General features: G+C 48.9%; 3 protein-coding genes and 1 pseudogene across 3 annotated transcripts; 2 read left to right on the top strand and 2 right to left on the bottom strand.

The window, feature by feature from the left end:
• Nucleotides 1-21,884: 21,884 nt before the first annotated feature.
• On the top strand, nt 21,885-28,562 carry Resp18 (regulated endocrine specific protein 18). The gene is made up of 6 exons (XM_032901400.1): nt 21,885-22,376; nt 24,555-24,659; nt 26,189-26,321; nt 26,508-26,550; nt 26,672-26,761; nt 28,403-28,562. The coding sequence occupies exons 1-6, from the start codon at nt 22,271-22,273 to the stop codon at nt 28,451-28,453; spliced, it is 528 nt and encodes a 175-aa protein (XP_032757291.1). The 5' UTR covers nt 21,885-22,270; the 3' UTR covers nt 28,454-28,562.
• A 2,997-nt stretch (nt 28,563-31,559) lies between these two features.
• On the bottom strand, nt 31,560-32,639 carry LOC116898234 (annotated as a pseudogene).
• Nucleotides 32,640-37,248: 4,609 nt separating this feature from the next.
• Ptprn (protein tyrosine phosphatase receptor type N) lies at nt 37,249-52,790 on the top strand. The gene is made up of 23 exons (XM_032901399.1): nt 37,249-37,428; nt 38,935-38,985; nt 39,168-39,281; nt 40,655-40,751; nt 42,134-42,392; nt 42,475-42,808; nt 43,668-43,799; nt 44,182-44,216; nt 44,841-45,118; nt 45,315-45,401; nt 45,674-45,753; nt 45,889-45,953; nt 46,360-46,578; nt 47,035-47,235; nt 47,336-47,483; nt 47,625-47,698; nt 47,916-47,993; nt 48,095-48,214; nt 48,509-48,675; nt 51,127-51,180; nt 51,668-51,732; nt 51,920-51,993; nt 52,213-52,790. Exons 1-23 carry the CDS (start codon nt 37,296-37,298, stop codon nt 52,282-52,284), a joined length of 2,937 nt encoding a protein of 978 aa, XP_032757290.1. The 5' UTR covers nt 37,249-37,295; the 3' UTR covers nt 52,285-52,790.
• Nucleotides 52,791-54,252: 1,462 nt separating this feature from the next.
• On the bottom strand, nt 54,253-62,659 carry Dnajb2 (DnaJ heat shock protein family (Hsp40) member B2). The gene is made up of 8 exons (XM_032901398.1): nt 62,151-62,659; nt 61,546-61,655; nt 59,874-59,927; nt 59,584-59,706; nt 58,088-58,153; nt 57,801-57,903; nt 57,575-57,645; nt 54,253-56,422 (listed from the first exon to the last, which is right to left on the bottom strand). The coding sequence occupies exons 1-8, from the start codon at nt 62,213-62,215 to the stop codon at nt 56,067-56,069; spliced, it is 948 nt and encodes a 315-aa protein (XP_032757289.1). The 5' UTR covers nt 62,216-62,659; the 3' UTR covers nt 54,253-56,066.
• Between the last annotated feature and the right edge of the window lie 7,077 nt (nt 62,660-69,736).

Here is a 69,736-nt window from a genome sequence, read left to right as displayed (position 1 = left end):
GGTCCAGGAATAGCTGATACTTGACTTATACCGTAAGTGGTAATTCAGCTGGTCTTCTCAGTAAATGAGATGTGAAAATTAGGTATTTATGTAGAAAAATGAAATGGGAAAATAATGGACAAAACTAATTACAAGTGTATATTTAACTTAAATGTAAATCAGAGAACAATCAAGTGCCTAGAAAATACTAGAGGAAATGCCTTTCTGACTTTGGTTAAACAAGATACAGTAAACACCAAGCATAGAAGACAACAGGGCCAACTTGATCCTGTTAAAATTCAGGCACAGGGTCTGGGAATGTAGCTGGGTGGTGCCATCATATGTCAGCCCCTGGGTCCAACCCCCAGCACGGGGAACAAAAAGATGTAACTAAGATTTCAGGATGGGCATGTGGCATACACCTGTAAATCTCAGCACTCAGGAGGCAGAGTCAGGAGTTTGAGGCCAGCCTGGCCCATATGAAACCTTGTTTCAAAAGCTGGGAAGAGGAGAGGTGGGGGAAAGAGACTGGGGGGAGCAGAGGGAGGGGAAACTGTGGTTGGAATGTAATATATGAGAGAATAAAAAATATACACATAAATGAAATGCTTGTTAGTCATCAAATACTAGTTCAACTGTCTGACTGGCTGTGTTTGACCCATAAAATGTCAAGTTCATGTAATTCCATGTAAAATGTAGATACATATGTGGGTATACATTTTCTTGCAACCTACTTTTTTTTTTTTTCGGAGCTGGGGATCAAACCCAGGGCCTTGCGCTTGCTAGGCAAATGCTCTACCACTGAGCTAAATCCCCAACCCTTTTAATAAAGGTTCAACCCCTCCTCTAGCCCACCACCCAGCAGAGGTAGTGGAAAGTTATTAGAAGATGGGGGAAGTGGACCTGTTCAGCAATAGTTCTCTGGGGGCAAGCTTGATCTTCCTTCTCAGCAGTGCAGTCCTGTAGCAAACACCAAATACATCTCAGCAGCTGCAGACCAGTTCTCTAGACAGGCAGACACCACACATGAACTGGCAGCTACGGTCCAGTCTTCTCGGCAGGCAGACACCACCAGACATAAGCCAGCGGCTGTTGTTCAATCCGGAAGAAACTGCAGGGTTTGCCAACCAGCCTACAGCGAGGCTGTGGAAGCAGCAAACCCCTGCAGGAACCTCACAAGCCGTTCTTGGGTGAGTTTCTCTCAATGGTGGCCTTACTACAACGTGAGCTCAACAGTGCTATGTAAGGTGAACTAATACAACAGGCACATCATTAGGAAGAAGAGTGAGGTGGAGCAAACCAAAACAATCTTCATTGCTTGTCTCCCACTGTCTGTGGGGGCATATTCATACTCCTTCCTCATGGTTCCTTTCACGTGTCTGCTCCAGCAAAATATCCTTCCACCTGTGTCTGCTTCAGGAAAACGTTCCTTCACCTGTGCGCCTCAGCAAACCATCACTTGGCATAACTAGCTTTCCAAAGAAACTCGAGTGCCCACTTCATACGCTAATACAAACAAAATTACAAATTAAAACCACAAAAAGAAGCCTGTACACACCTGCCACGGTAACTCTGGTGGTTTGTCTTGACCAACAACTTGATTGGATTCTGAATCACTCTGCAAACCTCTGAGGGTCCGTGAGGCACGATCTAGCCTGATCCAGCCTAAGTTAAAAAGCCTGGCTTGTACTGCCCCATGAACAGGGGGGCCTGGAGTGCGTAAGAAACACAAGCTGAACACAGGCTTCTACCCCTTCCTAACCGTGGATCCAGCGTCACCAGCTAGCCCTGTTCCTGTCACCGAGCCTTCCCTATCATGATGGACTCTGGAGGCCAAACAAACCCTTTGGTAGATACTTTCACACACCAAATGAAACAAGTAACTAATATAACACATATTAAAAAATTAATTCTGCCTATACCGAATGTTGGTGAAGCGCGACGGTCTTAGTGGGAATGCAGTCTGGCGTTGGCTTAGGGCGTCACTCTGGCATTACAACCCTGTAACCTAGGCATACACCCTCAACAAGCGTGTGTGTGTGTCTGTGTGTGTGTATATTGAGAGAGATGTACGATATTTATGAGCACCACTCGTGAGCTCCAAACTGAAAACAACCCAGGAGCCTCTAACAGGGCAGCAGACATTGCTAGAGACAGTGGCTTTGGGGTATCTGAAAAATACAATTTTAGATATTTCTTTATGTGGAAGAATGCAAAATTACAAATACAACACTTAGTGCCACAGCAAAAGCATGAAGATTGTGTTTAAAGGAGACAAGGTATGGTGGTTTGAATGCTAAATGTCCCCCAAGGTCTCTAACATTCGATCGCTTGGTCCTCAGTTGGTGACCCATTTGGAGAGACTTACTAGAGGAAATGTATCCCTGCAGGCGGGTTTGGGAGCCTAAAGACTTAAGCTGTCTCTGTTCCTATTTGTGGTTCAACCTGTGAACTCTCAGCTTGTTGTTCTGGGCGCCATGCCTGCTCGCTGCCTCTCTTCCTACCCTGATGGTGATGGACTCTTACTCCTCTGGCTTTGTTAGCCCCAAATAAGCTTTTCCTTTGGTAAGTAGCTTGGTCATGCTGTTTTATCCCAGAAATAGAAAAATAACGAATACACCAGGCCTCTGCCCTCCTGGGTTTCAAGGACAGAATTTGAGTCATTCATGGGGTATGGACTGGGACTCCCAAGGGAGGCTGCAAACAAAATGAAGCAGGATTTGATTCATGATTCACCTGGATGGCACCTGCTTTCCTGGCAGTCGTATCTCTCCGTCTGTATAGTCATCCTCATTTAAGAGAGCAGGAGGCAGAGGTATTTCATTTACTAAAGTCCATTTCATTATGTGACACACTTGTTTTTTTGACTTTCCACTCTGAGATGAGCTCAGTGTCTCAAGCTAGAAACTGAGGACAGGACAGTGAAGGAAACATCCGTGTCCTCTGCTCCCTTGGAATTTAGACTCCAGCCAGGTGACACGAATGCATCAACAAGGGCATAAGTGATAAGTCAGCACATAGTGATAGCACGAAGGTTATGGTGTGATAATGATAGTGAGATAGTACTGGAATGCGAAGAGAGAGAAAGTAAGGTTGGGCCTTGCAGGCCAAGGTCACTCGGTGTCTTAGTTACTAGTCTATTGCTGTGAAGGGGACAAGGCACCTTATAGAAGAAAGCATTCAGTTGTGGGCTTGCTTACAGTTTCCGAGGTTAGTCCATTATCATCATGGTGAGCAGTGTGGTGGCAGGCAAGCAGGCATGGAGCTGGAGAAGTAACTGGGAGCTTTACATCCTGATCCATAGGCAGGGAGCCTAGAGAGAAACGCTGGGCTTTGCATCACTTTTGAATCCTCAAAGCCTGCACCTTCTCCAACAAGGCTACACCTCCTAATCCTTTCCAAACAGTTCCACTAACTGGGGGCCAAGCAGTCAAGCATATGGGCCTATGGGGTCCGTTCTCAATCAAACTACCACAGGGGCTTAGCAGTTATTGGAGTGTCAAAGAAATTCTTGAACCGTGTTAACCAAGGAAGTAACGCACTTGGATTGATAGTTTAAAAAGCTTCCCCTCTGTTGCTTATGAAATTATGAGGAAGCAAGAGTTGAACAACAAATAGTCAGCAAATATTTTGAGCACCAATGGTGAGCCAAACACTGTTCTAGGCTCCTGGAACATACATACCCTGTTACCAGCCATTTCAAGTGCCTCAGTAACAGGTAGAAGATGGTGAGTCAAATAAGGGTGGTAGATTGGGTCTGGAAAAATGTTGGTAGACAAGAGAAAATGTTTCCCAGAAGAAATAACAATCTGCAGGAAATGCTAATGGCCAAAAAGGAGAATTGGAGAGAGTAGAAGTACCTAGTCGATGATGTTGAGTGTTTACCATGTGTTGGTGTGATCCTACAGATGTGGAACCTAGGACACAGAGATGTTACAAAGCTGCTGACAAGTATGTGAGCTTGATCACAAGCAGTCTCATGCCAGGACATCCAAGTATTGTATAGCAATTTCCTCTTAATTGAAGCATTTCATCCTGGAGGGAAGTTCCTTAAGACTCAGGAAGTTCTAAGGGAGGCTTCCTAAAACTCAAGATCTAAAGGGAGCAAACAACTCAGAAGCCTCAGGAAGTCCCTGAAACTTACCAGATCACAAGGCCCCTCCTTCTTCATGGTTATTTAAGCTATAAGGACTGTTTAGGAAAAGAATCTCTGAGCTGTGGAGTTGCTTGCAAGTTATGCACAGTGCTCCAGAGTTGTAGCTCTCATGAGTCACTGAGAGGCCTTTTAGTGATGCTACTATCTTTGAATTCATCCCTGCTCCTAATCTGTAATCCTTCACTCAGTCCTCTAACAAACCTCAATAAGCTCATCAATTCATCAAGTTGGACTTCTGTTGTATGATTACTTTGGTCTGTTGTTAGTTTCTTACCTGGGATGAGTAGTTTTTTGTCCATGTCTCCCTAGGAATAGTGTCACACAACATCACCTTAACAAGTGACTGACTCTTCCTGAAGAATGACACCAGGTGCCCTTACTATATGGAGCTATGGATTTTATCAAAGCCTTTTCTCACCTTTTATGCTTGGTGATTGAGGTAGTTGTGGTAGAGAGCATTCTCTTAAGCAGCCTAAAGAGTCCCCCTCTTCTCTCTCATCCAGGCGCAGCCAGATCCTTGACTTCATTACAGAAAAGATTTTCAGAACAAATCAGAATGAAGGAAAGTTAGCAAGTTTACTGAGAAAAAGAATGCCCACTTTCAGACTGAAGTAAGAGGGAGGGCTGTGTAGGAAAAGGAGAACACACAATCCCAAGGCATGGGTGGGCTTCTCAAGGGAGAGAGGTGCAGTTAGGCGTCTTTACAGTGGGCATTTACGTGCTCCATGGCTTTCTTTTTACATTTTCATTAGTGCGTGTGTGTGTGTGTGTGTGTGTGTGTGTGTGTGTGTGTGTGTGTACATGTGCATGTGCATGACACTTGGAGGTCTGAGGACAACTTATGGGAATTGGCTCTCTCCTTCTACCAAGGAACTCAAAGATACAAGCATCTTGGTCCTAGGCAAGTATGAGGCATTTGCTGCTTTTCGCATCCTTGTTTGAGATGTCTATAGCAAGTCATTTTCTCTGCAGGAAATTTCGGACGTTGTCAGCTGCATTGAAGTTGCATCACTTTCAGCCCGGAGGAAAGGCAAACTAGGGGCCCCTTCCCTTCTCATGCCCCCTTAAGTTTTCTTTTCCAGTCTGCCTCAGCAGGAAGGGGGTTGGCGGAAGTGGTAGTCTGGACATGTGTGAGGGTTTCTGGGCTGGCAGTCTAGAAGAGAACCCACTGCTTTTAGGAGGTGGCCTACACTTAAAGGCTGAGCTTTAAACAACAACAGCAAAAAGCTGCGCTCATGCCCGGAGAGCTTAATGCCGTGGCTCAGTGCTTAAAAGCACTGACTGTTCTTCCAGAAGACTGATGTTCAATCCCGGCACCCACAGCACCAGATGACTACTGACAACTACTGACAACTGTAACAACTACTGACATCTGTAACTCCAGTTCCACAGTATCTGACGCCCTCTCTGGACTCTGCGAGGCACCAAGCATGCACACGATTCACAGACATCTGTTGAGGGATAGGCTGATCCAAGGCTTGCCCGGAGCCTCTGATGTATGGAGAAGGAATACAAGTCTCTCTTGGAAGAGTCAAACCTGTAATAGCCTGTGGCTGGAGCCTTGGGAGCTTCCCGGGACTCTGGTATGTGGAGAAGGAATGTAACTGCATCTTTAAAGTCAGGAATAAATCGAGAGGGCTTCAGATCCTGAGACCCCAGCTCTTCCCACCATATAGGGCTGTGGGTATGAGTCCCAAGCCTGTTGTGACACTGTGTTCCCTTTGTGCCCATTGTCTAGTTTCCTACTGACTTTGTCCCATTGTATAGCTTTCTGTTAACTCTGTCCTGTCTTCCCCCACAGAACATATGCAAGATGCTGCCTCTCTTGCTCATTATTGTTGTGGTTGTTAGTTTTTCTTCCAGTACATGGTTTCACTGTGTAGTTCAGGCTGTCCTAGACCTCTCTCTGTAGGCCAGGTTGGCCTTGAACTCAGAGATCCACCTGCTCTGTCCCTTAGGTTCTGGCACTAAAGGCATGGTCCACCACACCCATGAATACTGTGTTTCTTAATAAACTTGCTTGCATAGGTCATCAGCTTGTGCAAGACTTCCTGATCCCAAACCTCCCTATCCTTTTGACTTCTCATCCCTTGGGCTATTATCTCCCTTAGGATGCTATCAGTGAAGAATGACCTGCTGGTCCAGATCAGGTATAGATACAGGCAAAACACCCATAGGCGTAAAATAAAATAAATCTTAAAAATAAAAGCTGAGTTCAGGCTGGATCACATGCCTGTAATCCCAGCACTTGGGAGGCAGAGACAGGCAGATCTCTGTGAGTTCAAGGCCAGCCTGGTCTACAGAGAGAATTCCAGGACACTTGGGAGGGGAGGGTGGTGCTGAGCTCCCATGGGAACTTCCTTGAGAGGTTCAGGCCCTAGAACTAGTGCACTCAGGAGTACTGGAGCAATGCTTCTGATTCTATCCCCTGCTGCCAAGCCCTGGAGATGTGAAGAGTGGCTGGGATTTTATCAGCTCTCACCATGACAAGGAAACCCGAGTGAAGGGCACAGAGCCATCTCCAGGGCTGGTTTGCGGGATGGTGGGCGTCCCTAACTCTGAAGCTCTGGAAAAGGAAAGGTAGTGGGTGTTGTGTAGGCCAAGGTTTAAAATAGGAAGGTGAGTGTGGGAACTAGGAGACATGAGTTCAGGGAATGATGAGGGGTTCAGCAGGAAGAATAAAAGGGGACGCTGTGTGAATCAAGGGACTTGGAACCAGACCCCAGGCCTTGGGAGAAGAATCACTGAGGCCCAGGCAGATAGAGCAGGGAGCCCTCATCCAGTGTCTGCTTCAAGAAAGACCCAGGCTGTGAACTCCTTGAAGGGATGGGTTGTCAGCAGTGAGCACAGCATGGGAGGAGACAGGAGTTCTAACCACTGTCACACCCTACCCCATCCATCCTGGTACTAAAATTGGTCATCAACACATGACTTCCTAGGGCAGGGTAGATTAGCAGGATGAAAATGGGTTTATGGAGGGCAGATATAGAAGAGAGTCCTTTCGCCTTCTACCAGAGCCACTTTCAGACTAATACCCGTCCTTCTAGAGTTTGTCCACTGGTGAGGAAGGGGTGGTGCCCAGGGTCATCAGGTTCATTTTTCCTGGGACCATTGTCTTATGGACTCAGCTTCCTCCCAAAGCCCCGTCCCCTACTGTAGAATGCTGAGGCTACAAGGCCTCTTACATTGTTCATTTTAAGCTTCCATTCACCTTAAGAGATGTCCGGTTTTTGTTTGTTTTGTTTTTTTTTTTACACTGGCAAAATTCCCTTTAAAATAATTTCACTGGGCGGAGCTGTCTGAGGCTCTGGGCTCCTGTCTCTCCACAGGATGCCTCTGCCCAATGGCTGGTCTTACCTACAAGTCTATGCCCAAGCAGTGTGAGGGTCAGGGAATGAAGACACAAAGGGTGGGCAGGAAGGAAGGTGGGACAGCTCCTGGATGAGAAGAGAGGGTGGCCGGGGATGGGGCTGGGGTGGGAGGAAGGATTGGGATCAGGAGGCGGCAGAGGCTTTGCTGACCCAGGAACAGTAAGAGACAATGCTGCTTCTCCTCAGCAGCCAAGACTTCTCGAGACTTTGGCCCAAGTCCCTGCTAGGACAATTGCTGTGCTCTTAGAGAACAGGCCCAGTCCTGGAACTTGAGCCCAGCAGGTCCCTCCAGGAGGTCGTGGACTCCATCTTTCTTTCATTCACCCAGGGAGGTATGCATGTATGTGCCTGCACTTGTGCCTCAGGCTGAATGATGCCTGGGAGAGCTGGAGAAGAGAGGATATAGGGGGATATCTATAGGATATAGATATAGGAGGCTGCCGACCTGACCTTGAAAGTTCCTTCCTAAAACCTCGCTGTCTGTAACTGCTTGATCTTACCCAATTCTGGAGTCTCACCTGCCAGCTCCCAGCCGGAGCAGGGGCAAGACAGGAGCCTCTCTGCTACCACAGGTGACATCTATTCACCGGAGTGGACAGAGGCTTGGAGAACTGAGACCCCACGTGCAAAAACAGAATTCCTGTGAGATTACAGCTGACCTTGCTTAACCTAATATTAGTCAGCCTCAAAGAATGTTTGCAGAGACAGCCTGACTGCCAAGATAGTCTGTCTCAACCAAGCAAACAATCTCAGGAAGCGGAAACCACAGCCCCCACAAAGTCAACCTGAAGCTGCATCGACTTCCTTGGTCCCAAGCCACCTGACTCACCCCTCTCAAAGGTCCCAGCTAGATTTCCCTTTGCAGGACCTCCACTCTGTGGGAGAGAGCCTGCCTGTCATTCACTGTCTGAAATGAGCATTCTCTTCTCGAGGCCAGATGCTGGTCTCTTTCTGCCTTCTTGCTCTTTACTCTGCACTCAGAATCTAAGAAAATGTCCCTGGAGGAACCAACATCCATCTACTTGGGAAAAGCCCATCCATGGTGTTGTCTGGCTGGCCAAGAGCCAGGAGTATGGAGTCTTCTGTTAGATCCTACTCCTCCCCCTTACACACACCCTGCTCTGAATTGAAGAAGCTGGGCTATTCAGAATGTGGCAGTTTGTATATCTGCACGACAAGGTGGGAGAGCAAGAGGTGACATCATGGGGGAAGGGCCTTTTGGACTGTTAAAAGACAGATCTGCAGCCAAACACGATGCCTGTAATCCCAGCACTTGGGAGGCTGAGGCAGGGGGATCAAGATGAGTCTGAGGCCAGCCTCATTACATAGTGAAACCCTGTCTCCTATTTCACAAACCAAATAAGACCAAGCCCAGAGACGTGTCTTTCTTGAGTTCAATTGCTGTGAATAAGCTGGCAGTGCGGTACGTAAGAAGCAAGCGACACTGTGGAGTTCTAAAAGCAGTTTATAACCCCAGCGTATGCTAGTCTCAGTGTACTCAGCGGCAGCATTCAAAAACTGCACTCAATTGCTTAAAGCTAAAAATGAAGCTAATGAACACAGACACATTACTTTCTAGTCTCTCAGCAAGGCTGTGAGACTTAGTTATCATTTCATGGGTGAGAAAACTGAAACCCAGCAAATCTGAGTTTCCCAGGACCACAGAGTTTGTAAGAGCAGAGAATGGAATCCTGAGCAGAAGCGGGGCTCTGGACCCCAACTCCTCTGATGTTCCCCATGCAGTTTGGGGAAGCGAAGACAACCCCTACACACACACACACACACACACACACACACACACACACACACACACACACGGAGTCTCTGTTATTGTTGTTGTTGTTGTTGCTGTAACAAGGTCTCCATTTGTATATAGCTTTGACTGTCTAGGAACTCCCTATGTAGACCAGGCTGGCCTCGAACTCACAGACATCTGCCTTGCTTTTTGCCTATCAAGTGCTGGGATTAAAAGCGTGTGCCATCATGCCTGGGGAAGGAGGAACTGTAATCACACCCTAGTTTTCTGGGCTGAGCCGGGTAGACTTCCCCAAGTATCAGTTCTTCCCACCCTTTGACCCTGCAGGACTATTCTGAAAAGACATCACTTAAGCCGGAAGATAAGCACATGCCCTGGCCCCAGTCCCAGAGAGATGGAGCCAGTGATCTGGAAGGCCAGTTTTCCTGCCAGCATCGCAAGGATGAGTTCTCAGGCCCATGGGCGGTCCATGCTGCACATGCGCAATAGACAGGGCACCTGGAAAGGAAATGAGTAACAGGATTGCAGAGCGGCACTGCCAGGAGGTCCGTGAGCAGGTCAATGGTCATGTCTCACTTCAGCCAAGAGCCTTTGGTCCATTACTGATATGCACTGAGGGACTGGGTTGAAAGCATATCTTCCGTTGACTACATTTGCCTTTTAGGGACAGTCACAAAAAGAAAGGAGTTCTGGTGTCTTACGGTACGATTACTTATCAGGTGTGAGAGCCTTCATTTGGGCCCCGCACTTTCTTTTTGGACCTGCTCACTAGTCTCTTCTCTTTGAATTTGGGAATCCCTCCTCCATGGAAGGGAACAATGTTTGACTCAGAGAGGCTTCAGGAATCCTGAACCTCGAAAGTTACACCACGACAAAGCCCTCTCAAAGCCCCACAGTAGGCGATGGACTGGCCCTTCTGTTTAAAGATGGAAACAGGGAGAGAAGAGTTTGATATTGGCTAAGGGAGCAACAGGGCTTCAGTGGGGGCACGACATAGTGGAGCACCTTCTGGAAAGGGGGGGTGCCTGGTGGGTAGGCTCTGGATTTCCACCCAGAGCCAGGGCATTTCTGGCTCTGCTGAGACCGTGAACATAGGACTTCATCTGTTCACACCTTCCCAACACAGTAAAGAAGATATGCTTAAGATTAAAGACAATATATGAAAAATCCCTGAAGGAACATTTCCTCATTTCCCCACTAGAGGGCTCCCCACTTCCTGTCTCTCTTAGTCACTTGCAAAGGTCTCCTCTGCGGAAAATAAATACAGGCACTGGCTTTGGAGAGACTCGGGGAATCTGGAAATGGGCCTCGGGTGCAGGTTGAAAGTGTAGGTAGGCCTACTGTGGTTGTGTCTATGAGGAACACACAGGCTTTTGCTTGCCCTGATTCCCCAACAGAGTGTAACAACTATTCCCATTGTATCATCCGTTATAAGCACCTAGAGACAGTTTGCATGCAAAGAGAATGCGTAGAAGTTATCTATAAATGCTAAGTCATTCCACACAAAGCTTTGCACATGCTGGGACTTTGACAGTTTTATGGGGAGTCCTGGTGTGTGTGTGTGTGTGTGTGTGTGTGTGTGTGTGTGTGTGTGTGTGTGTTGCTCCCCGTACCCAGTCTTTCCTTTGCTTATTTCTGAAGAATCTGAGCATTTTGGGGGCCCTGATAAAATGCTATCAATTTGGTACCTTCAGCCATCTTTATAGAAGGAAAACTGATTAAAGCTGGACGAGGGTGGAGCAGGGGTCGTCCCTGCACAGACACGCCGCCCTCTTCTCATGGGACCCCAGCTGGTTTACACAGCAGGCTCCCTCACAGTTATAGGCGAGAGGCAGCCAGGAAGAGTAAAAGCAGGAAGCCCCCACAGCGACAGGTTTGCAATACAGCTGAATACTAGGTGAAATTCTGGGCCATGTTCCGAGAACTGAAAGAGCATCTGTGTGGGAAACGGCCTTCCAGACCCATGCAGATCTGTTTAGACCTAGTCTCTGGGGGATCTTGCTCTGTATGTGACTTCTATTTATTTGTTTTTAATTTTATTTTTGTTATTGATGCTGTTTTTAGGGAACTGATCCTTTTTTCCTTATTCAAAGAACACTGGGCAATCGTTGGTGGGTTTAAAGGGCTGATATGATGGTGTTATATGAAGAGACAGCCGCTAATGGATGCTGAAGCAGAAACCTATGGCACAAACAGGTAGACAGAGAAGAGGCTCTGGAGTTAGCCCAGGAGGGACCTGCTGGATCCTGGTCAGAGTGGGAACAACGCAGCTGGGGAACCAGCTGGAGTCCGCCCCAGTCAGGCTGCTCCCCCCACCCTCACTCCCCTTTCGGAGAAATGGTCCCCAGCCTTGTCGCCATGGCAGCCGGTCTCCTCAGCTTGGATTGGTTGCTGGGTCACATCATTAGTCCTGTGACTGACCCTGTGATGGGAAGTGGTTGCCATGGTTCCGTCAAGAATGCAAACAAGCAGCTGCAGTGCTCCAGGCTCCAGGGACAAGCCCAGAGTCCAGTGTACCCGATGGAAAATCCTGGCAAGAGTCGGAGGAGTCTGAGTTGTTTTTCTCTGGGCTCGTTCGACTGCTACTGATAAATGTTCTACATCTGGTGGAAGAGGAGAGGAGAGAGGGAGAATCCTGCCTCTCCGTGCATCAAGTGAGAACACCTGTTTCCTCAGTGGCTTAAAAGCACTTTCAGCTTTTCCAAGGACTCAAGGTCTAGTCTCAGCTACAAGAGCTACCAACCATCTATAACTCCAGTTCCAGAAGATCTAACGCCCTCCTCTGGCCTCTGAGAGCAACAGACTTACACATAGTGCATAGGCTTACGTGTGCAGACAAAACACCAATACACATACAATAAAAATACATCTTAAAAGAAGAAATGTCCTTGTTTGTTTTTAAGACAGACACTCATGTAGCCCAGACTGGCCCTGAACTCTATTCCTCCTGTGTCGGCCTCCCAAATGCCAGGCTTCCAGGCATGAGCCGTCACAGCCAGCCTTCAAGGTAGCTCTTTCACAGATGTCTTTGGAGGCCATGTGGATGAGCTCTCGGGCCTGGTGAGAGGCAGGAACAAAACACGAGACAGGGCAGGGGCTCTGAGAGCAAGTCGTGGCATTGTTTCCTCTCAGACCCAAGGTCGCGTTTGTTCTGTCTTCTGAGATCCACAGTCCCCTCTTGTCATTACTGGTCTCTGTAGGACCATCATACTGGCCCCACCCCTAACCATCCACCAAGATAAATCTTCACCAAGGACTATGGAAACGTTATGCTTGGTAAATACAGTTTCCCCTAGGAAAGGAGTCCTAAACGCAACACAATTCCAGAAAGTTCCAGGCTTCCAGTTCTGTTGCTCAAAGCACATTTACACTCAGCCCATCTTGTCCTCAGAAACTGGAGAGTACAGGCATGTACGTGTCCAGCCCACTCACTCAGGAAATACAACAAAGCAAAGGATCCTCATCTATGCAGACAAAATTAATACACATCCTCAACCCCGATTCTCGCTCGTAAGGGTACAGCTAAAGGTAGCACGCAGCAAGTCGCATTTGTTTACGCCTGGTTCCCACCAGCTACATTGACTGCTAACACCCACCTTCTTCCTCTTCACCCATCCTCCTCTTTCTTATTCAGCATGCTTTAAAGAGACTCGTTCTTCACTCTGTCTGGCTACTATGATAGAGTTGCCTTGGTTCCTGCTCCCAAGGCAACTGAAATCTCATCAAGGAAGTGCAAAACACACATGGCGTAAACACAATACATTAGTTCAACAGACACGAAGAACCTCTGCATAGACCCATGGGCGCCTGCTGCATACGCCCTCGCCTGACTCTCAAGTCACCTGCAGTAACAAGTGGACTCTCAGTACAGGGCATGAGTGTCCCATTTAAACCTTGGGAACACCCCACTGTCATTGTGAAGATTTTCTGGAATGCCAGACTCGCACACCGATGTGTGGACAGCCCCGAGGTGTCTAGGATTTAGCATCCTGTGGAGGGCAGGCGATCCTTAAGTGATTAAGAGGCTGAGTGAGTGACAAATATCCCATATATTCCACCCTTGATGGGCAGGGTTTGGTTTGGTTTTGAGACAGGGTCTCCCTGTGTAGCCTTGGTTGTCCTGGAACTTGTTACGTAAAGTCACAGAAAATCCACTTTAGTCTGAATGCTGAGTGCTGGGATTAAAGTTGTGAATCACCACACCCAGCAGGATTGAATCCTACATTCGCACAGCAGGGACACTCACCAATGTGCCCCGACTGCCGACTGCCGTCTGAGGCCCCCAGTCGCCACAGCGTTATTATTCCTTTCCCTCACTTGTCTTGCCTCACCCGTAACCAATGTTTACTTCAGGATTCCTTTTGGAAGCGCAGGGAGATCTTGGATAAAGCTCTTGCCAGTGGAGTTCAGGTCCCCAGTACCTACATAAAGACTGGGGATGGTTGTCTCTCTGTAATCCTAGTTCTCAGAGGCAGAGAGTGGATTCCTGGGGAAAGCTAACCTAACCAAGATCACAGAACTCCAGTTTTAAGAAGAAATCCTACCTCAGTAAGTGGAAGGTGACTAAGACACTCTGCCATCTCTCTCCCTCTGTCTCTCTCTCCCTCTGTCTCTCTCTCCCTCTGTCTCTCTCTCCCTCTGTCTCTCTCTCCCTCTGTCTCTCTCTCCCTCTGTCTCTCTCTCCCTCTGTCTCTCTCTCTCTCTCTCTCTCTCTCTCTCTCACACACACACACACACACACACACACACACACACACACACACTTAAATGTAGCCATGGACTACAGGAGCCGCCTCTCTGAGAGTGGGGAAGTATGAGCTGATAGGTTTTGTGACTGCCTGGTTTCCGTGGAGAGAGAAGACCTCACCTTAGAGAGCTGTGGGCGTCACTGCAGCACCGGCAGAAGCAGGGAAGACTGGAGAGGGAGCGATTTGGCAAAGGTTGTGCCCTGCTAAGAACTGAGGCCAGAAGTAAACTCAGGAACACAGCTCCAGCCTGTCTTTCCTCTCCGCTGCTGCTTTACTGACTTGGCAACTTCCTGTCATCCCTAGAGGCCCCTGTAACTGTGCAAAGGGATCGGAACGTTTCCATATGAAAAAATTTAAAACAACCAAAACCGTCAAAACACAGAAGCACTGGCTTTTGTTCCTAGAAGGGGTAAACTTGATCGTTTATACCAACCCTCTTGCAAAAGACTCGCCTCCACTTGTGCGGAATCTCACCGCCTGCCCCAGAGTTAGGTTAGCATGCAGGCAGGGTATTCGGAGCCATTATCCTAAAGCACAGAATAGAGACTGGGATGCAGCTTTCAGAGGCCCCAGTGAGCCGGATCCATAGCTGCCCACAGTGGTAAACATGCCCTTGGGTTGCCTTTCTGTAGTTTCTCAGGTTTTGATTTTTCCAGCTCTGTTGTTTCTTCTGCTCCTCACCAACAAGGTCTTTCGCACTCTCATGACCAAGTTTAAAGACTACAAACTACAAAATCTCATCCAAGATAAGAAGAAACAAGCTATTAAAGAAATGGAATCCATCTTAAGCTAGTCTCCCGGCCAGGATAGTTTCACTGGCAATGTCTACCAACTATTTCAAGAAGAAATAAGATGGGGGGGACGGGGAGGGGGCGCTGAAAGACGGCTCAGTGGTTGCAAGCATAAAGACCTGAGTTCGAGTCCCAGCACCCACATAAACTCCTGACGTGACTCCACGTGCCTGAAATGCCAGCATTGGAGACACAGACAGGAAGACCTCGAGCTCACTGGCCAGCCGTAACAGCTGGAATGGCAAGTTTCCTGCTCAATGAGATAAAATCTGAAAGCAACAGAGCAAAGTAGAACAGGAAGACACCAATGCCTTCCTCCGGCCTCCGCATGTAGGCATGGGTGTGTGCACCTTCACACTCACGTGCCTGTATATCACACACACACACACACACACACACACACACACACACACTAATAAAAAACATTTTAAAAGAAGGAGTGAAGCATCTTTACATCAGAAGAGGGGAGAATATTTCCCATATCATTAGACGAAGTCGCAGTGCCTTGGTACCAAACCAGGAATCAGAGATCTGAACCACAGAGGGGGCGTCGTCCGTGAACACGGATATACACAAAGAGCATCTCAGATAAGTGACTTTCTAGTTCATCAATTCGTCTCCATATTTCCCTCCTTGGTTTAATTGATTCATGCTTTTATCTTTTAAAATAGAGAATCTGTTATTTACTCTTTGACAATTTCTTTTTTTTTCTTTTTCGGAGCTGGGGACCAAACCCAGGGCCTTGTGCTTTCTAGGCAAGTGCTCTACCACTGAGCTAAATCCCCAACCCCTCTTTGACCATTTCTACTCATAAACAATGCACTTTGATCTCACACACCCCAGCTCCCCCATCCCCGGGAGCTCCCAGCTCCCCCCCCTCCATGCTTCTCTCTAGTTTCTTCTTCTGATGACTTTTCTGACACAATTACTTGATGCCACCAGCTTCACCCGAGGCCACTCCTTTACCTTGTCCCTTGGCTTTTGTTCTGTTTAAAACTCTTTTATCGCCTTTAAGACTCGCTCTCTGACCCATGGATTATTAGAAGTGTTTTTGTTGTCATTTCTGGTTTTTTTATTAGCTAAGTGTTTGTAGACTTCTCTGCTGTTGATTTTTTTTCACTGTTATGGCCATAGAACATTTTGTACAGTTTGTTTTATAATAGGGGATAAGGATAGAATTTCATTATGCACTTGAAAGGAATATGCACTCACTGCTGTTGGGTGGGGTGCTCTACAAATGCCGATTAGAAACAGTTCGTCGATGGCGTGACTCAGTTCCTCTGTACCTGCTGCCTTTGTGCCTCGTGCTTTCTCTTGGTTTCCGAGAGATGAGTGTTACATTTGCAGATACAATGGTGATTTGTCTGCCTTTCAGTACTGTTTGTTCTGGGTCGAATGTTTTGAGGCCCTGGCAGGAACATGCACATTAAGAGAGGATGTCTTCCTGACGAGTTGATTCTTTTATTAATAAGCAATGTTCTCCTGAACCCTGATTTTCTCTATGCTTAAAGTTAATTCATCTAAAATTAATGTGAATGCCTCAGTTTGGTTCCGGTTTGTGTTAGCACGATCTTAGCTTTGTTGATCGTTTCCTACCCACGTATGAATTTTTGCTTTGCTTTTCTTTGAGACAGGATTTCAAATGCTGGGATTACAGGCCTACACCATCCCCCAGTTCTGAGGTCCTGGAGATCAGATGCAGGGTTTTGCGCAGGCTGGGTGAGCACTCCACCAATTGAGCCATGCCAGCAGCTCCTCATTTGCACATCAGGTGCTTCTCTCCCTGTAAGGACCAAGAGGCAGCTGAAGGCAAGCAAGGGTTTATCTGGCTTACAGTTTGAGGGCACACTTCACCACGGCAGAGTTGGCATGGCAGCAGCGACCTGCGGCTGCCTTCTCACATCTGGTGAGATCAGGAATCAGTGTGAAGACAGGAAGTGAGCCCAGGCTATAAAACCTCACTGTCTACAGTGAGTCTCCATTTTCTAATCCTCCAGTAACCTAAGCCACAGCACCTAACCAGGTGTGGCGATGCAAGCCTTTAATACCAGAGCTTAGGAGGCAGAGGCTGGCAAGTAGCTGTGAATTTGGAGCCAGCCTGGTCTACATTGTGAGTTCTGGACCAGCAGGAAAGATATAGTGAGACCCTATCTATAAAAAAAAAAAAGTGGCCGGGTGGTGGCGGCGCATGCCTTTAATCCCAGCACTCCGGAGGCAGAGGCAGATGGATCTCTGAGTTTGAGGCTAGCCTGGTCTACAGAGAGAGTTCCATTCCAGGACAGCCTGGGCTACACAGAGAAACCCTGTCTTGAAAAACAGAACAAAACAAGAAAACATCAGAAGAGTACCATTAGCTAGTATTCAAAAACTTGACTTAGCACTGTATTTCATATTGAAGCCATTCAAGCCAAAGTATTTTACTTTTTAAGGATTTTTTTCTTTTAAATGTGTGAGTATGAACACACTGCTCACATGTCTGTATGTACACCGTGTGTATGAAATGCCTGCAGAGACTAAAAAAGGGCAATGGGTGCCCTGGAAATGGAGGTACAGGTGTTTGTGAGCCACCATGTTGGAGCTGGGAACATGGTGGTCCATCTTCTGCAAGGTAGCACGTGCTCTTAATCACAGAGCCATCTCTCTTTGCTTCTAAATGGAACTCGAGAAGAACAAACAGAATGGTAGTGAGGAGACAGAGCTCAGGAAATAAACCCAAAGTGACCAGAGAGGTCCTTGTAGGGAATAGTAAAGGGTACAATAAAGCCACTGGGGACCTCGGGGGAAAGGACGGTATGATGGCACAAACAATTTCACGACCATCCCCGTGTCGTTGGAGAATGCACCAGCCAAGGCAAGCGTGGACTGGATAGGTCTGTTAGAAGGCATTGTCATGGCCTGAAGACTGCGGTGGCTTGGAGGTCTGTGTGCTGCAGCCGAGCGCCACACACTTTACTCAAAGCATTCTCAACTCAGAGGGGGACCCAGATCCTCCTGTGTCCAAGGAAATTGCTGCTGACTTCTGTCACCATAGTGCACACGCCGCTTCTGCCTCGATGGGTTGCCAGGGAGACATTAACTGCGCTGAATGACTGATTCCCACAATGATAACCGGTTGTCATGGTGCTATGACGTACGCTAACAAGAGCCTGCTAGGTTCCAGTTTCTCATCTCATTCTGCACAGGAAACCAGAGAGGGGGAGAGGACCCGAGTGTGAGAGTCAAGGGGAGGCAAGCTGTCGGGCTGTGCTGAGTCACTGTGCCTCAGCTGGCCTAAATCAATAGTTTGTACAACCCGCTTTGAAGGGGGAGAAGGGAGGCCCAGCACCATCACACACAAATCCAACCCCAGCTTCCTCCCATTTGAAAGCATCTCTAAAATTTTTTCTTCCATAATAAGATCAGTGCCCGGATGGGGAGGGGTGGGGGCTGGTGCATGGGGGCATCAGAGGGAGGACAACGGAGCCCCTTGGTAATGATGGAGACCAGGATTCTGAGTACTTCCTTCTTCCAGATATTATTCCTAACAAGAATGCAGGACGAGGAAGGACCGACAGACTGTAGCCTTCTCTTACCTGCTGCCCACAGTCATGTGATAAATACTTTTCCTTCTCCCGGTGGATTAGAAGGTTCACTCCCGTGAGTTCCAGATTCAGTAAGCTTGAGATCCCCCGGTCTTCTAGGAACATCACTTGTCACCAGAATCCCTATCTAACAAACAGCCAAAAGGAAGAGTATCCATGCTTGCACACGTCTCTCCATTTAGTTTGATATAGAATTTCACTGTGTTGACCAAGGCAACTCTTATAAAGGACAACATTTAATTGAGGCTGGCTTACAGGTTCAGAGGTTCAGTCCATTATCATCAAGGTGGGAACATGGTAGCATCCAGGCAGGCATGGTGCAGGAGGAGCTGAGAGTTCTACATTTTCATCTGAAGGCTGCTAGCAAAATATTCACTTCCTGGCAGCTAGGATGAGGGTCTTACAGCCCACACCCACAGTGACACACCTGCTCCAACAAGGCCACACCTTCTAATCAAGCCACTCCCTGGGCCGAGCATATACAAATCATCACACCAACAAAACCAGGAATCCCCGTTTCATCTACCTTTGCTTCTCAATTCCTGTGATTAAAGGGATGTGCCACCACATAGCTAGTTCCAGAAATACTAGAACCTTTTTTTAAAATGATTTTATTTACTTAATGAATATGAGTACACTCTAGCTGTCTTCAGTCACACCAGAAGAGGGCATTGGATCCTGTTATAAATGGCTGTGAGCCACCATGTGGTTGCTGGGAATTGAACTCAGGACCTCTGGAAGAGCAGACAGTGCTCTTAACCACTGAGCCATCTCTCCAGCCCAAGATACTAGAATCTTAAAAGGGAGAATATCCAGGTACCCTTTTTCCTATGTAAAAGCAGGCTCACATTCAAGTGATCCTTACCTCAAGTTGTTCTATTTAATTATTTACTTATTTACTTACTTGTTGGCTTTTCTTTTTTATTATTTCACTATTTATCATCATCATCATCATTTAATCTTTTTTTTTTTTTTTTTTTTTTTTTTTTTTTTTTTTTACAGTCCAGTCATTATCCCCTCCTGGTCTGTCCTCTGACTATTCCTCATCCCATCTCCAAGAGGATGTCCCACCCCCATCCCCACCCCACCAGATCTCCCCACTCCCTAGGGCCTCAAGTCTCTCAAGGGTTAGGTGCATCTTCTCTCACTGAGACCAGACCAGGCAGTCCTCTGCTGTGTATGTGCTGGGGGCCTCCCGTCATGCTTCCCGGTTGGTGGCTCAGTGTCTGAAAGACCTCAGGGGTCCAGTTTAGTTGAGACTGCTGGTCTTCCTATGGGGTTGTCCTCCTCCTCAGCTTCTTCCAGATTTTCCCTAATTCAACCGTAGGGGTCCCCGGCTTCTGTCCACTGGTTGGGTGTAAGTATCCTGCATCTGACTCTTTCAGTGGCTTGTTGGGCCTCTTGGAGGCCGCCATGCCAAGCTCCGTTTGTAAGCACACCATAGCATCAGTAATAGTGTCAGGCCTTGGAGCCTTCCCTTGAGCTAGATCCTAATTTAGGCCTGTCACTGGACTTCCTTTCCCTCAGTCTTTTCTCCATTTTTGTCCCTGCAGTTCTTTTAGACAGGAACAATTCTGAGTCAGAGTTTTTGACTGTGAGATGGCAACACCATCTCTACTTGATGCCCTGTCTTTCTACTGGAGGTGGACTCTACAAGTTCTCTCTCCCCACTGTTAGGCATTTCATCTAAGGTCCCTTCCTTTGAGTCCTGAGAGTCTCTTAGTGGGTTTTTAAGACAGGATTTCTCTGTAGCTTTGGCTGTCCCAGAACTCACTCTGTAGACCAGGCTGACTTCAAACTCAGAGATCTGCCTGCCTCTGCCTCCTGAGTACTGGGATTAAAGGTTTGTGCTACTGGTTAAGATGGCTCAGTGGTTAAGAGCACTGACTGCTCTTCCAGAGGTCCTGAGTTCAATTCCCAGCAACCACATGGTGGCTTGCAACCACCTGTAATGGGATCCATTGCCCTCCTTTGGTGTGTCCGAAGACAGCGACAGTGTACTTACACACATAAAAATAAATCTATATTTTTAAAAAAGGTGTGTGCTACCACTGCCTGGCAGGTTGTTTCGTTTTTAGTTACATTTATTTCCTATGTGTGGACACATATGTGTGTGTGTCAGAGGAAAATTTTCCCCTTGTGCCATGTAGGTATGAATCTCTCAGTTGTCCCTGTTGCTTATTTAACCTTATACATTTGATCATTTTCATCAACTTCCTCGAGTTCCTAATTTGTCTATTCACTCAGTCTTGAGAAGTTTGCCTTCAGAATTCTCTGAGTCTTGTGTCACATTGTGTTGCACACCCTTAATCCAGCCCTCAACAGGCAGAGGCAGACAGATCTCTGCGTTCAAAGCCAGCATGATCTACAGAGTGAGTTCCAGATAGCACTTAGCTGAAAGACCTTTTATTGAAAGAAAGAAAGAAAGAAAGAAAGAAAGAAAGAAGAAAGAAACCTGAGTCTTAAGTTTCTCTTTATGGTTTCTTGAGTCTTAAAAGGTAGGATATACAAATTCATTGTTTTATAACACCACTCAAATTGCCTCTATAAATCATTTAAAAATAAAATGTCCAGCCAGTAATCGGTGATAACAAGAAACTTTCAGATCCTGGCACAGGAAAACAGCTTGTGCCAGACAGTCCTGTTAATATGTACTGACTGTATTCCAGAGAAAAGACAAATGAAACTGTGTGAAGACACAGAGTCCAAACAAAAGGAAGGAAAGTGACTGGGATCATAGCCCTTGGTGAGTAAACTCTCCACCAGGTGAGTTCCACATTCAGTGGGCATTTCCCCCAAGACACTCCACCGTTCCCTGAAGCACAGAGGGAAGCAGAAAGTGATGCTGTAACTGGCTGGGGCGCAGAGTTGCAGGTACTTAAATGCCAAGGTAGCCAGAAATTGAAGAGGAATTCTGGGTAATGTGTGGTCTACAGAGAGGGAAGCCTAAAAACTGAATGCAAATCTCCCACCAAATTCTCGGCTATTTTCTAAATAGCACATGCACAGGATAAGATGTCCAAGAGCCAAAAAAAAAAAAAAAAAAAAAAAAAAAAAAGCCACTTATCTGAGAAAGATTTTGGCAGCTGCCACAGTTCTCGGGAGGCAAAGCCTTGAGTCCAGAACCCACAACATTAGAGGGCCTTCCTAAACACCTCTCACTGAGTCTCAAAAGAGCCTGAGCAGTAAAGACTAAGGAAAGATAATGCAATCTAGAGAATCCACAAAGCAGCCACCCCAAAACATCCCGTTTACGACAAAACTTACACTGTAGCTTAGAAACGTGGCACGGGACAGGCGGTAGTGGGCCGGGTACTTAGTTATTGAAATCGATCTATTTTAAAGTGTACGGCGGTTAGGATTAGGGCAACCGCAATGGCTGTGGGAAAATAAGAATGGACATTCAATGTTTTGTGGGTTGAACCCATATGGTTGCAAAAAGGTTTTAAATGGATGAAGATAAAACGAGGGTCAAAAGCAATAACCAGTCATCACGCTGAGTGCTCACTCTTCCCTCGCAGTTCATATTTAAATATCACAACCAATACCCATTTAGTTGGTTCCATTTCCACCCCTATCTCCTATGCAACCAATTCCTCCATCCTCGGCGACAGAGAGTGGAGGCTTAACTGTAAAAGTGTGTAGAAGGTGGGGGCAGAACTTCCAAAAGGTCGAATGGAGAGAGGCCAAAGGGGACGGCCAACTTGGGTAGGCGGCTGCTGGGGCAGAGCCTGCTTGCGATTGGCCGAGTTGCAGAGGAGGGCTCTGCAGATCTCTCGTCGCGTCGCTAGCGGGTGAAAAGTGACATCCTGGCACAGCCCCCCTGGCTGTTGTCGCTACTTCCACTACGATCTAGCTCGAGGAACCGTGCGCTCGGATCCAGCGAAGATGCAGAGTTCGTTGAAGCCCGCGGGCTCCGGGGGTCTTCAGCTACTGGTCTGCTTCCTTCTGCTATACAGTCGCCCAAGCAGCTGCAGCGACATAAATGCCCACGGTCAGGAGGAAAATCGGGGTGGGGGCGGGGAGTGCGGACAGGACCAGAGAGCAATTCTGAGAGCAGAGGATCTGGCCTTCAAGGCTAAAAGACTCAGCAGGAAAGCCGTTTAGGATGACAAGAGAGAAACGCTAAGGGTTTCAGAGGGACAGTTGCAGTCGTGGGACTTGGTGTACAGGGTCTAGACATAGAAGGAGCGGACCCAGGCAAAGGTTGGGGAAGACAGATGAGCCAAGGGTGGCTGCGGTACACGCCAGACGTTTCTGAGGGGTCAGGAAAGAGATAAACAGGGCTTACTGGAGAACCAGGGGTGTTTGTGTTTGGTTATCTGATCAAGGGAATAGGTGGGTGGGGCTGAGAGACGAAATCAAGGCTCAGTTGTAAACCCACAGAGTGTAGGAGTCGGAATATGGTTTCATGAAGTGGGGAAAGCTGGGCTGGAGTGAAACAGGTTGGAGGGAGACCATTCTACTTTCTCCTGCTCTGATCTGCGCCATCCTGGATGGACCTGGCTCGCACTCCGTAACAGTCGGGGACAGACTGCGCAGCCTCAGAATACCTGCGTAGACCATAGCACAAAGTCTGACGCCCAGACTCCCTGAGGGGAGTCTTGGGTTTGGAAGCCAATGCAGGGGATTCGCAAAGCACTGTGGGTGGAGGTCTGGCGTCAAATGAGGGGGGAACTGAGGCGGGGTGGGGACAGAGTAGAATGGGGGTGGACTGTGAAGTACAGATAACGAGGTGCTAGTCATTACCGCCCACGGTGACTACTCCAGACCCTCAGCACCACGGACAGTTCCAGTCAGTCTGTGGATCCGGTGTAACTTGACTCCCTACACCTACTTTAAGGCTCAGTCTGAACACCGCCTCGTCTCTGGGAGTTCTCTTTTTCACCAGGACGCTAGACCCTCTACTTCTTTCTAGGGCCAGGAAACTGTATTGGGCATCTCTCTGAATGGAGTGAGGGGGAGAATTGCCCATTCTTGGAAGACCTATGATTTGGGGCCAGCCTGAGATACATAGCAGGACTCAGGTTTTGTTTGTTTGTTTTTTAATTACCTGAAATGGAGCAGGGAGATTTTTCTTTATCCCTACTCATCCCTCCTTCCTGCCCTTCTCTTACACAGAGTTGAGCAATCTGTGTTTTAAGAAAAAGACATCCCAACCTTCAGACCTTACACATAGGAATATAGTCATTCCTCCCTGCCCCACTATTCTTCATCACGGGACTCTGGGTCCTCAATTTACCAACTGTAGAGTGAATGCAGAACACACCCCCTGTCGTTATTCTCTAAGCGATGCATAAAACACCTATTTAACATTACATATTAGCTATTGGGGGGTTATTTAAAATACACTGGAAGAGACTGGCAGGAGGACTCAGATAAATATACTTGCCACCGAATCTGACAACCTGAGTTGAATCCTTAGGGTCCATATAGTAGAAGGAGAGAATTGACTATGGATGTTGTCCTCAGATCTTTAGACTCGTGCTAGGGCACATATTTTTATGTGCATGTGTACATGTGTGATTGAAAATAAAGTGTGCAGGAGGATATTTATATGTAACATACAAATAATATGTTGTATTGAAAATCTTCAGGTTTGGTGTGGAGCCTGAGACCCAACCTGTTGAAAATACCTGGGGAGATGGCGCTTTCTCTTTCTAAGGATTCCAGTTCTTTTCCCTAATCCCTCCTGCCTTCCAAGTTTTCCTTAAGGAGCAGCTCATCCACTTCTTCAGCGTCTACCTGTCCATCACATGTGGGCAACCCCCCCAGGATTCTCTCCACCTGCACCTTCACATGATACTTTTGCCTGTGTGCTTGGTTCTTGCCTAGATATTAATACCAAGAGGGAATGGAAACCAAGCGTGCTGGTGCAGAGGCAGGCAGATCTCTGTGAATTAGAGGCTAGCCTGGTCTACATAGTGAGTTCTAAGACATCTAGAACTATTTTTAAAAGGTTCTGTCTCAAACGATAATAAGAAGAGTGAATGGAATTCAGGGGCTGGTGGTGATGAAGGGGGAAATGAGAAAGGGGAACTTGAAGAGGAAGAAAGAACCTGGTTCCGTGTTAATAGGAGAAAGATGTTGGCTTCTTCTACCAAACTTCCAAAACTGAGATTTGGAGTGATTCTGACCAAGTTGTTTGCTGACAGCACTATTTTACCCTTAGATGGTCAGGGCCAAGTGGGATCAGAGCAGCTCTGGACGTTCCAAGGACTCATTGCTTCAGTCTTCCAGTACTTACAGCTTCTATTCCACCACATTGTACCCCAAGGTAAGCAAACGTTGTAGAGCAGAGATGGTGTCCTGGTCGGATATTGGGGAGAGTAGTGAAAGACCCTTGGCTAGGGGATAGGATTTCTGTTGCTGGATGCCTCTAGTTTCTTATCACCCTAGTGGGGAAGGGGACAAGGGGCTGTTGAACACCTGGAAAGAGAACAAGCAGCATACAAGTCCTTGGGACTGGTCCCACCCTCTACCACAGTCTGAGGTTTGCTTGTTCCCCCAGAGCTTGGATTCCTTAAGTGTTCAGCTAAGAGACCAGATGCAAACCTCAGCCTTCATATGAGAAGCAGGAGAACTATGTAGTAGAGGAGAGAGATGGGAGTAAGGAGTCTACTATTGATAGAAGGCTGACCCTTCCATAGAGCTTCACATGCATGTTGGTAGGAGAGGAAATCTACCGTGAGTCCACATTACCATACCCGATACTTTAAGAAGTTTGTGATTCCTTAGATCAGTAAGTCTCAAGATGTGTCCTAGACCAGCAACATGGGTGTCATTAGCAGGAATCTTAGGTCTAGGGAGGTGGCTCAATTGGAAAGTGTCTGCCATCCAATTATGAGGTCCTGAGTTTTGATCCCCATCACACACAGAATAGGAGCAGTGGTGTGTGTGGGTGAAACCAGTGCAGTGGGGGTGTGGGTGGCAGGGAAGGTAGAGATGGAGATCCCTGGAGATCACTGGACAGTTGTCAGTCCAGTCTAATCAATTCAATGAGAAACCGAGGTTCAAAAGGCAAGGTGAAGAACCAACAGGATAGCTCGGTGGGTAAAGGCACTTGCCACCAAGCTGGATGAACTGGTTTCAATTCTCAAACCCCTTCTACAGGCATCAATCTTACTCTGACCTCCAACAACCGTGTGCGCATGTACACACACACACACACACACACACACACACACACACACACACACAATGATATTGATAATTATATATAGAATGAAATGAAAAGTCAAGGGAAAAACTCAACGCCCCTCCCAAAAAATAAGGTGGGAAATAATCGATTGAGGAAGACACTCTGGTCTACACATGCCTGTGTTGGCAAGCATGCACGTGTGTGTGCGCACGCACAGACACACACACACAGCACACGCATGCACACACATGCACATGCATGTATGCACGCAGAGTAAAATACTAAATGTAATTCTTGAATTTCATCCTAACCTACTGGATGTGAAAAACAGCCACCTTACTAATAAGCCTTGTACTAATAAAACACCAAAGTTTGTGTCACCGCATTGGAGGGGTTTGGGGGGCTTTTTGTTTTGTTTTGTGTTTCGTTTTTTTGTTTGTTTTGTTTTGGTTTTAATACATTTCTCCATCCTTGGTTTCACTTAATCCTACCACCAACAACAAGGGAATCACTAGATTCATTAGAAACGATGTGTAGGACTGTGCCCAGCAACCTTTCCACACCACATCACTTAACTTTCTCCATTAAATGAGGTCTTACATATCCTTGAGGGAGAGGTCGCTCCGGCTCCTGGTGTCAATTCACGCTATGCTTTCATCTTATAGGCATGTTCTGGACCGATGACATAGCCTATGAGTTAATGACCAAAAAGGTGGAGCACCTCAGCAGACTCCACCCCCAGTATCCATGCCGGAAGGAGGGGAAGGTGGTTTCTCCCATTGCAACCACTGGGGTGAGGTATGAAAACCCATGGGAGGCCTCTGCTATTTAGGGTATTAGAACTGTACGTAGAAGCTACCAGAAGTACTGTGCTCCAGCAGTCATCTCTAGAGGAACAGTTCCATGGGGCATAATAACTGTACTTGCAAAGGGGGAGGGGCGTTGGCAAGCCTAGGTTCCACCTGTCGTCCCTGACTCTTCTAGGGGCAAGCAAGAGGAGAAACTTCGACTCTTATCTCCCCAAAAGGTGAGACTATTTATCTTCCCCCAAATCACAAAGCCTTGACTTTGGTTCCTTTGGATTTCCTGCTAAGACCATCTCGTCCTTCCTGCCTCCTTCCTTACTCCTGATTCCTCTCCCCCACTAGAGTCCAGCAGTCAAGGTGAACAGGGACCGATGCTTTTCCACCAAAGTAATCCCAAAGGCCACCAAACAAGAGGTCACCCATCCCTCCAAGGTGAGTGGCTTAGTTTGCCCAAAGATACTAAAACCAAAAGGGCTTGTTTGAATGGGGAGCAGAGGACAGGTACAAAAGAGGGAGTGGGCATTGGGATGAAACAAATAAACTCTTGTACCCAAAGGGTAGTCCTGCTTGTTTATAAACTACTATCTAGACATCCAGACGAGAGAGGAGGGGTGGGTCAGACATCCCTGGAAGCTCCTAAGGAGGACAAAGGCTGCAAGATCATGCATCAGGCTTGAGTTTAAAACAAAATTAAAACCGGAAACACCGTCAGTTTAGATGTGAGGAGCCCCTGTATAGTGAAGGCAGGGTGCAGAAGCTTCAACCCCATCTCCCTTGCTTTGCTGTATGGTCTGGGCAAGGCTCGTCTCCTTGGATTTCACACTAGAGATCACCCCATCTAATAGCTTTACAGATGAAAATTTGGGGCACAGGCTGGTTACCTGACTTCCTCAACCTGCCATGCATGCTGTGTCTGTGCTACTAGACCCAGGCCTCCCAGTTTCCAGTCCCCCTGTGTGGATTCTTGCCCTTTCTCAAGGCCTGTTCCAAACATCAGACTTATCAATAATGAAAAGTCTTGTTTAGGGCTGAGACACGAATGACAAGAGAGTGACAGCCAGAAGAAATCACAAAGGAGGGGCACTGTAACCACAAATGTCCGGAGGCAAGAATGCCATGGCCCTCCAGAGGAGCAGAGGATCCAGTGACAGAGATGAGTAGGGAGAGGAAGGAGGCCCATGTAGAGGCTCACAGAGCACATTTACGTTTTATTCCAAGGATGGAGCTACTGGAATATTCTGAGGAAGGGAATGTCCTGATGGGACATTTGGTTTTTAAAAGGTCACCCTAATTGTGAAGCATTGTGGGACATATCTGTAGTCATAGAACTCAGGAGATTGAGGGAGCAAAATTGTAAGTTCAAGGCTACAGAGCAAAACCATGACACTCTTTTTTTATTTTATCCCCACCCCCCCAGAGCTGAGGACCGAACCCAGGGCCTTGCGCTTGCTAGGCAAGCGCTCTACCACTGAGCTAAATCCCCAGCCCCCCTGACACTCTTTAAAAAAAAAAACACACTACAATGATGTTAGGTAAATAAGAAGACCAAGAATGAAAATGAAGGAGATGTGAGAGAAGGGCCATTCTGGTCCAGGGAGGTGGGAAAGGTTTGGATTTGGGCAAAGGAGCTGATAATTGTCCCTTCCTGCTTTCCAAACACACACCTTCCATCTAGAGACAGCCTGTGAGAAGTGGGTCCCAGCCCTTGATACTTCCAGGAGAACAGGTTCCCATTTCTGTAGCATGGCCGCTAGAGTTTCTAAACCTGGATTAGTTGCTGGGGTAACATGTGAACTAAACGACAGAGACCCACCTGTGTGGAACTGGTTGTTGTAGAACCCAAGTGAATTTCTGCCGTTCTTCTCCAGCCCCCAGTATAATGGAAAATCACAGACGGAGGAGGAACTGTACGTGGGAGCCAGGGGCTTAGGCTAGCAACCCTTGGGCTGAGTCACCATGGGGAAGGCTTACTCAGATCAAGCAATTATTACATATCTGAGGAAGGGAAGCAGGTAAAAGGAGGCACAATGTCTCTCCAGTCCGACTTCAATTGCTTTGTTTCTTCTCTTTTAGGGTTTCTTTGGGCCATTCCCCACTGTGGGTCTCAACCTTGTTGCTGACTGAGATCTCACTGTATAAGATCCTTTTCCCCGGGAACCTCCTCACTGCCCTCCAAGGGGCAATTCTTGGATGACTCAAATATAAATAATTAAAGTTGACTTTCATGCAAACACTTTCTGTGAGCTTGTCTTGAGGCCGGGCACGTGGTACATGAATTGAGGGAGAGGAGAAGGGACAGAGAAAACACAGCTCTGAATGCTTGGTCAAAGGCTGCTGTTGCCTCCCCACCCCCCTCTGAAATGGAGTGTGAGGGGTGACCATGGCGGCCGTCTCCAACGGCACCTTCTCCACGTTGCATGATTTGGTTGCCCAGCCTTTCATGTATCGGAGAAGGAAAATCCATATTTGCCTCTAGTCAACTCTTTCCATTCATTTGTTCCTTGCACCCATCAAATCAATTAACCACTGCTACTCTTCCAAACCCCCTTCTATACCTTTCTTCTTCATTTGTTCAACCCTGAGAACCACTGAGCCAAGCTCCTGTGACTGTATTTGGTTCCTCTATGAATGTATTTAATAATCCCAAAACCCATGAAGTCTGGGAGAGTATAGATTCGTTCAGGTGTCTGAAGAGAGCAAACACAGTGGGCATCCCATCCGTCCCTTAGCTCCTGGACCATATCTTTTTCACCAACCACTGCAAGTGGATAGTTCCTGTCTGCACTAACATCTCCCCACCCCAAGCCATGAACTCCTCTGCTTCTCATCTGGAAATGCAGAGCGTGTGCCTTCCTGTGATCTAGACTGTCCGGAAGGACCTGGGATTGTATAATCTTCCTATTGTTCCTGGGGAAGTTCTCAAGTAGAGAAGGACTTAGTTTAGTGTTAAAATATCTGATCCCTCCGTCCTGTGGACAGGTCTGAAGCCTATTCAGCATTCTTTTTTTTTTTTTTTTTTTCGAGCTGGGGACCAACCCAGGGGCCTTGCGCTTGCTAGGCAAGCGCTCTACCACTGAGCCAAATCCCCAACTCCTTCCTATTCAGCATTCTTGAGGATGCCAGTGACTTTCCACCTAGTGGGCACCAGCCCACAGTGGTGGTAACTTGTGCAATAGCTGCCTCAAGCTTCATACCATGGGCCTCTCTTTTTCTCTTCCTTCCTTCCTTCCTTTCTTTCTTTCTTTCTTTCTTTCTTCCTTCCTTCCTTCCTCCCTCCCTCCCTCCCTCTCTTTCTTTCTTTCTTCCTTCCTTCCTTTCTTCCTCTCTTCCTTGCTTTTTCTTTTCTTCCTTCCTTTCTTTTTTTATTTTATTTTTTTTGAGACAGTATTTCTCCATGTGGCCTAGGTTGACCTGAAACTTGCTCTGTAGACCAAGCTGGCCTTGAACCCAGATCTGCTTGTCTCTGCCTCCCAAGTGCTGGGATTAAAGGCACGCCCCGCCATCGCTCATCTTTAATATGGCCTAAATTGTGATTTCCAGGATTATCTCACACAGAAATGACCACACCTAACTTCTTCTCTTTTGACTCAGCTCCTAGTGAGACTTTTGTGAGCTCCGCACTCCTCTAGGCCTTGATGAGCCCGCTGGGAATAATACTGCATTTATAATACTGTTGTGGGGGAGGGTTTTCATTTATAATACTGTTGTGGGGGAGGGTTGGTTGTAAATAATTTTCTTGGGAAAAGACCAAGCAATACAAATGTCTGGCCAACAGAGCAGTCAGATTCTTACTGATTCCTTCAGTCCATTCTGCGTTCCCTCGCTGTACTCGCTCTAGCAACTCAGCTCCAACTGTGTTGCCTATGACCTGTGCATCCAGATCCTTGCACGAGTCATTATTTTTACATAGGCACCTCACACCACCTCACTCACATCCTAAAAATCAAAGTTGACCTAGGTGGCCCAACCCTGGTTTTCTAATCATTCCATCTCCTGGGGAGAGGGTGGCAGTGGTTAGAAAGAAAACTTGGTAGTGGAAGCCTGGAAGTCTGGAAGTCTGGAATTTTGAGGTTTGAAACTGTGAGACAGATTGAATAGGTGAAAAAGATGGGAACTTTTTAAAGATTTATGTGTTTTTCTCTTATGTGTGTGAGCGTCTGCCTGCATGTACACATGTTCACCACATGCATGCGACATGGTGCCTTCTGAGACCAGAGAAAGATGTTGGGTCTCCTAGAACTAAGGTTACAGAGAGTCACAAGCCACTGCAGGAGCTGGGAACCAAGCTCCCATCTTCTGCCAACTGTTCAGCTCCAGGTAGAAACTTTTAAAAGGAAGGTAGATATGTTTGTAGAGGACCATATGAATGACACTACTTGAATCACACCTGAGAGACAGGAATCGCTAAAGGCATCTGAAAGAGAAGGGCAGTGGAAGTCATAGCAAGGTGAGGTCTCATAAGGGTGGGGTTAGGAGCAGGAAGATCAGGGATTGATCCTGATTGAAACACAGCCCAAGAGAGAGAGAAACGATATCAATGAGAGAGGTCTTAGAGGTGGGCTCGCAGACCCAGCAACTGTTAGGATGGTTAGAAGTGTCTCCGCCAGACTTGCGTTCAAATCCTAATTTCCAGGGCCTCCAAACATGGCCTTATTTGTAAATAAGGATGTCGCAGCTGAGTTGGCAAAAATGTAGCCATCAAAATGAACTTTGGTCTGAAGTGGCTGCTGTTCTTACAAGAAGGGGGAAACTGAAGACAGAGACACAGAGAAAAGGTTTGAACAGTTACTAACTTTAGAAAAGTAAGACACCATCACCATCACCATCATCATCATCGGAAGAAGAAGATAAGCAACTTATACTGACCAATGGTTTCCACAAAAAACAAGGGGTAGGAAACAAACCAAATAATATTACCTGATGTAATAGAAAGAAAAGGACAAAGCTACAACAGGTAAAAGACCTCAGGAATGTGCATCTAATCGACACTACATTGCATTAATCGATAGCTGCACTTTTGCAAACTGTGGCTGTGAGCGTCCTGAACAAGAGGGGCTTCCTGTTTAAGCTGCAGTGACTTCTCTGACCATGGTTCATCGTTCCTTCTGTGGCAGATTTTACAGTTCCTCTAATGCACTTAGGACGGCTGTCTCAAAGTGACCTGCAGCTTTCCCAACAACTCCTCGCTCTCTCTCCTGCTAGGAACTGTAGCATTTGTTTCTGTTTTATTTTAAAACCTGCTACCGTATCCACCACTTCCATCTCAGATCCATAGCCCCCACCACAGAGACTGCCTGAGTTTCTGCCACCAAAACTTCCCCCTTCATGGGTCCATAATTTGGTTGTTGTTGTCCACTAACAATTTCCAGAGTCATTATAGCTCCCACCACCACCATAGTTGCCTTCACCAAAATTTCCTCCTTCACTGTAACCATCATATCCTCCTCCTCCACCACCATATCCACCACCTTGGTTTCCATATCCTGGTCCACCACCTCCATAACCTCCTCTACTACTGTAACCAGGACCACTACCATAGCTGCCAGCATCACCTCCAAATCCATTATCTCCACCATCACCACCTCCATAGCTGCCTCTGCTGCCTCCACCTCCACCACCATAGCCTCCTCTTCCACCAAAGTTTCCTCCATGACCAAAGTTTCCTCTGTCACTTCCAAAGTTTCCTCCACGTCCCCTAAAGTTGCCAGATGCGCCTCCATGACCTCTCTGTGATCCAGTAGACTGCAGCTCTTTAGAAAAGACCTTTTCCACTTCACAATTATTCCCATTAATAGCGTGGTGTTTCTGAAGGATTTTATCAACTCTGTCCTGATCATCAAAAGTCACAAAAGCAAATCCTCTCTTTTCCCACTCTGCCTGCCTTCCATAACTTCCGTGGTTTCGATCTTGCCATACTTTTTAAAGTAGTCTCTCAGATTATATTCTTCTGTATCCTCTTTAATATCACCAACATAAAGTTTCTTCACCATTAAATGGGCCCAGGCTTTACAGAATCCTCTCTAGAAACAGCCCTCTTTCCACCACACCACAGGCACAGCAGCCTTGTGTGGCCGAGCACACACTGCAGCATCCATCTCTTTGACACAAGAGTAGGTCACAAAACCAAAGCCTCTGGAACGTTTTTGTTTGAGGATCTCTCATTACCACAGCCTGTAAGTGTGCCCCAGTCCTCAAAATGTTCTCTTAAGCTATCATCTGTGGTTTCAAAGCTCAGACCACCAATAAACAGCTTCCTCAGCTGCTCTGGTTCCTTTGGATCCTGGCCCTCCATTTTGAGACCGGACTCGCCTCTTCCAACTCAAGTTCAATATGGGACCGAGAGCTGTAATTTTCCTTTCATTAATCTTCACCTCCTTTTCTGTTCCAGGGTAATGCCTGGAATGAATATCACTTCCTCTGGGTTCCCATTAAGTTAGCAGGATGGGAACACCTGAAAAGAGGTGTAAGGGGGTTGATAGGAGAGGATAGTGTACTCACTTCCCTGTTCCCCACCTCTCTAGGAGACTGGATTGGACCACCTGCCTCCTCGGACATGCGGGTGCAATAGTGAATATCTTCAGGGCAAACACGGTCATTCCATTCAGATAGTCCAAAAAAGACTGGGATGACCCCCAATGTACAGGCGGTGGTGGCATTTTTAGCTTTAAGCCATACATGGGCAAAGCACATGGACAGTGAGAGTGACAGTAGTTAGCTCTGGGGAAAGGTAGTGTCTGGTGCTCAGTGAGCCTTCCACTGTGCTAGATTTACTTTTGGGACTGGGTGTCTGATTGTTCATGAAAACTTAAGAGATTTCCTTGTGTTTTGCATGCTTATTCTTGATATTTAACAATGTATTGCTTTAAAGGGGGAAACGAATGGAACATAGTGAACGGTGGGCGGTGCTATTGTAGACCTCCTGCAAAAAACTTCTCAAGAATATCTCATTACATCACATCGTTTTGCAAATGGTTCAAAATAAAATTATATAAAAAATATAAGGCACTGCTCCGAAACTAAAGATAAACTGAAGCAACAGCCCTAATTATATATCAAATTGCCAGTCATAACTCCACGAACACAAACAAAAGAGATGTTTGAAATAATCCCAAAACACAGTATTTCAATGATAAATCCTTAGAAGTTATATTTAAAGGCAAAATTGAGGCCAACTGTGTATGGTGGGACACATTTTTACTCCAGCACATGGGAGGCAGAGGCAGGAAGATCTCTATGAGTTCCAGGCCAATCTGCATAGGGAGTTTCTATGCCAGCCAAGGCTACATAGTAAGATTCTATCTCAAAACATGTATTCATTGCCTTATTATTTTATAAATACCCCATGCATGTCTGGTACCTGCAGAGGTGGGAAGAGGGCAGTACAGATGGTTGTGAATCTCATCATGGGTGCTGGAAATTGAACCCATGTTCTCCAAAAGTGCAGCAGATGATCCATCTCTCCAGGCCTTCACTGTTTTATCAGCAGAGTAGCATTTGTGCTGTTCTGCGTACATTGTTAGGTGTGCATCAAACATACAAGTGGTCTCATTAATGTCATTAGGAACCCGAGTTTCCAGCAGAACAGTAAAGAGCTGCAAGGGTAGAGAACTCAGTAAAGAGCATGATTAAATATTAGTTGGAGTGTGCACATATGTGTGTGCACATGTGTATGTGTATGTTCGTGTATGTGTTCATGTGTCCATGTGTTCATGTGTGTGTTCACGTGTTTGTTCATGTGTGTGTATGCACATGTGTGTGTACATGTGTATGGCATGTGTATGTTCGTGTGTGTTTGTATGTTCATGTGTGTATATGTTTGTGTGTATATGTTTGTGTGTGTGTGTGTGTGCATGTGTGTTATCTAATATCCTGGTTCTGTTCATAGAAAAGGTTAGAGTCAGAGCCCTGTTGGTAGCCATTATCCACCTAATATCCAGATCCTGTCCTCTAAAGTCAGCCCTACTGAAAGTTACCCAGCCCTGTAGATCAGTGGCCACTTCCACATTGCAGAGAGAATGAAGACAAAAAAACCTGGTGACAAAAACAAAGGCGGGTTTAGTGCTTGACAGGGTGTTTCAAAGGACACTGGAATCTGATTCAAGGTCCTGTCACTGGCTTGTTTGGGGATAATTTGAATATCAAGAAGAGTAATTGTGACTGAACAATGCACATTGAATTTATAAATAGTAATGTTCAAAAATAGAAAAAAATCACAAAAATACTCCAGTTAAACCCGTTACCCTCTATTGAGGCAACCATTTCAACGACTCCTTAGTGTGCAACTGGGTGAAGAGCAAAAAGGTTAAGAAGACACATTCTACTCCCAGTTGGCAATGCATTCAGGGCAATGACAAACAGCTGCTAAACATCCAAAAAGATGAAAAAAGAAAAGAAAGAGAAAGCACATTTGTGAACTGGAATGAAATATTTTAACAATCACCTCTGGGGACTAGAGCTGTAGCTCAGTGGTGTGGGACTTGTCCAGCACATCGGAGCTGCTGAGTTCACCCTAAGCATACACAACGCAGAGGACGGGAGCTATGAAACTAGTTGGAAAGTGGATGGTTGATGGGGGACTGGATGTTCCCGCGGTGCCGACATATCCCACGGATTTCATGTTTGTGCTCATCAGATAAAAAAAGGTGGGGCTGGGTCTACTTTAGACTAGTTATCCATTTTAGCATCTCTATGTAGTAGCATAACCAGGTGTTAGGCATCTCCTGGAATAAAGCAATATTCTGTTTACATTTTAAAAGATACAACCCAATTGGCCCTTCAGGAATACTGTCTACTTTACACAGGGGAATACAGGGGACATGTGTGCTGCAGAAAGGGGCAATGCAGGGACATCAACCATGGGGCGAATTGAGAAGATGAGGAGTGCACAGAAAATAATGACCTGCTTTCTATTCTATGCGACAATGGGAAAGGTGAAAGAGGGCAACTTTGGATATATATGCTAAGTTACAAAGAATTAAGAACATAATTATATTCAGCCAGGCAGTGGTGGTGCAGGCTTTTAATCCCAGCACTCAGGAAGCAGAGGCAGGCAGATTTCTGAGTTTGAGGTCAGCTTGGTCTACAGAGTGAATTCCAGGACAGCCAGTGCTACACAGAGAAACACTGTCTCAAAAGCAAGAAACAAAACAAAACAACAAAAAAGGAGAAGGAGGAAAGGAAAAGGAGGAGGAGGAGGAGGAGGAGGAGGAGGAGGAGGAGGAGGATAATTAAATGTAACAGTGATCTTTGGTTGGCTCCTATTTGAACAAACAGCCAAAAAGACATTTTGGAAACAATTCGAGATAGTTGAATATGAATTGAGTTCTAAATGACATTATTGTAGGAAAATGTCCCTATTTCCTAGAGATGTATATTGAAATATTTATAAGAAATTTCATAATGTCTATCATAAATATTAAAAAAGAACAAACACACCCCAAATGCCAATAACTGTGAAGTATAGATGAGTGTTGTTTCCCACCAAACCATTTTGCCCTAATTTAATTTATTATCCTCCCCCCCCGTGTGTGTGTGTGTGTGTGTGTGTGTGTGTGTGTGTGTGTGTGTGTGTGTAGGAGAGCATGCCACTGCACTCATGCAGAGGTCAGAAGGCAACATCATAGAGTTGATTTTCTCCTATCTTTATATAGATTCAAACAATCAAACTCAGGTCATTGGGTTCGGATAGTGAATGTCTTTACCTGCTGAGCAGGCCATCTTACAAGGCCCATATTGTCTTAAAAACAAAACAAAAAGAACAACTAGACAGCAAAAAGGCAATGTAATTAATCCGAACCTTAGAAAGCTCACTTTGTAGCTCACCGGATAAATAAGAGTATTAAAAAGCCACCGAGGAAATCACTGTGATAAGGCTTGAGGAAATGGTCTAACCAGAGCAGTTGGTGGGGGGGGAGGGGTGGTCTGATGTGATGTGTACCTTATGTAGAAATCATAAGACCGTTGACAAGCTTGAGACAGGAAACTAAGGGACACTCAGAGCTAACAACAAATGGTAATACTCACAGCGGTGCCGCTGGAGAAGCAGTGCATCGGATGTTCTGTAGCAAGCAAGATACTACAGGAGGTGACAATGGACTATTTCAAATTAGCTGACAGAGAAGATTGAGTGTTCCCAACACAAAGAAATTATACGTATCTGAAGTGATAGATATGCCAAGTATGTGGATCTGATCATTACACATTGGGTGCATCCGTGTACATTGGTGTACAATTGCTATGTACCAACTGAAAGAAAAGCAAACACTGGAGAAGAAAACAGTCTCGAGAGGCAGCTAAGTAGACTGCAAGAGGAAAAGAAGTTAACGCTTAGGAGTGTTTGCGATGTGCAGGTCCAGGTCTTGCTGCAGTGTCTAGTTACATAAATTCTCACCGTCACCTTGTAGGGCAGATGCTTTCTTGCCCCTTCAGACAAGAGTACGCAACTAACTCAAGGCTATCCACGCGCGAGTGCCTAGCCATCTCTGATTTTCGGGATGACGCCAGTAGCGGTAATGGAGTTCCTATTCTGGTCTCTTAAGCTTCTTGTACCACGGTTCATACTCCCTGGCTCACGTATCTTTCCTGTTCCCCATAGAACTTGAGTCCTTCTTACCAAACCTGAGCCAGGGTGGCAGAGGCAGTGGACCTGAAGAATACAGGTCAGGAGTGGGTGGACCCAGTGGGAATTCTAGGGAGGAACCTACTATATGGTGGAGGAGGCTTAGGTTGAGTAGCTCCCCGGCTGAGAGGGGGCTCTTACGCCAGTATGACGCAAATAGGCCTAAGAGCCGGGGGTGGAGATGTCGTCATTGCACGCCTGCAGTTGGCCGGGTCGCCTCAAGAGGGGCAAGTAGACCCCGCCTTGGAGGTGGGTGGGGAGCGGCAGACTCCGCCTAGGCTCCTGGGTTGACTCCCACCGACGTCGCTGAGACTCTGGCCGGAGAGCGAGAGCTCAGAGCCGGGAAGGATGAGGCGCCCGCGGCGGCCCGGAGGTCCCGCGGGCTGCGGGGGCTCCGGGGGTTCCGGGGGCCTTCGGCTGCTGGTCTGCCTGCTGTTGTTGAGCGGCCGCCCCGGGGGCTGCAGCGCCATCAGTGCCCACGGTCAGGAGGAAACTTGATTGGGGGGGGGCGTCGCGAAAGCAAGAAGCTTGGGTAGGATAAATGTTGGGGGGGGAGTTACGGGGTGAGGAAGATGAGAGGAGATGAAGTGAGACGTTGGGAGACGGAGGTGAGGAAAGGGGCGTAGGCCGGGAGGTGGAGCCGAGATTCGCAGGCGGGACCTGGAAAAGTGGGCTCCAGGGAAGACTAGGTTCAGGAGGAGGGGTGGGGGTGCGCGCGAGTCGAGGGATTTATGGGGACTACAGGACTGTAGGAGAAGCCAGAGGCATCGAGGTAGAGACCCGAGATGAAGAATCGGAAGCCGAGAAGGAGGAATTGGCGACCACCAGCGGCAGGAGCCTCTCCCCAGTCACCCGGCTCCAGCTTCCCTGGAGGACTGGTTAGAGACAGAGAGCGGGGTTATCTTCTAAGTCTAGAGAGGCCTTTTGCTGAGAGTTGGTCGCCTATAAGAAGGGGGATACGCGGGGGAGGGAGCGGAAGAGGAGTAAAAGGGGAGGGTCCTCTCCTTGTCCCCCTCCCCACAGCTGGGCCTGGTGCTGACTCACATCTAAGCGGACATAGTCAGCGCTGACTCATGGGCCCGGGATGAGGGTGGGAAGGTGGCGCGTGGGGGAAGGGGCGCAGCCTCTCCATCTGGCTCCCTCTTTCCCTACCCTGGCTTGGAGGCCAGTGCACGGTACTTCCTGTGAGGCTGAGAGTTAACAAGACAGAGCGAAAGAAAGAGCTCCTGTAGCCACTCCTTGTCCTGCCACCCTTCCCTTGGTAAACCTCTTCTTTCCCGACGTGGCCTTAGCTCCTAGATTCAGCACCACGGACAGCATCGCCAACTCGGGGTGCCTGGGACAGGCTGCCTCAGAATCAAGCACCTACACCCCTTCCCTACTACGCGGGGGAGGTGTGCTGGAGTTTCCGCCTCTAGTTCCAAGCCACTGCGATTAGGATGTTTTGAAAGATTTGGGGAGCTACTGTTTCCTCCCATGTTCCAAGTCCCACCTTGGCAATTTGAGACTTTTAAAGACTGAAACTCCAAAGCTAGACCCCATACTTCCTCAAGAATTCTAGGCCTTGGGTTGGAGAGATGGCTCAGTTAGTGGGGTGCTTGTCATTCAAGCATGAGACCTGAATTTGGATCTTCAGCACCCCTATAAATCCATGCATAGTGACGATGACTAACCCCCGTGCTGGGACATTGAGACAGTCAAATCCCTTGGGTGTGCTGAGTGAACAATAGGTTCAGTGAGATACCCAGTCTTGAGAATATAAAGTAGGCAACAAGTGTGGAAGATGCCCAACATTGACCTCTGGCCCCATACACATGCACATACATAAATTTGTATAGGGGGGTAGACTGTGTGTTCCGGGTCTCTTCCCTACTGTCCTCCCAACTTAAAGCCTTCCTTAGAAAGAAATAACGGGCTAAATCTGCATCCCCTATTTCTAAGCCATCTGACCGTTCTCTGTGTTTTCTGAGCATCTTCTCCTCTACAGGCTGTCTCTTTGACCGCAGACTTTGTTCGCATCTGGAAGTCTGTATTCAGGGTGAGTAGGGCCCTGGCATAGGATTCAAAAGACAAAGATAGGGAGGGAGAGGCCAGCTGTGAGGAGGGCAGAGGAACAGAACTCTGAAGCCAGAGAAGGTGGAGCGAGCGCTGTCCATCTGCAGCTTGGACTTTGAGAGGCTTCCTGCAAAAGCCCTGACAACAAGACCTTTGTGCTTTTAGATGGCTTGTTTGGACAGTGCCAGGCAGGAGTGGGGCAGGCACGGCCCCTCTTACAAGTCACTTCCCCAGTTCTCCAGCGCTTACAAGGTGTGCTCCGGCAACTCATGTCCCAAGGTGAGGTCTGGATCCCTTGGAACTTGGAGATTGGAACTTGGTAGGGGCGGGGAGTAAAGGGCCACCTTGCCCAAAACTTTGTCTTCATGCAACTTAGTCATTATATTCATTCATGAAGCCCCACCTTCTTACATTTTGCTGGATACGGGGGGACCAATAAACAAGATAGCATCCTAGAGATGGGAAGTTCATGTAGGAATTCTCTGGAGTTGTACACAGAAGGTCTACAGCTGAGGCTGTTGGAAATTATTTTTTAGGTTTGTTGGAATTTTATTTGTTTGTTTTGAAACAAGCTCTCACTGTGTAGCCCAGGCTAGCTCCAAACTTATCATATCTCCCAGGCTTGCCTGGAAGTCATGGTGATCCTCCTGCTTTAGCCTTCTATGTACAGGAACCACAGGCATGTACTTCTGTATCCAGCTTCTATGTGTGTCTTAAGTTTGCTGCAACAAAATGGCCACTTGTTGGAGCTAACTGTAACAGGAACACAGACAGTTCTAATGCATGGAGTAGACGTTCGCAGGTCCCAGGAGATGAGTCATGAGTAACCCAGATTATGAATCCAGAGCAGGATCTGGGCATGGTAGCACGCAACTGTGATCTTAGCACTTCAGGGGCTGAGGCTGAAGGATCCCCATGAGTTTCAGGTCATGCTGTTCTCTATGAGACCCTGATTCTAAATAAATAAACCCAGAGAAGGAAGAATGGAGGAGAATGAGGTGCTGCCCCTCTAGAATGGATGAGAGATCTCTTCTGAGAGCAGAGCTTCATGGGTAGTGAGTCGAACAAGATCAGGATGCTGCTGCCGGGAGGATGGAATGAGGAGGGGGATGGTACAGGTGTTCGAAACAGGCATATAGAGGATTTCATTTTCCTGACTATACTTGATTACAGAGGCCTACAGAATGCCTCTGTAGTATTATTCCCACTCCACAAAAGACCCAGGCTCAGAATGGAGATGCAATGACGACAGTGGCAGTGGCGTGTGATAAGAGTTCTCCATCCATGTCACAGGACTCTTTTCCGTGATATGTCCTTTTATTATCACAACAGTCTTAGGAGGCATGTATCCCCAGAACCGAGAGGAAGGAATGGAGGCTTAACAACTTTTCCAAATCCCCCAGTTCTTTAGGAACCAAAGCCAGATTCTAACCCTGACGGTTTGACTCCAAAAGCTGTAGCTGAGGGTGGCAGTAGGGAGGCAGCTCAGCTCACCCACCCCTGGGTCTCCAATCCCTGGCACTTCCTCACCCCGCCCCCGCTCTGCCCATCACAACTCACTGTAGGGAATGGGGTCTACTGCTGGCCTCTGCTGGCTCTGGAGCTGGGCCTCCGGTCTCAAGCCAACTTTGCTCTACCTTTCCTCCTGACAGGCTTGTCCTGGCATGATGACCTCACCCAGTATGTGATCTCCCAGGAGATGGAACGAATCCCCAGGCTTCGTCCCCCAGAACCTCATCCAAGGGACAGGTAGGCAGCCTTTCTCAACAGCCTTAGACTGTTGGAAATGGTGATCTTCCTTACAGGCAGCGGGAGGAGGGGACAAGGTCAGCAGACTGGGCTCAGGTTAAACCTCATGGAGAACGACCCCTCCCTCTGTCAGGGTAACATGCTCAGGAGGAGCTGAGTTTATCCTGGAAATCCAGCAAAACAGGACACTGGTACATACTTTGAGGAAATGTTGGCATTTGATAACTTAAAAGAATTAAAGTAGTTGTTATGCAAACCAGAGTGTTCTTGGACCTAAGTAATTTGTTCCTGTGTGGAATTGTGTATGGCAGGAAACAGCACTGTCTCTCTGTGGTGAGAGCCTCTACATCAGTGGTTCTCAACCTTCCTAATGCTGTGACCCTTTAATACAGTTACTAATGCTGTGGTGACCCCAACCATAAAATTATTTCTTTGCTACTTCATAACTGTAATTTTGCTATTGTTAGGAATCATAATCTAAATATCTGTGTTTTCTGATGGTCTTAGGTGACATACACACACACTTATACACACATACACACACACTCATACACACACTCATACACATACACACACATACACTCATACACACACATACACACACTCATACACACACATACACACACACTCATACACACACATACACTCATACACACACACACACACACATACACACACACACTCATACACACACACACACTCATACACACACACACACACACACACACACACACATACACACACACACACACTGCACACTCACATACACACACATACACACACTCATACACACACTCATACACACACACATACACACACTACACACACTCATACACACATACACACACACACACTCACACCCACACTCACACACACTCACACTCATACACACACACACACACACACACACACACACTTTTTTTTTTCACCAAAGACAGAGACATACCAAACTACCTTGGCAATCTTGCCTCTCTAGCCTTCCTTCATCGCCATGCCGTTTAGCCCATCTTTTCTCTTCATTTCTTAAAAGGACAGGGCTATTCTAAAACACTGACTCTGTCCAACTACAACCTTGTAAACTGTCCACACCCTTGTTCTATACAAATTAGTCTACCAGCCCGGTGGTGGTGGTGGTGGTGGTGGTGGTGGTGGTGGCACATGTCTTTAATCTCAGCACTTGGGAGGAGTCAGAGGCAGATGGATCTGAGTTCAAGGCCAGCCTGGTCTACCGAATGAGTTCCAGGACAGCCAAGACTTCACAAAGAAACCCTGTCTCCAAAAACCCAAAAAACAAAATCTCTCTCTCTCTCTCTCTCTCTCTCTCTCTCTCTCTCTCTCTCTCTCTCCTCCCTTCCCCCACTCCTTATGTCTCTCCTTTCCAGGTCTGGATTGGTGCCCAGGAGACCAGGCCCAGCAGGGGAATTGCTTTCTCAGGGCAATCCCACTGGCTCCTCTCCTGCTGTCCAGGGGCTCTCTCGGCCTCCAGGGGGTGGGAATGGAGCTGGGGTGGGCTCCCCACTGTCCTCTCTGCAGGCTGAGCTGTTACCCCCTCTCTTGGAGCATCTGCTAATGCCCCCGCAGCCTCCACACCCGTCTCTGACCTATGAACCTGCATTGCTACAACCTTACTTGTTCCAGCAGGTGAGCCCTCCACACCGGCCACGCCCCAACCCCAACACCCAGCCCTGATTCTGTTCTTACCCACATTTCTGCTCTCCCACAGTTTGGCTCCCGAGATGGCTCCCGGGGCTCAGAGAGCGCCTCTGGGGTAGTTGGCCATCTGGCCAAGGCTGAAGATCCTGTGCTCTTCAGCAGAAGCCTCTCCAAAGCCATTTTGGGGACTCACTCTGGACACTCCTTTGGTGACCTTACAGGTCCCTCACCTGCTCAGCTTTTCCAGGATTCAGGGCTGCTCTACATGGCCCAAGAGTTGCCAGTGCCTGGCAGAGCCCGGGCGCCAAGGTTGCCAGAGGAAGGGGGCAGCAGCCGGGCAGAGGACTCTTCAGAGGGCCATGAGGGTCATGGGGAGAAGTCCCCTCCCCAAGCAGTACAAGCAGGTAACAGTGTCCTCAGCATCTATCTCTGTGGTGCTGGGGCATCTCCGCTCTGTCTGCCAGGGGCCCTTCTTATACGTCAATTTTATTTTTATTTTTATTTTTTTTAAATTTAAGGTTGTGGGACTTTTAAAGATATACGGTATATATTTTTTAATAGTAACTGCCTTTTATTTATTTTATGTATATGAGTACACTGTCACTGTCTTCAGACACACCAGAAGAGGGTGTCAGATCTCCATTACAGATGGTTGTGAGCCACCATGTGGTTGCTGGGATTTGAACTCAGGACCTCTGGAAGAGCAGTCAGAGCTCTTAACCACTGAGCCATCTCTCCAGCCCGTCAATTTTATTTTTAAGATGAGGTCTTGCAGGGTTGGGGATTTAGCTCAGCGGTAGAGCGCTTGCCCGGCAAGCGCAAGGCCCTGGGTTTGGTTCCCAACTCCAAAAAAAAAAAAAAAAAAAAAAAAAAAAAAAAAAAGATGAGGTCTTGCTGTTATCCGAGGCTATCCTTGAGCTCATTTTTAGCTCAGGCTGGACTCAGTCCTGCTGCGATCCTCTTGCCTCAGACTCCAGAGCACTGAGATTACAAGCGCGAATCGCCACAGTTGGCATTCTGCCTTTCATTCACACATTTAACTGTCTATTGACAGGCTGATCTACACAGGCCCTAGATTCCATGTGGGGACAGTAAGGGGTGCATCTGGCACACCTCAAGTATGTTCAAGGTCCTGGGATGGGCACCAGTGTCCTAGTGTTTGAAAAGAATTCCAAATGTGCTTGTCCCCCCCACCACCACCACCTCTCAGCCTTCCACCAGTTTCCCACCATCAGTCCTAAGCTTATGTCTGGCTCTCAGCAGATGTAAGTCTGCAGAGATTGGCTGCTGTACTGGCGGGCTACGGAGTAGAGCTTCGTCAGCTGACCCCGGAACAGCTTTCTACCCTCTTAACCCTGCTGCAGTTACTGCCCAAGGGCACAGGAAGAAATCTTGGTGAGTGTCCAGTCAGGGAGGCCAGTGACTCCCATCTCCATGGAGATTCATGTAGGAGAGAGTTTTTGGGTTTAATTCTTCTTCTTGATATGGGGTCTTGCTGTCGTCTAGGGTGATTTGAAAACTCATGATGCTGCCTCTACCTCCAGAGTGTAGATTATAGGCATGGTCCAGCATGCTTGGCTGAAAAGAGAGTTCTTTTGAGGATGGGAACAAGAGGGTGGGAAGCTCGAGGGGGTAAAAAGTGGGAGTCTGGGCGCAGGGGACAACAGCTGGGGCTATTAACAGGACAGTTGTCACAAAGATGGAACAGGTTCGAGCTCTGGTCTTTCCCACCTTGGCTTTGACGCTCTTCCTGACTATGGCTTTTCATGCTCTACAGGAGGGGCTGTGAATGGAGGAGCCGATGTCAAGAAAGTGAGTTCCCAGCACCTCATAACCGGCCCCCCCTACCCTTGCTTTGAGATCATGACTCAGAATCTAACCTCTGGTCCCTCACTTTAAGGCCCAGAGACTTCAAATAATCACCTGTGGCCTCACTTCACGTCAACAGGACTAGAAGCCAGAATCCTTAATCCACTCCTCTTTTTTCCACAATCCTTTCAGACATCAATGATTCCTACAGTGGGAAGGGTTGGGGGTGGGGGTTGGTGGAGGCTCCATCCTGCTGTAGCTGGATGGGCTTTGATTCTCTGTCGTGGGTGTAGGCTTCTAACATGGCTGCCACTGAACAAAAGCCTAAAAACCATTGCCTTTCTGTTTATCTTTTCTGGTTATCGGGCTCAGTCCAATCACACCCACCCTGTATTCTCTGATTTACAGACCGTATTTCGCTCACTCAACCCTTTATTCCCTCACTCACACACTGAATTCACATTCCATGGATGCGTTCTCTGGAACCCACTGTATGGGCTTTGGAAGTGAAAAGCTAAACCATTCCTAAACTCCACTGCAAAGAGTTTAGAGCCCAAAGTGTGACTGCCACCCCCAACCCCAGCCCTTCCACCCTAGAGGTCACACCTGCATCCTGTCTTGTAACAGACAATAGAAGAACAAATGCAGAGAGGGGACACAGCAGACGCTCAGCCCCCCACACCCTTGCTTCCTGGACACCCCACTGCCAGCCCCAACTCCATCGAAGTTCGGCAGGTGCTGAGCCCTGGTTTCCCTGAACCTCCCCAGACATCCAGTCCTCTGGGCATCTCGGCTGTCCTGCTGGAGAAGAAAAGTCCCTTGGGCCAGAGCCAGCCCACAGTGGTGGGACAGCCTTCAGCTCGACCGTCAGCTGAGGAGTATGGCTATATAGTCACTGATCAGAAGTGAGTGCCCAGCCTGAGAAAGCCATTCAGCCATTCTGTGGGGTTGGGTTAGCTCTTCCAACAAGAAGCAGAGAGCACGAATCCAGCTGTGTGAGAGAAAAAAGGGCAGAGATGTGGTGGGTAGTTCTTAAGGTAGCCAGTCTCAAAAGAGTGCCTGCGAATCACCTCTCTCTCTCTGCCTGCTCCGCTCCTGCAGACCCCTGAGTCTGGTGGCTGGAGTGAAGTTGCTGGAGATCCTGGCTGAACATGTGCACATGACTTCAGGCAGCTTCATCAACATCAGGTGGGCTGCCATTTGGGTGGGACAGCACGGGGTTGGGGGTGGGGGATGGGGTCTAGCCTGAGCGAGGTGGTACTGAAGGGTCTAGGGAAGAAGGGAAGACAGTTGGGGTCAGAGACCTCCCAACTTGTAGAAGCAGAAAAGCCACAGCCCCGTCCTGAATCTGCCTGTCATTAGACACACTCGTGGGAATCCCTGATCCGAAGTGTTGGCCTCTTTATTTAGAGTCTGGAGCCTCGGGTGGGTAAGGTAGTGACATATTTCCTATTTGGCAGTGTGGTAGGACCAGCTGTCACCTTCCGAATCCGGCACAATGAGCAGAACTTGTCTTTGGCAGATGTGACCCAGCAAGCTGGTAAATACCACCCTATCCTCCAGCCCAGGCTCAGCATGACCCCAGCCTTGATTCCCAGGCCTGTGCTGATGCTCTCCTAAACGATTTCCAGCCCACACAGGGCTGAAAAGAGCCTGGCTTACACCCTTCCTGCAGGGCTGGTGAAGTCTGAACTGGAAGCGCAGACAGGGCTCCAGATTTTGCAGACAGGGGTGGGACAGGTAAGCACTAACTGTAGAATCCACCAAAGCCCTCGTAGGTCTGACTCTGCGCACAAGAGAGGAGGCAAGAACAAGGACTAAAGGGTTGGAAGTCCATGTGGCTCACCAGCCTTCGTTCCCATGCAGCCCGTCTCTGTTCTCATTTTTACCAGCAGATGGCGCTGTAGCGCTTTCCCGAAAGACATCTCTTTTTCTCTGTTTATATGGAAATCCTTCTAGTGGGGTCACCCAAAGTCTCTGGCTCTTGAATTGGTCCGATGTGGATTGGGAAGGAAGCTGTATGCCCTTCTGCCTGTTACCTTCACACCCCTGCCTTCACAGCTTTGCCCCTAGAGGTGGCCTAAGTAGGAGTCAAGGCCCAGTCTCCCCTGCCACCATCCCTCTGATTCTGACTTTGTTCCCACAGAGGGAGGAATCCGCTGCAGTCCTTCCCCGACAAGCCCATGGCATATCTCCCATGCGCTCATTGCTGCTTACTCTGGTGGCCCTGGCAGGTGTCGCTGGGCTACTAGTAGCTTTGGCGGTGGCCCTGTGTATGCGCCATCATTCGAAACAACGGGATAAGGAGCGCCTGGCCGCGCTGGGGCCGGAGGGGGCCCACGGTGACACTACTTTTGAGTACCAGGTGTGAAGCTACAGAAGTTCATGGAGGGAAGGACATACAAGGGCCTTGAAAGACCCAGTCCTGTGTGGATGGATGGTGTGGCAGAATAAGGTCCTGTCTGGGTAGAAGCTGGAGAAACCCTGGAAGGGGTGTTGCGACATACTTTTTAAATGAATATGGGCTGGGATAATTGGCTCCAGAGATTCCTCCCAGGAATATGATTCTGGGATGCTACTTCTGAGGTTGTCATAAGCACTAAGGCAGAAAAGAATGAAGACGAAAGACAGACCTTAATCATCCTATTGCACAGAGACAGGCCTAAGGCTCCAGAGAGGAACTGGAGGCATTGTTTGTTTGGAGCACTGGGAACTGGGCAAGCCCTATACCTGCAGGACCACTAAGCTCCAGTCTGTGGCTTAGAAACCTTTGTAGTGGGGTCCTAAGGGGCCTCAGACTCACCCAATCCTTCCTCTGCAGGACCTGTGTCGCCAGCACATGGCCACAAAGTCGCTGTTTAACCGGGCAGAGGGTCAGCCAGAGCCTTCTCGGGTGAGCAGTGTGTCCTCCCAGTTCAGTGACGCGGCCCAGGCCAGCCCCAGTTCCCACAGCAGCACACCGTCCTGGTGCGAGGAGCCTGCCCAGGCCAACATGGACATCTCCACAGGACACATGATTCTGGTCAGGAAAGGGCCCAGGCCTAAAGTGGGGGAGGGAACAGGATAGCAGGAGAGGCGGGACGGGCAGTGCGACCCAGAGCCAGGCTGTGGTGCCCCTACAGGCATACATGGAGGATCACCTCCGGAACCGGGACCGGTTGGCCAAGGAGTGGCAGGCCCTGTGCGCCTACCAAGCGGAGCCAAACACCTGTGCCACCGCACAAGGTGAAGGCAACATCAAGAAGAACCGCCATCCTGACTTCCTACCCTGTGAGTGAGCTGTGCGTCAACCTGGCCCCTTACTCTGCTAGGAGCAAGTGAAGGTTTGGGGGTGTGGGGAGTGCTGGCCTCCTGGTTCCCGCTGGGTGGCAGAGCCCTGGTGCCAGAAGGTCATTTGTGAGTTCTGTGTAGATGACCACGCCCGAATCAAGCTGAAAGTGGAGAGCAGCCCCTCTCGGAGTGATTACATCAACGCCAGTCCCATCGTGAGTCGCTTCTCTTTACTCTCCACCCCCACCCCACCCCCAACCCCCAGTCATCTCTTACTCCAGCCAAGCCCTGAAACTATAGAGCCCATGTTCTCAAATTAAAATATAGACTTCTCAGCCTTCCGCCGCACCCTGGCCCACTCTTGACCGAGCCTCACTCCAAGCTGGCCCTTCTCATTCCGGTTCATGACAGACAAATCCTCTCTACTCTTAGATCGAGCATGACCCTCGGATGCCGGCCTACATAGCCACACAGGGACCGCTGTCCCACACCATCGCAGACTTCTGGCAGGTGCACTCTTGGAGGGGCCTTTTCTCAGAACCAGAGGCCTCTGAAGTCAGCCAGGGCCAGGGAGGCTAGAGGGCCGCTTACCTGGATCTCTCTATCCTTAGATGGTGTGGGAGAGTGGCTGCACTGTCATCGTTATGCTGACCCCTTTGGTGGAGGATGGTGTCAAACAGTGTGACCGCTACTGGCCAGATGAAGGGTCTTCCCTCTACCACGTCTATGAGGTCAGAGTACCTAACAATAAGGGGTGGATGGTGGCCTTTTTAAATATATATATATATATCATATGTACACGAAAGCTTATCTGTTCTGTCTAGCACCAAAAAGCATTTGTAGGGACTTTGATAAAACTTAGAGCCATGCATATGTAAGACGGGGGAAATAAATACCCAAAGACTGAAATTACCACCTTTAACCTCCTGAAATATTTATCCCTTGCACTGCTTGGGAGCAGAAGGGTGGGGACCAGAGCAGAGCGCGTGCGCACGTTCGCTCAGACCCTGCGGGATACCCGACAGGTGAACCTGGTGTCTGAGCACATCTGGTGCGAGGACTTCCTGGTGCGGAGCTTCTACCTGAAGAACGTGCAGACCCAGGAGACGCGCACGCTCACTCAGTTCCACTTCCTCAGCTGGCCGGCAGAGGGCACTCCGGCCTCCACCCGGCCGCTGCTGGACTTCCGCAGGTGGGCAAGCTGCCAGCAGTCACCCATCAGCAATTCCTGGGGACCAAAGTCTGGCCTGGAGCATCGCCCTTGATCTCTGTCCCTTCCACCAGCCTCCGATCCTCAAACCAGTACTGACCGTTTGGCCGTCCCACCCTAACCCGCTGCCCTTCTCACACCCACTTTCTCCCACAGCTACTCCACCATAGAGCTCCTTCGCCCGCTTTCCTGGAGGCGGGGGTGGGGGTGAGGGTGGGGTGTCCCATGTCTAGATGCCCTCTCATCTCCTTCTGCTGGGACCTGCTTTATCTCCTGCCTTTCCCTTCTGTCTCCCAGCCCTGTGTCGGCCTGCTCTTTCACTGTCTCCAGTCCAGCTTCCATGTCTTTCTTACCTCTATTTGCCTCGTGTCTTTTTGCCTCTATTTTTTCTCTTTTTTTCCCCTTCTTTTCTGTCTCTTGCACCTCCGTCACTCTCCCAGAAGGGGGCCCTTCTGTCTTCATTTCTTCCTCTACACCTCTCCCTTCTGTCTCTCTCTCTCCCTCCCTCCCAGTCTCACAGCTGCCAGCATTTGTATGTATGTATGTATGTATGTATGTATGTATGTATGTATGTATGTATGTACGTACATATGTATGTGATCTCTGCTGATATTCTTAATTCAGTTGAACAGCCACAAAAGTGGTCATTGGCAGGTGTGGCAACCTCATGGACTACAGGCAGGCGGGCAGGTCAAGAAGGGTCTAGGCTGAAGGTTGCTTGGAGAACTGGGGCAGGAATTTAGAAAGAGACCAAGATTATCTTGCAGGAAGTTCATGGGCTGCTGGGGAATTTGGGGTGGGGGGCGCTGAAGCAGAAGCTAGCAGAGGGACCTTAACACAAAGACCAGGTCAGACATCCAGCACCCCTTACCATTCCACACACGCAGGTGGCCGAGAAGCCTCTATACTGAATATACTGTTCCTCTGTCTTGTTCCAAGCTGGTCTGGCTCTCCAGTGCCAGGCAGAGGGGCAGAGTTGAGGTAGGGACTGTGGTAGTTTCTGAATCCCTGGATGACAGTGATTTCTGACTACTCTGCATCCTGAGGCATATTTTGAAAGTGATGTCAGAGTATTAAGTTTCCGGTTTCCCCACAATTAAAAAGCCTGGTCAGCAGAGATGGCACAGGCCTGTAACCCCAGCTGTGCAGGAGGCTAAGGCAGGAGATCTGCAAGTTCAAGGCCAATCTGAGCAGCTTAGTTAGACCTGTCCCATAAATAAATAATGACAAAAGGCTGGGGACGCAGCTCAGTGGTTGAGAACTTTCCAAGCATTCACAAAGCATGCATGGGTTCAGTCCTTACTATTGAATAATGGTTAATAATGTTAATATTTTTAAAGTAAAAGTTTTTAAGATTTATTTTATGTATGTGAGTACACTGTACCCTGTCGATGTCTTCAGACACACCAGAAGAGGGCATCAGATCCCATTACAGAGGGTTGTGAGCCACCATGTGGTTGCTGGAACTGAACTCAGGACCTCTGGAAGAGCAGTCAGTGCTTTTAACCACTGAACCATCTCTCCAGTCCCCCATCCTTTAATATATATATTTTTAACTTTGGTGAAATTCTCCCCTCCCTTTTATTGAAAATGGGTTATTTTATCATAAATATATCTTGATTATGGTTTCCCCTCCCTTTACTTCTCCCAATTCCTCACCACTTAAGGAAAAGTTTTGGTTGGGTTCAGTGATAGAGTATGCATGAGGTCCTGGCTTGCTGCCAAAGCTAAAAAAAAAAAAATACTAGGGAGTCCCTGATAGAGTCACTGTAGGGTCACTGCATATTTTTATTTTTAAGACTGCACAAGTAAGCTACATAATTGCTGGGGCTTACAGCAGAATTACATAAATTCAGCAGGCATGTGACAGCTCGAGTAACGTCATTGTTGCTAATGAGTGCATTTCGGTGACCTGCTATCAGGGCTGGTGTGGACTAAGGGCCTGCGTGGAAAAGGCATGACTTTCGTGGCAGTAGAGCAGGAGTTCTGGAAGTTACCAGAACGCCTTGGATTTGATCAGAACCACTTGCTCTCCTCCATCCTTACCACTTACAGAGAACGCCTGTGGCGTGCAAGGTCTTCATGGATGGTATCTTATGGCATCTCATAGCATCCTAACAAATGGTCCCTGTTATCATCTCCCATCTCCTGGGGATGGAAACCGAGAAGTTAAATCCATTATTCAGGTTAACAGCTTGGTCACGTGGCTCCCAAGTGACAGTTCAAGGCCAGTGCCACCCACATCAGCTGTGGTCCTTGGTCCTTGGTCAGTCCTGCTACCACTGGCCCTGAATCTTCTCTCTTACTGCTCTGTGCTCGCCACAAGGCAGGAGAGTAAGGAAGTCAGCGTGCGGCCACACCATGCTGTATGATTGACCGTCTCCTTCTTCCTGGCTGGTGGTCCCTGGCCTTCACACCCACCTCTCATTGCAGGAAAGTGAACAAGTGCTACAGAGGCCGCTCCTGTCCCATCATAGTGCACTGCAGGTGAGTAAGGACCTGCCACAGAGGCCCTGGGCTTCCCTCTGGTCCTTTTCCTTTCACACAGACTGTGGGCACACTGCCTGTCTGCCTCTTGATGTTGGTGAGCAACAGACAGGAGCCAAATCTGGCACGCCCTGTCTTTAATGAGTTAAAAATAGCCACACACACACACACACGCCCCAGAAGAATGTCAGCTCACAGCACTGGAAATGTTTACTCTGAACAAAGCCTGACCCCTGGTAGAGAGGGCCATTCTCACCGTCCTGCTGCCTCCACTGAAAATGGAGTCATGGCTGTCCTTTCTAGTTGTCTGGGGACATGCCAGGGCTCACAGGCCTGCTACTCAGGGCCTCGGTAATCTCACCCATGACTCACTAACATTCTTCTCAGTCCAACTCTAATAATCATCCATGTCCCCACCCAACCCCCATGCGTGCTCCCCTCCTGCCTTGTCAGGGCTAAGCCTGTCTGTCACCATCTCCTATTTCAGTGATGGTGCAGGGAGGACAGGCACCTACATCCTTATTGACATGGTACTGAATCGCATGGCGAAAGGTAAGGTCCTGTCCCCACAGGACCCACAGCCCCTGGTCCCTCCTGGCTCCCCAGCACCCAGTGGGTTTGCGAAACCACTGGGGAGCATGTGGCTCCATCCAACCTTTGCCAAGGGTGCTCAGGATGTGTGGGGCATGTTCTCCCCTGGATACCTTCTTAAGCACCCCTTACTCCATCCTATCCCCAGGAGTGAAGGAGATTGATATCGCTGCCACCCTGGAGCATGTCCGTGACCAGCGACCTGGCCTTGTCCGTTCTAAGGTGACAGTTCCCTGCCTATCCTTAGTTGATTCCCTTTCCAAGCATGCTTTTCATGGCCACCATAAAGAAACCAACAGCAGTCTGCTCCTCCCACATCCCTCAGGAAGACCCACCTCTTCCCAGATGCCCAGCACCCTCCACCCCTGTAATGTTTCCTGGGGCAGAGGCAGAGGCAGAGGCTAGGTTTCCCCTGACCCTTCTGCCACTGGCCTTGCACAGGACCAGTTTGAGTTTGCGCTGACAGCCGTGGCGGAGGAGGTGAATGCCATCCTCAAGGCCCTGCCCCAGTGAGCCCCCTGGGCACCTCAGCAGGCATCCTGGCCTCTGCTCCTTCTGCCTGTGTGTGAGCATTTGTGCACCCACTCTTCAGCCCCTACCCATCTGCCACCTTGGTCCGTCCGACTTGGGCATGATAGCCCTTTCCAACCCAGTGTGGAAGGAAGTCGGGAGGGAAGGGGCAGGTCCACCCTGCTTTATTCACGCTAGAACCAAGATCTCCTGTGGGAAACAGACAGCAGGCAAGGGGAGGAGTGGACACCAGCAGCAAGTGTGCCCGAGCCCCATCCTTCCTGAGTCTCTGTCTCCCTCTGTGTGTGTACCTCCCCACTCCCACCAGCCTATCGTGTATAGACAAAGCAGAATGAGAAGGCCCCAGCTCCCCCCCAGTCCTGCTACCACTGGCCTGCCACCTTGACCCTGCTCAACCTTCTCCCTCTAGCACAAGCAAACATTTCTAGAAAAATCTACTTTTGTATCAATGTGAATAAAGTTAGTGTGTTGTCTGTGCAGCTGCAACACGGATGGCTTTGCAGTTCTGTCTGGTAAGCTTCTAGGCTCCAGTGTAGCCTGCCCTGTCTCCCTGAAAACACAAAGTCATGAGCCAGGGGAGACACTGGCTACAGAGGCTGGCTGTCCTTGGTTTGAAAACGTGGCTGGCAGGTTCCAAGGTACCATGCACGGATTTATCTTCATAAAACCATGACCAATAATCCCTCGTGCACAAAAAGATTGCAGCATGACCCTAGCTAGCCCAGGCTGTAAAACTTTTATGTAGTGGAGGCAGGATTCAAGCCTGGGCAGCCATCCTTCACACAGCCTGTCCTCCCAGTTCTTTTTTTTTTTTTTTTTTTTTTGGTTCTTTTTTTTCGGAGCTGGGGACCTGGGGACCAACCCAGGGCCTTGCGCTTCCTAGGTAAGGCGCTCTACCACTGAGCTAAATCCCCAGCCCGTCCTCCCCAGTTCTTAAGCTGCGTGTGCCCTTCAGTCTCAGAAATGACATTTGTGTCACACAGGATTGAGCTGGGGGGGGGGCTGGGGAGACCATCCACCCACTGCCTGCCACATCTCAGGACATAGATACCACAGCCAGTTCTTCCAGTGAGGTGCTGGGGCAGGCCACACACTGTCCCCTTACCCAGCCTCTCTGCCCTTTACTCTTAAGGTAGCACTTGTGCTCTTCCCCAAGGAGCCCTTGGACAGTGAGTCCAGAACAGAAAAAATGAACTGAGATGGAACCCTGAGTTCATTTGGGCCTAGGGCCATTCTTATCATGCTGGAGTTAAATCTGGGATGAGGAACAATGCCCTTCTACCGAATGATGTTGAAGCTTAGCTCCAATGGTCTACAAGACAAAGGCCCCCAGTGGGCAAAGCACCATTTCTGCAAGGCCCAGCAGATGCTCTGGATAGGGCCTTGGAATCCCCTCAGGGGTGACTGTTGCTTTAGCTTCCAGAAGTCTGCTAGGCCCTTTGACTCCAGAGTTTGAAGCTGACAGTGAATTCTGGGCTGAGGGAGCCAGGGCCACAGCCTCTTGCAGAACAGCACATAGGTGCTGGTCCTGTGGTTAGAGATGATACGTGGGGAGGAGCTCCTGGTTCCTTCATCCCTGGGCCTGGTCACTGGGGAGGGTGGCTTCTGGATCACATCCGCTGGAGGGGCTTACTCCTGAGGGACTTGGGCATCATCACCTGAGTTGCTTCCAATCAAGCTTAACTTAGTGTGGGCCTAGCTGTGCTGTAGAGAGTCAAAAGTAGGTCGCCTTACAAGAGGGAGCCTCAAGGTAAGGCTAGTTGTGGGGCCCTGAGAGGGAGGCCAATAATAAGCATTTTTTCTCATCACATGACACATTTGGGGAGGATAACCTGGTTTTGTGCCTCCAGTTACTGGGCCTGAAGGAAGGCGTAAGGCCTGAAGTGTCATCTAGTAGTTCTGGGGTCTCTCTCGAGCCATCACGGAAAGGAGGAACATGGGACACAGAGCTCTCAAAACTCAGCTTTATTTGCCTCCATTTTCCCACAGTCTGAGCTCAGCTCATCTGGCTTTGATGGGTCTCAGAGGCCCAGTGTTACAGAGGCCGGTCACAGCCTGCTCCACCAATCCCCTTGCTGGCCTTGGGCTCCCCAGGCAGGAGGACAGGTGGCTCATGGAGGATGAATTGATGATAAGAAAGAGTGGGCAGCAAGGTCAGAGGTCAAAGAAAGCCATTCAAGCAATATGTCCGACACTCCCTCTGCATGCCAATCCTTGCCATACACACTCCAGCCAAGGCAGCCTTCTCTCCCACATTCTGCCAGCCCACAGCCGTCCAGGACCATGCCCTATCTACTCAGTCCACTGCCCCATTAGCTCATTCCTTGGACCCTAGGTTGCCCAAGGGAAAACAACCTCTCTCAGATGCTACATGAATCTGCTCGCTCCAACCTGGGTCTAGCAAGAAGGAACTAAGGTTCTGGTCATCTACAATTCTCACCACCCCTGCCAGGGACAAAATGAAAGACAAGATCTTCCAATTAGAGAAGTTACAGACTAGCCAGGGTTGGAACTACAAATCCCAAGAAGCTCATCTTTGTAACTGAGCAGCTCTTCCCCTGGGATAAGAGCTATAAGAACCGAGGCCAAGGTGCATTGCACTCTGGGACTTGAAGTCCACCAAACACAGCACTAAGCACCCAGGGAAGAGAGTTAAGAGGCCAAGACTACAGATGCCTCCCACTCAGTCCCCACCCGCCACCCCAGCCCCCAGCTCTACACTCAGCATAAATGAGGGAGAGGAATGTAGTGATCCCTCCTAGCACATTGGGGAGGGCGCTGTCCTGTTGGAACTGCAGCAACTCTGTATCCAGGATATCCAGCTCAGAACACATCTGGGGAGAGAGCAGGGGTGGGTGACAGGAGAGAGGGTCAGCTGCAAGCAGATGGAGGATGGAGCTGAGCATGCACTCCTAGGCCAGCCCCTCAGCTCTGATGTGTGATGGGTGGGCAGTACAAATACAGTCCCCACCTAGGCCTCCCTCTGGGTCACCCTGGCCCTATCCCACCTCTCCAGGGACAGCCAGCCTCACCTCTGCCTAGTCCTATGGCCAGGGCAGGCTGAGGCAGCAAGAAGAAGGGAAGAGGAGTTGACTCTGGTTGAGACTCTGGAGGGCTGAGAGGCTTCCACCCTACCTAGCTAGCCTCCCCAGAAGATTTGGACCCACTGGCCCCAGCATCTTCCTGGGCTTCAAAGAGAAGGAGAAGGGAGACCTAGCCAAGCAGCAATGAAAGCAAGCGTTGCAGCCGAAGGGTGGGCGTTGCAGAGTGGAGTGGGAGGAAGGCAGCACCAGAGGGGAAACGAGAGGGTGGGTGAGAGCTCAGGTCTACACAGAAACCGGGAGGGCTGCATCTGGCCAAGGACAGCAGAGGCTCCTTGGCCTGTGCTGTTCTCTGGGGGAAGCTCAAGCTCAGAGCATGCCAGGCCAAGTCCTCCTTCCTCGACAGCATCAGCCACATAAACAGCAGGAAAAGACTTGGGCACCCCAAACCCACTAATGTCCTTCAGCAGTGTCTGATCCGACCAGTGCCTCTGAGCTCCCCAGGCACTGGTCTGCCCATCCCCCAATCTGGGCTTTACCCAGGGACCTGTCAGCCCTGGACAGAGTACAGCAAATCTGTCCACAATACAGGTGGACACGGGAGGGAAACTTGTGGAGGGACAGAGTTTGGAATCCTGCAAGTCAGGCCACACTATTCTGCACTCCAGACAGTGACCTGGACTCTGAGTTGGGACCTGCATCAGTCCAGGATCGGCCTGGCTCTCAGAGAATGAGGCAGCGAGAGGCCTTCTCCTCTGAGGACGGGCTGAGTTTGGCTGCCTCGCCCCTTGCCCCCTTATGCGTGCCCCCCACATCAGGGTCTTGGTGCTGGGCCTTGGGCTGCCCATGCTGTCCTTGCTGTGCCCCCCGCCCACCTGCTGGCTTCTGCCCAGACGCCTCCATCTCTGACAGGCTGTAAGCCATGGCAAGCTGCATGTCCTCATCCTCAGAAAGGTCGCTGTCAGGAGGACGAGAGAGAGAGGTCGGCCGGACCTGCATGACCCCCAACCTAGGGGTGATTGAAGGCTGCTGCTCACGACGGCTCAGCTCCAAGCCTAGTGCCAGGTCATCTGGGACACCTGCAAGGGCCAAAGCCAAGTTAGAGCACCGTGTAGGTCCCTGACAGCCTCTCTGGGACTGGCGCCCATACACTGGGTTACAAGGTTATCCAGCACATTCCCTGTCTGCGACCCAGGAATGAGGAGATTGACTACACACACAAAGGTTCCAGTGACTAAAGACAGCCCGTGTAAAGTACTTGTTGGAGTGCACAGTGTCGACAGGTAAGTGGCTGGCCACCCTGACTGATTGTTGGACTGACCCAAGCAGCCTGGCACGCACAAGGCTCTGTCTCGCACTCTAGGACTGGATTTTGATTCCTGACTTGATTTATCCCTTTTGTTTGGTAAGCAGTAATTTGGAAGTGGGGCCATTTATACATGCTTCAGCTCAGGCCTCTCAAATAGAAACTGGTGAATATGCTTGGCAATGGTGGTGTATACCTTTAATCCCAGCACTTGGGACACAGAGGTCGGTGATTTGGGAGCTCAAGGTCAACCTGGTCTACAGAGTGAGCTCCAGGGAGCCAAGCCTACTCAGAAAACAAAACAAAACAAAACAGAAAACTGCCACTACCACTGGATCTGCATGGCTTTACTCCTGCTATGTCAAGAACACAGGAGGGGGCTGGAGAGATAGCTCAGCGGTTAAGAGCACTGACTGCTCTTCCAGAGATCCCGAGTGCCATTGCGTGGCTCACAACCATTTGTAACAGGATCCCATGCCCTCTTCTGCTATGTCTGAAGACAGCTGCAATAGACTCATATAAATAAAAATAAATACATTTTTTATAAAAACAAAAGTAGGTAGGTAGATCATAGACAGACAGACATTGACCTTTGGCCTCCACAGGTGCATCATGGGCTCATGCAGAGTGTACATCACACACACATGAGACACATGCAGAGAGGGGAAATGACAGAGGGAGAGGGAGAGGAAACCCCACAGTGGCACTGTGGGCATGCATGTCCTTATACAGTAAAGTGCGGGCTCAGGCTGTAGCTGGAAGGTAGAGTTTGCCTAGCATGTCTAAGACTCTGGTTCAATGCCCAGTACCACACAGACTGAAGGGCCTTGCAACCAAGGCATCCCACTAATGATGCAGTCTGCTGCAACGGACTCTTCTTCTCCTGCTAACCCCAGCCCAGGAGGGAGGAGGCGGCGCCACTCACCATTGATTGACACTGACTTCAGCTGTCCATCCTCTTCCACTTCTACCCGCTCCTGCCCGTTCTCCATGATTCTGTGGAAGATGGCACAGTTCAGTCAGTGACCAGACACTGGTCCAGGCTCTGAACGGTATACAGTAGCCAGGGCAAGACTCCATGTTCACATAGTCTTGCTTCTGTGTCTCATCCCCAGCCCCTCCACCTGTATGGCCACAAAAGGAGAGCTCACCTGCGTGTGGTGATGCGGCGGCCTTGGACAAAGGTTGTGGACGTAGAAACAGAGCGGAAAGCACCAGCCCTCGGGCTGAAGGAGAAAGACGAGGAGGAGAAATCTGGCATTGGGACAGATGAGGCAGAGAGGAGGTGATGAGAGGGACTGTTGGCTACTTACCACCGTCACTGAAAGCCAGGGATCTTGGGGGCCTCACTCAAACCTGTCCAGACTAGCCAAAACAGAACCAATTCCCAGGACTCTGAGACTCAGGGTTTGCAAAAATGGACAGGGACAGTGCTTACCAGAGTTGCGAGGAAAGGCGGAAGAGAAAGCAAAGAAAGGGCCGGTGAGTCGGGAACCCTGGTCATCTGCAAGAACATTAGTGGTAAGGAGCTTGCTTCCAAACCCTGTGTTTGCCTTAAAGCCTAGAAATCAAGCGGGTACACAACCTGAGGCACTGCTGGTGTCTGCCGTTCTGGGTTGTGTAAATTTACAAAATGCTTTAAGGTTATTGTTTTTTGTTTAAGATGTATTTATTTATTCTGTGCATGTGAGTACACTGTCCCTCTCTTCAGACACACCAGAAGGCATCAGATCCCCATCACAGATGGTCGTGAGCCACCAGGTGGTTGCTGGGATTTGAACTCAGGACCTCTGGAAGAAAGAGCAGTCAGTGCTCTTAACCTCTGAGCCAATTTACAATTTTTTTTTTTTTTGGAGCTGGGGACCGAACCCGGGGCCTTGTGCTTGCTAGGCAAGCGCTCTATCACTGAGCTAAATCCCCAACCCCAATTTACAAATTTTTAAACTCTTTTTTTTTTTTTTTTGGAAAAAGGGTCTCAGTATCAGTAGGCCAGGCTAGCCTCAAACTTAAAAGATAAAAATGACCCTGAAGCCCTGATCTTGGGCCTCCATCTCCCACGTTTAAAGTTCTTTTGGGGTTTTGAAATAGGTCCTCACTGCATAGTTCTGGCTGGCCTGGAAATTGCTATGTGGAGCAGGCTAGCCTTGTACCTCTGCCTCCAGGGATTAGAAGTGTTCACTGTCCTGGGCAGCTCTCAGTGCTGGGATTTTAACAGGCACGTGCAATCATGCTTGTGGAAGGAGTCTTTTTTTTTTTTGGAGCTGGGGACTGAACCCAGGGCCTTGCGCTTGCTAGGCAAGAGCTCTATCACTGAGCTAAATCCCCAACCCCGGAAGGAGTCTTTTAATCAACAGATTTACCTTCGTGCTTTATTCTATGGTGCTAGGGACTGAAACCCGTGTCTTGGACATGCTAGTCTGGCCTCTGCCACTGGGCTCCTTCCTAGCCAGCCGGTTGTGCCAATTACTTGTGTGAGCCTAAGGTAACTAATATGCTTCCTTTTTCTCATCTGGAAATAGGGGTTAAAACGGCTCACCTCTCAGGATTTGCAAAAGGTCTTACGGGATGTAGAATTCTTGGCGCGTGTTATTCGTTAAAAAAAAAAAAAAAAGGTGTCTGTTGTTATGTGTAATGGTGCTCACAGTGGTCACATGATGCTTTCGAGTCTTGTTCCACTGGTGGCTGTTGTGGAGGCTTAACAATGTGTTCTTGTTGTCATTTAATAAGGCCAGTCTGTGAAGTGTCACTGGTGTGTCACGTGAGTCCTGCCATGTGTGAGGTTCTGTCCTAGCTTTCCCTGGACTCCCGCCTACAACCTCAAATCTTCTGTTTGTGAAATTCCAACTCTGTCTCTGGCTCTAGCCTGAGAGATTCCCCAAAGGAATCCAGAGGACAGGCTGGAGGAGGGAGTTGAGCAACCCTGAGTCTACGTACCAAAGAGCTCCGAAAAGGGGTCTCCACTCCCGAAGAACTCCCGGAAGACTTCCTCAGGGCTACGGAAGGTGAATGTGAAGCCAGGCTCCATACCACCAGTTTCCGATCGAGAAGGACCACTTCCTGGAGGACAGTCAGGATGAGGAGGGGGCTTAGTGCATACATATGGCCCTGAGCCAGGGGATCCCACCCAAGGCATGGCCAGGAATCTTAGAAAGAGCATGCTCTGAAAGAATTTGTCTGCCCCACCCCCACTTCCATCCTGGCACCCGACCTACCACTCCACCTACCTGCCCCCGTCAGCCCTTCCCGGCCATAGCGGTCATAGATCTCCCGTTTGTGCTCTAGAAGAAGAGACTCGGTCATTCCTCCCTTTAGGATAGTTATCTCCCCTCCTGGGCTAGGACAAGCTTCAGAAAATGCAACTTGGGAGATGGCAGGGTATCCTGGGGAGCATGATTTCAGCAGCTGGCATATCTGCTAATAGCACCCACTCCAAGCCATGGAAAGAATTAAAGGACATAACTCACCAAACTGCCTAGCTCAGTACCTAACACGTAATGCAGTAAATGTAAGCTAGGGGCTAAGGTAGAGCTCAGTGATAGAAACCCTACCTGACAGAAACAAGACAAGACCCTGGGTTCAACACCCAGCTCCACACAGATAAGAAATGTCAACTAATTATCCTATATTATTATAAGTAGGCTTACCCTAATCAGTGAAGCCCCTTCTACAGAAACCAGCTAGGACTGCAACCAAAGCATGCACCACCCTTCCCTGATAGAGCGGCTCTCTTTTGGAAAACTCTTCTCAGTGTGTTACCTGTCTCTGCACATAGCTGGCTACTGTTGGTCTTCTTTGACCAGAACAATAGACCACAGGAGGAGTTTAGGGTCTCTTTGTCCTCCACTGTCTCCCTAGGTCCCTGAAATCCCCAGCACAGTGAATTTAGGGGATATTTTCAGGGATCACTTGTGGGTTTTGGTTTTGTGATTTAAGACAGGGTCTCATTCTGTATCCAGGCTGTCCTTAGCCTCTCTGCAGTCATCTTGCCTCCTCAGTGCTGAGGTGACAGGTGTGACCCACCACCCACATCTAAGAAATATATTTCTAAAGATACTGTTCACGGGGCCCAGGATGGTCTTGAGTTTGATATGTGGCCAAGGGAAGACCTTGAACTTTTGGTCCCCTTGCTTCCATCTTGCGTTGCTAAGATTTCAGGCATGTACTACCATGCCTAGTTTATGTGAGGCTAGGGATCAGACCCCAGGCCTTGCGTATGTTACCAAAGCACTCTGCCTCCAAAGCGACCACCTCCACTCTTGGTGGTTGTTTTGAAGTTTGTTTACTTATTGAGACAGGGCCTTTGACCATAACATCCTCCTGCCTTACCTCCTGAGTGCTGGAATTAGAGCCGTGTCTAGTCAGAACGTTTTCTGAATGAAAGAATGACAGACCTGGGTCTGGAATTACGGTTTGCTTTACATGCGCAATGCCCTAGGTACACTCTTAGGCACAGAAAAAAAAATTCACCTATCCGACCTAGACTCATATTCTAGCTCAAGAAATGGGCAAATTATCTCATCTCTCTCAGTCTCAGTTTACCAGCCTATAAAATGGGGATGATAAGCCTGCCTGGCAGGAAAGCTGTAGCCTTTCCTTTTTTTTTTTTTTTTTTTCTGGAGCTGGGGACCAAACCCAGGGCCTTGCGCTTGCTAGGCAAGTGCTCTACCACTGAGCTAAATTCCCAACCCCAGCTGTAGACTTTTCTGACCAGGACCCCAAGTGCTTTCCAGGATCTGGGAGACAGGCATGACTTGCCCTGTAGGAAGAGGCAATTAAATGCTGCCTTAGATAAAAATCATGGAGGAGGTGGGATGGAGGCTTGGCTTTAGGAAGGAGTACGACGAGTGAATGGAAGCAGGGGGGACATGCTGGTCCCTGCAGGACCCCAAGCCTTACTGTCAGATAGTACTTCATAGGCCTCTGCCACCTCCTTAAATTTTTTCTCAGCAAACTCTTTATTATCCGGGTTCTTGTCTGGGTGCCACTGCAGAGCCTTCTTTCGGTACCTGCAGGAAGTGAGTGCAGAGGGAGGATCAGGGGACTGAAGCAGGCTCTTCCCACCTGACTACCCTCTCTGCTTAGTCCCAACACCCTTTCACTGCCCCATTCCTGAATACCCCAAGACTGCCACCATGTATTCAGGGGTTTCTCTCCCTGCGGTGTGCCAGGGATGTGTAAAGCCCCTACCCTAAGCCCTCTCTCGGGGTTCATAAGATAGAGCTATCTATAGCCACACAGAGAATGGGGACACTGGACTACCCCATAGAACCTGGACATTTTAGCGCTGCAACCTGGGCAAGCCCACATGTAGGAGTTGGAGAAGGGGGAACTGGGTGCATAGGGGGCTCTAAAGAAGGTCAGGTTTAATTCCCTTGCTGGACTTGGTCTTCGTACTTTCCCAAGGGTCTCCTTCCTCCCTTCAGCCAGCCCTGGCCCCTGGCACTCAGGGGGGGCGGGGAACAAGGGTCAGAGCCTTTCTGTAACACAGCCGAGGCACTTACGCCTTCTTGATGTCATCAGGGGACGCACTCCGCGGTACGTCTAGAATCTCGTAGTAGGATGCCATGGCAACTCAGCCGTCAGGCGGCCCTCCTCCAGGCTGCGGGAGAGAAGGGGTCAGGCCGACCGAGGCACCGCAGCTCCCTGCGGCCGCAACCCCCGGCAGGCAGAAGACACTGCGAGGTGGAATCCGGCCGGGGAGCCACGCCTGCGGCCGGTGACTAGGCTTCTTCGCAGCCTTTATCTGGTCCCGCAGGCCGATGCCCAGGGCTATCTCACCGCAGGCGGGGGGAGCCCTACCCGAACCCCCTAACACCAGTAACCCGATCGGAGCCCCCAACCTGACCCAGCCGGGGCCGCACCTCCACTGCCGGGAGTCCCGCCCCTGCCCCCCGCGGGGGAACCGCCTAGCACCCGCTGCCCCGCTCGCGGCGGCTGCGTACGACGCGCCAGGCTGGGTTGTGTGCGCAAGCATGCGTCAGCGCCGTGGAAACTACTAGAGACTCAGAGAGGGCCGGCTCGGCCGGTCACACGAGGGGGGCGGGGTGGGGGGCGGTGGCGCTGCAGGGGCTGCTGGGAGATGGGGGCGGAGCCGTTTATTTTAGTTTTGTACCCGGGCGACGTCATTCCCAGGTGGGACTTGAGAGGCTGAAGTCTGTTACATCCTTCCAGCCATGACGCAGTCTCTCAAACACAGGCACAGGGGCGATCCGCAAGCCAGGTGCTGGCCCCCCGTCGCTGGCCTCTAAAGGTGCTTCATGATCCTTGAGTACCCTCCCCACAGGTCATCACCCCCAGGACTCACGAGTCTCCTCTGGGCCCAGCTCCTCCCCTTCTTCATAGCCTAGCTCCAGCCCCAAGTCTTCAAAAGAGGCTGCTCTGGCTCTCCTGAGTAGGTCAGACCTGCTTTTTATAGAGTCTCGTGGCATTTCCTTCTCCACGCTTGTCAGAGCCACAAATTAACATTTATTTGAGGATCATCTACCTCCCCCAGTAGAATGTAAATTCCACAAGGTAAGAATTGTGTGGTGGTTGTCATTCCCTTAATCTTTATCCGGACTTGAAAAAATACCAGTTGGACTGCTAAATAATACTTGGAAGACTTTTAACATTTTTTTGACCTAGAGAGGGTAAGGTAGAAGAGCCTAGTAAAAGGAAATTAGTAGACTCAAAATTTCTCTTCCACAGCTGATCCTGAATAGAACTATTCAACCTCAAAATGATTTCTGGATTCAGACCTCAGGAAAAAGGGAACCTTCGAGAACTGGGTCTTGTTTTATTCCATCTGGGCATTAGTATACTATGTTCTGTTTAGTAGATGCTGCCAGAAAGTACTAAGAATGTCAGGCTATGGTTATAGCTTAGGGGTAGAGTGCTTGCCTAGCAGACATCAGACCTTACTTAGCCTCAATTCCCAGCACTGGGGGAGGGATAAAGCCGGCACAGAATGTGACCTCTTTCCCCCTCCCCCCAGTCCCTGCTAAGACAGCAGCCTGTCAGCAGAACCCACTGGGAAACTCGGGTCTCTGAGAACAGGGAGACCTGACCTTGCGATCTGATGCTGCTGTGTGACTTGGGAACTTCCAAGGACTGTTTCCCTCCTTAAATATAGGTAGCACCTAGAGTTGCTGAAAATCTAATCAAGCGTGGTTTATAGAAGGTGTTATTAGCGTGATGCTTTCAGATGTCACACGTAACCTAAGCAGTAATGGTTGTACGAGTCCAGGAAGTGTTCCAGGACAGGTGACCTGGGGACATCTCATCAAAGCAACATTTTGGTCATCACCCAAGAGAAGGCAGCAGCAATCATTTTGTCCCCTTTTCCTGAATCCCACCTTCTGAACCCCTGCCTATATATTTGGAGACTTCCCACCTACACGTAGGGAATTCTGTTCATTTCAGCCCTAATGAGAGATGAGGTATCCACCACAGAACCTTGAGGCTCTGGCTTCCTGGTCTAAGGGTGCAGACACAAGACAAGTTCTGTCAATGAGAATCACTGGTAGGTGGACAGAGGCAGAGAGCGAGGAAGGCGAAGGTGGCTAAGAATTTATTTCTGTGTGGTGTGGGCTGCCGTGAGTCCTGCAGCGGCCTCTTGTGCCTGGAGGAGGAAGTGTCAGTTCCCATGCTGAGGACGGATGATCACTGTCAGGAGGGAGGGGACAGGGCTGTCTGACCTCCTTTGAAGCTGCTGTTTGAGGTTTGGCTGCCAGCCCTGCGTTGACTGAATCGATGTGAGTTCCATACGTTGCTGATTTGAGGTTGATCTAGTGGCGGGAAATGGTTGGTTTAGTTCTCTTTGCTTTATTTCGCTGTTGGTTTATTTACTTGAGTTAAGCTTCTGCTGTTTGCAGTAGGAGTCCTGATTCACCCAACCACCAAGTACTTACATTTGGTTTCAACAAACCAAGAGTAAGTAAATTACTCCAAAATCTTCCAAGTTTTTGCTGTTTTCGTCTTCTCTCATCTTAACACACAGCAGTCTAGCACCTACCAGGTATGTGACATTAAGAAAAGCCAGGCTGGAGAGATGACTCAGTGGTTAAGAGCACTGACTGTTCTCCCAGAGGTTCTGTCCCCCACATGGTGGCTCAGAACCATCTGAATGGGATCCAGTTTCTCTCTTCTGGTGTACTCACAGACATAAATCTTTTCAAATGAAGAAGAGTAGAAAAGCTGGTGAGGTGACTCGGTGGCAGATGGCTCAGGGGTAAAAGTACTTGTCACTAAGCCTGATGACCTAAATTCAACTCCCGGGAGAAGAGAACCAGTTTCCACACGTTTTCCTCTGATCTTCACTTGGGTGCTCTGGCTCAGGCGATCCCACATACATGGACACGTGCACGTAATAAACATTGCACGTTCTGAAGTCTAAACAGAAGGCTGAGGAAGGAGGACCGCCTCAGGTTCAAGGCCAGCCTAGATAGTGAGTTTCAGACCAGCCTGGACTGCAGAGTGAGGAGTGAGGACCTGTCTACACAAAGGAGAAAAAGGGGGGGGGGAGAATGCACAAAGGATATGCATAAGCCCAGAGGCTGAGACAGAAGGATCAAAATTAGTGGCCAGCCTGGGGCTATGTAACCACTAGAAAAAGATTTATACCTTGACAAGATAAAGATAAAAACCAAAGGAAAATGTATGGAAGAAGCAGATAAAGGCTTACTTTTCTTTGTTCACAAAGAAAGTCAAAGAAACCAAGACAAGGGTCTTGTGACCTCAGTTTCCTCAAAACATGGGATTATGCTTTTGTGCCCCTCCTGGGTGTAGCGGGTAGGATTGAGTTTATTTCAGATTATTCATTACAACTGCCTATTCTCTGTTTATGTGCTTCGATGGAAAAACGTTTTCTGTCAAATGTGGCCCGTCTACCACCTGCGGCTTGCCCTGGTGACTGTACACTTTCCTGACGTGACTTAACCCTCAGAGTATAAATTGATGCTCTGAATAAAGTTGGCCATCGCATGAGTCTTTACTCTGCCTCGTTTATCAGCTCCATTCTCCCAGGTCCTACTGCCTCTAGAGTGGTAAATGGTTCGAAGAATGTTGGGACAAGGTCTGCTGTAGCCAAGGCTGGCCTCTAAACTCAAGCCTTGAACTCTGATCCTCCTCTCTCCATCTCCCCGGTGTTGGATTTGCAGCTGTGAGCCACCATGCCTCAAACCCAATGCAGTTTTGTAAATTAGTAAAGGTCAAGAGGAGGAAATACCGGCTTCTACTTCAGGAAAAGATCTTCAGGCCCATCATAGCCAGAGTTCTAAACAAGAGCTTCAAGAAAGCATTTTGAATGACTGACAGTGTTCAAAAAGCTTAACACAAAGGCAAGGCTGTGGGCACAGCTATGTCAGGCATTTGTGGTGGGAGAGGTGGTAAGTGGGGTTACTTATGCCTTCAAGCTGGGCACTTGGGAGGCAGAGGCAGGTGGATCTCTGAGTTGGAAACCAGCCTGGTTTACAAGAGTTCCAGGATAGCCAGGGCTACACAGAGAAACCCTGTCTTGAAGGAAAAAAAAGAGAGAGAGAGAGGGAGGGAGGAGGAGGAGGAAGAAGGGAGGAGGAGGAGGAGGAGGAGGGGAGGAGGAGGAGGAGGAGTGGGGCCGGAGTCGTGGCAGAACATACCTTTTAAGCTCAGCACTCAGGAGGCAGAGGCAGGAAGATCTCTGAGTTTGAGGCCAGCCTGGTCTACAAAGCAGGAACTACTTAGTCTGACTCAGCAAACCAAAAATAAAAACCAAAATGAACAAACAGTGGAAATTTTGTCAAAAACAGACAGGGACTGGAGAGACGTATGGTTCAGAGCCCTCGCTGCTCTTACGGTGGACGGTGTTTGGATCCCAGTTATCCACACTAGGTAGCCCCAAATACAACCAAGAGATCTGATACCCTCTTCTGACCTCCATGGGCACTGGTATGCATAGGTGCACACAGAGACACACACAAATACACATTGCTTCTTAAAGTACGTCTTATTTGGTTTTTCATATCAGAGTTCTCTGTGTAGCCCTGGCCGTCCTGGAACTGACTCTGTAGACCAGGCTGTCCTTGAATTTAGAGATCTGCCTGCCTCCTGGGTGCTGATTTAGAGTCATATACCACTGTGCCAGGCAAAAAAAAAAAAAAAAAAGAAAAATCAGGTGTGGTGGAACCTACCTGTGTACTGCCAGCGCCTAGCAGGAGGATCAGGAAATGAAGGCCAAATTGGATTACATAACAAGATCCTGTCCCAGAAGAAAGGAAAAAAGATAAACCAGAATAATGTTAGGTTCGGAAGCTGCCAAGAGGAGAATCAGATATTATCGGATTTCACAAAAGGCTGTTGGTACCTTCTGAATCCTGAAGCACGCGCTCATAAGTATTCAAACACACAAAGCTAGACCTAGCTGGGGAATTAGGGCAATGACAAGAAACTACATATGAAAAGCCATAAAATCACAGACTTGGGCTACTAGTGCCAAGTGCCAATGAGTCACAGGGACAGATAGGAGATTGGACCAGCCAGTGAAAGGAAAGCGTCAAGGTTCTAGATGGTTCTGGATGTCTGTGACCTAAGCAGGAAGGCGTGGCAACAGCAACCCCAAGGGAGGTGGAGTTTCAGAAGGAGATGGACAAGAAATACACCTTCAGAGACAAAGACATATTCCTGACACAGCAGAGGCGAGGTCCAAGGCGGGGAACCTGCCTCCTGAGTCTACCTGCAGGAGGTAATTGCACAGGGACTTTAGAAGGACTGGGGATGAAAGCATTTCCTTGCATTGAGGAAGTCCCCTGGAGCCAGGCTGGGTGGTGCTCACAGCTGCCCTAAGGGAGCTGGGTTATTCCCTTTCCAGACTTATACCCCGTCCCACCCAGGCCTGTCAGTGCCTGCCAGTGGGACCATGGGGGTGTGTGTCCTGGCTAGGACACAGAACTGGAAGGAGATAGCCGTAGAGACAACCAGGGTGGGCTGGCTAGAACACCAAACAGAAAGGAGCTCTGTGCTTGTCTGGGAACCCAGCCGAATTGGCAGGTGACTGACTTTCTTAATCTTCCCGATGGCCTAGGACCCCCTATAAGATATTGTGAGATTCCCAAGGGCAGTGGCAGCCCAAAGAAGTCTCTGTCCTGGCTCAGGCCCTCCTCATCTGGTGCCTTGATGCCTTCTATCCCGGAGTCAGGGCAGAGCAGTTGTCAAGCGTCACCCCCTCCCAGCCCTCAAGGTGCCTGAGTCACTGTCGGGCACCTGGCCAGCCAGAAGAGGTAGAGTCTGGCACCACCATGAACAAGAGGAGCTGTGATCTGAAGAAGCTAGAGCACCGGCTCCTGCTCAGGCTTGCTTGGGTTTGAATCCTGCTCCCTCCACTTACTAGCAAGGTAACCTTGGGCAAGACAGAGCTGCCTGAAGCCTCATTTCCACAATTATAGGATAGGCATCCATGGAACACTTCCTTAACAGCTGCTGACTGACTAATATAGCGGCCAGCATTTGGGGTGCCGAGAGAGTGATGACCTTGTCCCCGGGGGGGCCTGCTGTAAGTATAATGACCACATGCATTTTAGGTTTAGACAAGGTAATACAAGGTGTCCTGGGGATGCTTACAAACCACTGTAGCTTGTCCAGTGTGCTGGTTGGTTTCCATTGTCAGCTTGACACAACCTAGAGTCTCCTGGGGTGCTGGCTAAATCCATGTCACCTTAACAGAAGCTAGAGTCATCAGAGAAGAGAAAGCTTCAAAAGTCTCCATTAGATCAGACTGTAGGCAAGCCTGTAGAGCATCTTCCTTAGTGATTCATGGGGGAGAGGCCATCCCAATGTGAGCAGGGCCCCCTCTGGGCTGGTAGTCATAAGAAAGCAGGGTGAGCAAGCCATGAACCGGTAAGCAGCATCCCTCCATGGCTCTGCATCAGCTCCTGCCTCCAGGTTCCTGTTGGGGTTCCAGTCTTGGCTTCCTTTAATGATGAATCACAATGTGAAAGTGTAAGCCAAATAAGCCCTTTCCTCTCCAACTTGCTTTTTGGTCTTGGTACTTCATCATAGCCATAGAAACTCTAAGATATCCGGGAAGAAGAAACTCTGAGGAATTCCCCAGATCACATTTGTCTACAGCCATATCTGCGAGAGATTGCCATGATTGATAATTGCTGTAGAAGGGGCCATCCCTCTGTGGGCGGCACCATCCCAAGACAGGTAGGTCAGGGCTGGACAAAAGTTAGCTGAGCATGACCCAGAGAACAAAGCAGTAAGCAGAGTCCGTTATGGCTTCTGCTCCAGGTTCCTGCCCCGACTTCTCTCAGCGATGCATTGTGACCTGAGGGTGTAAAACAAAACAAACCCTTTCCTCCCCAAGTTGTTTTTTGGTTATAGTGTAATGACATTTGATGAGCTTCATCTAAGGTATTGTTTATCTTACCCGGGCATGCTTTTTACTGATAGAAAAGGGGGATGCAGTGTATGACCTTGGGACGCGGGCTTTGAATACCACCATCTCTAGATCTGCAGTTGACATTGGTGGCAGAAGCTGGAAGGCTGTGACGGTCAACCCCAAAGCCCTTCAGCGACGCAGTAGTTCTACTGCCCGCTTGACGACAGGGACTGATGACTGACCACCGATCACAATGGTCTCCAGGCCCACAAACACTGCATGGGGTACATGGTTTCCAGCCTCACTTTCACTAAAAAGGTGGCAAAGTCAGGAATCAGGAATCATCCCTGGGCATCTGCCCATCTGGTTGGATCCTATGTTCCAGGCAGTAGAGCTCAGTGGGCATTGACCGTCTACACACAGGACTGCCCCAAGTGGACTGAGCACACTCATGCTGGGCAGGCTGAGGACAGCTTTGGAGAAACCTAGACCTTGCCTGAACGCTCTGTCTCCTTTTCTTTCTGGGTTCTTGAGTTGAAAGCCAAGGATCACGGGCTTGCTCTCCTTGCCGCACCTCCTGTATCTAAGATGTGGGTAGATCTGAGCCTGTAGTGCCTCGCTCAGTGACTAAGCGCCCTGGTGACGGACAGGAGGGATCCAGTGGGTCTGGCAGAGTGCGATAGTCACCAGTCTATGTTCAGAAAGAAATGGGAGCCAACAGTGAGGACAGCAAGAGAAAATAACACAGAGATA

This window comes from Rattus rattus, chromosome 4, assembly GCF_011064425.1.
Source record: "Rattus rattus isolate New Zealand chromosome 4, Rrattus_CSIRO_v1, whole genome shotgun sequence".
In the NCBI taxonomy this organism is placed as follows: domain Eukaryota; kingdom Metazoa; phylum Chordata; class Mammalia; order Rodentia; family Muridae; genus Rattus; species Rattus rattus.
The sequence above is the reverse complement of the archived record's forward strand: the minus strand, read 5'-3'. Positions and strand labels throughout refer to the sequence as shown.

Bases quoted from the DNA above. Each gene is read 5' to 3' on its own strand.
- Resp18 (XM_032901400.1), top strand. From the start codon at position 22,271: ATGCAGAGTTCGTTGAAGCCCGCGGGCTCCGGGGGTCTTCAGCTACTG. The intron at 22,377-24,554 runs GTCAGGAGGAAA...TTTTACCCTTAG, and splicing joins CAGCGACATAAATGCCCACG to ATGGTCAGGGCCAAGTGGGA. The intron at 24,660-26,188 runs GTAAGCAAACGT...TTCATCTTATAG, and splicing joins CCACCACATTGTACCCCAAG to GCATGTTCTGGACCGATGAC.
- Ptprn (XM_032901399.1), top strand. From the start codon at position 37,296: ATGAGGCGCCCGCGGCGGCCCGGAGGTCCCGCGGGCTGCGGGGGCTCC. The intron at 48,676-51,126 runs GTGGGCAAGCTG...CTCTCATTGCAG, and splicing joins CCGCTGCTGGACTTCCGCAG to GAAAGTGAACAAGTGCTACA. The intron at 51,733-51,919 runs GTAAGGTCCTGT...TCCTATCCCCAG, and splicing joins ACTGAATCGCATGGCGAAAG to GAGTGAAGGAGATTGATATC.
- Dnajb2 (XM_032901398.1), bottom strand. From the start codon at position 62,215: ATGGCATCCTACTACGAGATTCTAGACGTACCGCGGAGTGCGTCCCCT. The intron at 59,707-59,873 runs GTAGGTGGAGTG...ACTGTCCTCCAG, and splicing joins GGAAGGGCTGACGGGGGCAG to GAAGTGGTCCTTCTCGATCG. The intron at 56,423-57,574 runs GTGAGTGGCGCC...TGGCCCTTGCAG, and splicing joins GAAGTCAGTGTCAATCAATG to GTGTCCCAGATGACCTGGCA.